The 72,089-nt window shown below is 39.8% G+C and overlaps 1 protein-coding gene across 1 annotated transcript; it reads left to right on the top strand.

The window, feature by feature from the left end:
* Positions 1-55,906: 55,906 nt before the first annotated feature.
* LOC148040237 (uncharacterized) lies at positions 55,907-58,354 on the top strand. Its single transcript, XM_087666296.1, has 3 exons — positions 55,907-56,352; positions 56,489-57,943; positions 58,039-58,354. Exons 1-2 carry the CDS (start codon positions 56,035-56,037, stop codon positions 56,501-56,503), a joined length of 333 nt encoding a protein of 110 aa, XP_087522422.1. The 5' UTR covers positions 55,907-56,034; the 3' UTR covers positions 56,504-57,943; positions 58,039-58,354.
* Positions 58,355-72,089: the final 13,735 nt, after the last annotated feature.

Genomic DNA, 72,089 nt, shown 5'->3' with positions numbered 1-72,089 from the left:
GTCTTCTAGAAGTTTTTTAATGTAGATTACCTCTTGTGCTGCCATGCTGCATGCCACATATTCCGCTTCATTAGTAGAAAGTGCTACTAATTGTTGTTGCTTTGTACTCCAAGAGATAGGCCCACTTGCTACTATGACAACAAATCCTATAAAAGACCTCCTAGTATCAAGCTCTCCCTCCCAATGTGCATCCAAATATGGTGCGCAGATCGGTCGCAGTATGCTCACGTAGTGAGTCCCGGAAGGTCCCCAAGAACAATGAACTCTACCTTTTTGCACAAAAAACAATGTAAAAGCATGAACGACAAGAAGCAAGAGACCAATTGGGTTCAATCTCCCCCCATGCCTTGTGTGAGCGCTTCACAAAGCATGTATTTTATGTATATTTCCATCTTCATGCTCAATAATAGCCCAATTTACAAAAATATGACAAGCTTTTAGCTTTTGAGTTGGCTTTCTACAAAAATAGGAAATAAAGCTAATGGACGGTGCCCATAGAGTCTGGCACGCCCAATCTCAATGTCCAAATAGAAATAACATATCCGTACGCATAGGCGCATACAAAATAATAATCAATAATCAATGTCTCGATAGACATAACAAAATATAGGTGTGGCGCCTATCAAAATATAATCCAAAGGTCGAATACTCGCTAGACTCCAATGCTTTCCTCCGCCACTGCTGCTATCTCTACACATCAACTGAAGCATTCACAATCGTTAGTAAAATAATACAATTAAACCGACAAAAGTGAATACCTAGCAGTCTTTAGCTACATAAATAAATCAACTGGTTAGAAATAAATCCTAACCTTAATTTATTACGAGTGCGCACTCTAAACTCATAAACGTTTATTAATTTAATATGCATTTTGCGGAATCACCCGCTATGGAATCACCCACGTACACACTAAATTAATGAAACGCCCGAAAAGGACAGGCGTCCCCATCAACTTCTCGCACAAAGAATCCTCTTTGTGTATGAGCCCCGGTCATCTAAGTTTACGGAATCCACCGTAAAACCTCACGGAATCCACCGTGGCACGGAATCCACCGTGGAATATGCCTCCTGGCATCATACCCCCGGGGTGGGATAGCAATTGACCTCAATTGCTATTAGCTCAATGTGGAGCTAACAGAGTGGGGAAAGCATTTAAGTCTCTAGCGTGCATCCATTGTGCTTCCTCTAGAGGATGGTTCTTAAATTTTACTAGATATGTAGAATACCTTCGGCCAGTTCTAGTGGTCATGTAGTCAGTGTCTATGATGGCTTCTGGGTCAAGCATTTCAGTCTCTTCCTCTAATAAAGGTGGGTTTTCATAAACAGGGTGAATAGGTAATTGGCCTCTAAATGGTCTCAATAAACTAATGTGAAATGTATTGTGAATTTTCCAATGAGATGGTAATTCTAACTTGAATGCATTATCATTAATCTTATGAATGATTCTAAATGGTCCATAGAATCTAGGAGCTAATTTGACAACTGGATGTCTATCTACACTTTGCAGTCTACGTTTTTCTATTCTAAGCCAAACATAATCATCAACTTTGAAATTCATAGCTTGTCTTTTCTTGTTGGCTTGTTTGGTATATGATTGTTGGGCTTTAGCAATCATATCCTTAACCTCATCAAAAATACTATTATGCATAGTAGCAATATCATCAGCACCACTCTGAATTCTATTAGACAAAGATGCAACAGGTGTAGATAATCTATATCCAAAAATGACTTCAAAAGGTGCTTTCTTTGTAGATGTGTGCGGTGTATTGTTGTATGCAAACTGTAATAAATGCAAATGAGTGTCCCATGTCTGAGGTTTGGAGATAGTATATGCACGTAAAAGATCTAAAATGGTGCTGTTTGTGGCTTCTGTTTGTCCATTTGTTTCTGGATGAAATGCATATGAGAAATCAATCTTTGTGCCTAGATTTGCAAACAGTGTAATCCAAAAATTGTTACAAAATCTAGAATCACGATCTGAAATAATCACTTTTGGCAATCCATGGTTAGTAAAAACAGTTTTCAAAAATAATTGTGCTGCTTGTGATGCTGTTAAAGTTTTCTTACATGGAATGAAATATGCTTGCTTACTAAATCTATCTACAATTGTCCAAATCATGTCATGGTTAGATTTAGTATTTGGTAAACCAGTAATAAAATCCATAGAAATATGTTCCCAAGGTTTAGATGGAATAGACAAAGGCATTAATAATCCATACTGTTTACCATGATGTCTCTTTATTCTTTGACAAATCAAACATTCAGAAACGAAATTAGATACATCTGCATCCATATGCGGCCAATAAAAATCTTCAGTTAACATCCGTAATGTAGATATGATACCTCTATGACCTTGATATGGGGGACAATGAATTTCATTCAAAACAAAAGATCGGAATGGAATAGTAACACACAGTCTCTTTTCAAAAAACATAAATCCATCATTATATGACAATGAATCAACAGGAATGAAATCATTTTGAACTAATTTTTGCCAATCAGAATGAAAAGTAATATCCTGGTGATATGTATCTTTCATAGCAATCAAAGAATCAAAAGATATGACAGAAATATTATGAATTGTAGGTCTTCTACTCAATGCATCAGCAACTACATTTTCTTTTCCAGGTTGGTATTGAATGATAGGATGAAAAATTTGAATGAAGGAAGCCCATTTGATATGACGGTCAAAAATTTGGGGTTGGCTAAGTAAATGTCTAATGCTTTGCTGGTCGGTCTTTATCATGAATTCTGAACCCATTAAGTAGTGTTTCCACTGTTTTAATGCTTGTACAACTGCTAATAGTTCTTTGTCATAAGTGGAATATTTCAGCTCAGAGGGTTTCAGCTTAGAACTAGAATATGCTATTGGATAATTGTCTTGCATTAGTACGGCTCCTATTCCTGATCCGCTAGCATCGGTCACAACTAGAAAGAATGGTCTATTAAAGTCAGGCAACTGTAAAACAGGGGCATTGGTTAATGCATGTTTCAGTAAGTCAAAAGATTTCTGCTGAGTTTCAGTCCATTGATAAACAATTCCTTTCTTGAGAAGTTTGGTTAATGGTAAAGCAAGTAGTGAAAAATTTCGTACAAACTTCCTATAGAAACTAGCAAGACCAAGGAATGAGCGTAACTCATGCACATTTTTAGGAACAGGCCAATGCAATATTGCATCAATTTTCTTAGGATCAACTTTAATTCCTTCTTTTGATACAATATGACCTAAATACTCAATTTCTGTCTTAAAGAATTCACTCTTTTCAGGATTTGCAAACAATTGATTTTCTTTCAGTAATTGAAAAACTAATGATAAATGCTCATAATGCTCTTTTTCACTTTGACTAAACACTAAAATATCATCAAAGAAAACAATCACACAATACTGATATTTCAGAAAGATACAATTCATCATTCTACTAAAAGTGGCAGGTGCATTAGTCAATCCGAATGGCATGACTAAGAATTCCTAATGGCCAAACTGTGTTCTGAATGCAGTCTTAAATATGTCAGATTTATCTAGCCTCACCTGATGATATCCAGACTTAAGGTCAATTTTACTAAATATAGAAGATCCTTGCAGTTTGTCCATAAGGTCATCAACTCTAGGTATAGGATACCTATTCTTTACAGTGATCTTATTTAAAGCTCGGTAGTCAATACACATACGATAGGTATTATTCTTTTTCTTGACTAAGAGTACAGGTGCACCGAATGGAGAACTGCTAGGTCGAATTAAACCTCTATTTAGTAATTCTTGAACTTGACTCTGGATTTCTTTTTGCTCTATTTGATTGTGCCTATATGGTGCTTTGCAAGGTGGTTGTGTGCTAGGGATTAAATCAATCTTATGGTCTTCTGGTCGTGAAGGTGGTAAACCTGGTGGTAGGTCTTCTGCAAAACAATCCTTAAAATATGCAAGAAATTCCTTATGCCTAGGGTGCATATGATTTTCCTTTGCGTGCAATTCATTCACCCAAATGAGATATGATTTAGTACTCTTGCGTAATGCACGTTTTGCTTGAGTATGCGAAAGCAGTGGAAAAATATTAGATGCATGCATACCATATAATGTAATAGATTTTCCTTGAAAATTAATATTCATTGTGTGCGTGGAATAATCTATATTTGGATTATATTGGTGTCTCCAAGGCATTCCTAAAATAATGTCGCTTGACTGTAATGGGACAACTAAGAAATTTCTTCTTTCAATATATGAACCAATTTGAATCTCTAAATCTTGTACTTCTTGTGTGCCATTGTAACTAGTGCCTAAAATTGCAGCTTTTATGCGATAATGCGTAGGTACAGTGTGTAATTTCAATTCCTTTACCAATTTTGCTGAAATAAAGTCATGAGTACTACCGTCATCATGCAAGATAGTCTTTTGCTTTCCATGCACCAAACATTTCATAATCAATAATGAATGTGGAGTAGGCATACCTGGTAAAGTGTCAGAATTAGTAGTAGTATCATCCTCATCTTCAGTGAAATCAGGCATATCCTCATGCTGGTCTTCGTCCATGGCTCCAAGATAGTTGATATGTGCTGATGGCTTCTTTGAATGACAATTTGCTGCGAGATGCCTCGGCTAGTGACACTTATAGCATCCTATTGGTTTGGCTTTAGTTACATTATTTGCAATGGCTGGAAGTCTGGGTACATTTGGATTTGCTTGTGGTATAGGCTTAGAATTTGGATTGACATTGGATGGTAATGCAGGTGGTTTAGCCCAATTCTTGCGAAAAGATGGTGATGAGAAACGACCTGGATTAAACCTTCTAAAATTGGAATTGAATTGTTTAGATCCATAATTACCATTGGCTTGAAATTGCTGTGGTCGTCTGTCTCTTCCGCGTAACTTATCTTCAGTGTCGTGAGCTAGTGATATGGCGTCTTCAAGGGTAGCAGGCTTGAACATGTTCACTTCAGCGTAGTAATGTCCAAGAAGTCCAGACATATACTTCCGCTTATGTGTCATCTCTGGTACGTCTTCAAGCATGCGTAGCTGTAGGAGTGCATTCCAAAAACACTCTGTATACTGTGGAATAGGCTCACGATCCCGTTGTTGAAGTAAATCCCATTGCTTGATAGCCTTCTCATGAAATTGTGGTGGAAGGAAGTTCTGCATGAACTTCTTCTTGAAATCTTCCCAAGTAGCAGGACATTCTATGCTCTTGCGTACTACAATCCACCAAAGTGATGCTCTGTCTACCAGATGATTAGTAACACACTTGATTTTATCTTTTTCTGGATAAGTTTCCTCATGGAAATAGTCATCAAACTGGCTAATGAAAGATAAAACAGTCTTTCCTTCTCGTATGCCATTGAAAGTACGAAATTTGAAACTTCGTTTACTTATCTTTGATTCCTTGCGAATGGTTTGTGCTTCAAGAGTGGCGTCGATGGTACGTCGAATCAAATCTTCAGCTTGAGGTTCTTCTTTGTCGGTAGATGCTCTTTGTAATTTTGTCAATTGCGCTTGCAATGCTTGCATAGCCCTTCGCTCTTCTTCCAATTGCAGCATGATTAGATCCAGCTTTTGTTCCATGGTAGGCTCAGGTAAGTCGTCTTCAGCCATAGGATCATCCATATGTGGGGTCGTCATCCTGTAAAACTCAATAAACCTTTCTCACTCAAAATCAAGTTAGTGGGATGAGCGTAGCTCAAATTCGGGGTTACAAGACTATGTATTTTTGGGTATTTCTTTCTCAATTCTCAGAAAATCTGCAATATTTCCGTCTTCGTTTGCTGAAAATACTTTAGTGAACCTATAGATAGGTAGAACACTTTGCCACGAACAACTTTCCAGTTGAGAGTTTCTGCACAGGAACAAGCCTTCTAGGAGTTTTGAGCACTAGTCAGTTCTGACTCCAGTTGACTAGTCTGACTTGCAGAGTTGCAGACTTAGCCGACTTGCAGAGTTGCAGACTTACAGAACTGAGGCCGACTTGATGAACTTGCAGGACTTGACTTCTGGTGCGCAGGACCCGGAGTTTGGTGACTTTCTTGCCCTGTGTGACTTGCAGAAACCTTGCTTTGACTTAAGAGATTAAGCTTAAAAAGCTTAATGACTGAGTCGTCAGATTTCGTGGGGGGGGCGCCGTTTTGTGGACGTCGCAAAAAACGCGGAAGGCTCCTGAGATACCACGACTAAAAATTTTGAAGCTTGAAGCTTTTTTAAAGCTTCTAAGCTTAAGCTTAAGCCTTGTTGAAGCAATTAACTTGGATATGAAGAAAGCTTATCTCTGGTTTTTCCACGACTTGATGAAGGAGATGGATGCGTGGTCCTCCGCCTACACAGCCTGGTCCTTCGCAATTTGACAGTAGAAACAGGGGTTCTTGATCGCCAAAAGTCTGCCTGTATCGACGGTTCGCGATGAGATTGACTGTAGAGCCCGATCGTTCCTGGAGCTCCACCTTCGCACGAGATGGGTAGCGATTGGAAGCTCTTAATCTTAGCTCCGCTCTGATACCACTGGTGGGCAGATCGGTCGCAGTATGCTCACGTAGTGAATCCCGGAAGGTCCCCAAGAACAATGAACTCTACCTTTTTGCACAAAAAACAATGTAAAAGCATGAACGACAAGAAGCAAGAGACCAATTGGGTTCAATCTCCCCCCATGCCTTGTGTGAGCGCTTCACAAAGCATGTATTTTATGTATATTTCCATCTTCATGCTCAATAATAGCCCAATTTACAAAAATATGACAAGCTTTTAGCTTTTGAGTTGGCTTTCTACAAAAATAGGAAATAAAGCTAATGGATGGTGCCCATAGAGTCTGGCACGCCCAATCTCAATGTCCAAATAGAAATAACATATCCGTACGCATAGGCGCATACAAAATAATAATCAATAATCAATGTCTCGATAGACATAACAAAATATAGGCGTGGCCCCTATCAAAATATAATCCAAAGGTCGAATACTCGCTAGACTCCAATGCTTTCCTCCGCCACTGCTGCTATCTCTATACATCAACTGAAGCATTCACAATCGTTAGTAAAATAATACAATTAAACCGACAAAAGTGAATACCTAGCAGTCTTCAGCTACATAAATAAATCAACTGGTTAGAAATAAATCCTAACCTTAATTTATTACGAGTGCGCACTCTAAACTCATAAACGTTTATTAATTTAATATGCATTTTGCAGAATCACCCGCTATGGAATCACCCACGTACACACTAAATTAATGAAACGCCCGAAAAGGACAGGCGTCCCCATCAACTTCTCGCACAAAGAATCCTCTTTGTGTATGAGCCCCGGTCATCTAAGTTTATGGAATCCACCGTAAAACCTCACGGAATCCACCGTGGCACGGAATCCACCGTGGCACGGAATCCACCGTGGAATATGCCTCCTGGCATCAAAATAAGTCTTCAGGGTAAATTCATTGTGTGCTTTGGTAAAGAATTTTCAGTTTTGATTTGTGTTTAAGATTAATTAGAAAAGTTATGCATCTAAATATCTTGAGATGTTATAAGTCAGGAGGGTGGCCAAACCATAATTCATAGGAAGTGTGGTTGTAAAGAGAGGTAGAGTATAACTTATTTTGGAGATAAGTTGTTGTGGCAATTTCTTCTTCCCAATATTCTTTGTCAAGATAGACCACAAAGAGCATGGCTCTTGTTGCATTTAAAAGGGTATATTTATTCCATTCAATGACTCCATTTTCTTGCCGAGGATATGGTATGGTGAATTCATGATAAATTTAAAAAGATTTGCAATAATCTTGAAACTCATTTGAGGTGTACTCTCCTCTATTATCCGTCTATAGAGCCTTATTTTATAACTTGTGCCTACTTTCCACTACTTTTTTGTACTCTTAAAACTTTGAAAACACTTGTGACTTTTTTCTAAGAAAATAAACTACCATATATATGGAATAATCATCTATTAAAAGCATGAAATATTTTTCTCCTATGAGATAAGAAAGATTGATAGGACCACAAATGTCAAAGTGTATAAGTTGAAGGGGTTGAGATATAATAGAGTGAGATTTAGAGTAAGGGCGGTGAGTTGCTTTGCTGAGAGCACATGGTTGATAGAAGGAAAGATGCAAGCGAGATTATGGGATGCCCAAGACAAGTCCTTTACGTGCAAGTTGTTGGAGGACATCTTGGGAGGCATGGCCAAGTTGAAAGTGCCATAGAAGAGAGACTTGAGAAGAGCTTGTGGAGGAGAGTGATGGGAATAAACATAAGCATTAGTAGCAGAAGGTTTAAGGATTGAATAACCAAGTGTGTAAAACCTTCATAATTTGGGACAAATGAGTTTGATAAAAGTATTTTAGCTAGAGGATACAATGGTACTTAAAGATGTGAGCAATGAGAGAGGTTTGAGAAGTGAGCTCATTGATTCTAAGAAGATTCTTCTTGATATTTGGAGCATAATAAACTTTGTGCTAATGATGTGGTTGGATGAAAGATCCACTTGATTGGTGTTGTATCCTTTAGGTTGCTATGCTATTGTCACTTGTGGATACATTGAGTGGAGAGGACATTTCATTTGCGATAATTTGAATGCATCCTAAGATCTAGATATTGAATATTAAAGCATGGTGATGCACAGAATGAGGCTTATATAAGGCTAAAGGAAGTGCTTCAATATGCCTCAAGTGTTGTCTACATATTCTAGTGTTTTGATGATTATGATTCTTTTAGGAATTCAATGAAAGCACCCAGACCTTGTCAATGAGGACTCACGTGAACTAGAGGAAAAAAACATAATTTCAAATGTTTGTTGCTGTCTTTTGATGAAGTTGAAAGAGGAGGTTCATGACATTTAGAAGCCAACAATAATCACGAAAAACATAATATGTCAAGGCAATATCCAAATTTTTCTATTATCCTTAATGATATACATTCAACCCTCTTGTAAATTTTAGTTATTCATAGCAACTTCTAAGAGTGGGTTTCTTTAAATTACAAGTCACCATGTGTGAATATAAGAAAGTACATCCTATATGCATGCCTTTTCTTATGCTTTCTTGATCTTTAAACAAAACTAGGTTGTTTGAGTCAACAATAATTTGAAAACTAACTTAGAGAGTTTTTTTAATCATGGTCTCACTTTCTAATGGAGTTACACTTTGTATGACTTTATGTAGATCACATAGCGTCAATAAGATAAATGCAACTCATCTCCAATATGGATCACAAACCAAGACATAGTACAAAAATGATAAATTTTTAGCATCATTTCAAAAGCTCTACAAGTAACTTTAAGGAGTAACAAGGGTTGATCCGTAGGCTGAATTAAGAAAATATATAATTGGCAAGACACTAAATAGCTCATTTTCCCACATTGGATTATAAAAGAAATACATGATACCAAATATGAGAATCTTTGAGCATTGTTTCCAATGCTTTATTGATATATATTTGAAACAAATTACAACTGTAAGAGATGGAAAATAGGGTACATAGGGTAGGTATAAAAGGTGAAGATACCAATCATTTTGTAGCAAGTTTTTACATAATAATAAATCTTTGTCCTTCATCTCTCTCTAGCTTTTCTTGTCCTTTCATGCCTTCCAACCATCTCTCTTCGTCTTTCCTATCTTTCTCTCTCCTATTCTAGTATTTCCCTCTCCTTGTCACTCTAATTCTCTCTCTTTTGTACTCTTCCTTCTATCTCTTCTACATTATTTTCTCTCCTCTTTCTCTCTCTCTAGTTCACTTCTTAACAAGTGGTATCAGAGCATTGGACTTTGATCAATTTTTCCTTCTATTTCATTTAAATTTTTCTCCATAAAAATCAATTTCAGACAAGTACTATAGGTACTTGACAAAGACAATGACTAGTAGAGATTTGTAGACTAATCTATAGTTAGCAGGAGACTACATCTAGAGATATTCAAGGTCAGATACAACAATGGAAGGTTAAAATAGCAAGTCATCATCAAAATTTCATGCAATGTGGAGGTAACTAGGTTAAATGGAAGTTAACTAGGCTTAGTTTGGAAACAAACTATGGTTACTTTGAAAAGATAGGGTTCTATAGGTTTCATGGAGTCTACCAAAAAGATATCTTCATAACTCTCAAATCCTTGCTCTTCTTGACCAAGCAACACATGATATAGCTACCTTACTTCAAGATCTTCGAGATGATAACCATTTGTCACCTGAGAGCTCAACTATGGAGCCAAGAATAGCCCCGAAGAATGCATCACATTTTCCAAGCTAATTTCAGCCTAAAAAGTCCCTTGCTGTACATGTTGATTCCTCAGCTCCCTGGCATTACTTCAGACCTTTGGCAAGTGTAATTCTTCAGCAAATTCTCAAGATTGTACTCCATCTTTGAATCTTCAGCCTTTCTATAAACCCTAGACAGTCCATGGACAACCATGAAAGCTTTAGCCCAAGCTTTCATTTCTCAATAATTTCTTTAAGATTCTTCATCATTTTAGCCCGTGGGATCATTTCAGTAAGGATTGTTCAACAAATTGCAAGGATTGAGCATGAATAGTCAAAGATTGAAGCTCAAAAGCTTCCATGGATGATAAATTTGGGAATTCTTCTTCAAGCTTGACTTTCTTGGTCTCTGAAGTATAAAGTGATCTAAAGTCTTCCCATTACAAGGATTCTACATGGTTTGCTTCTTCATGGCCAACATTGAAGCTCATACATGAAGATTGAAGGTTAGTTCTATTCCATTGAAGCAACATGGAGCTTTTTTTGTTGAATTAAGCATGGAATCATCAAATTCTTCTTCAATTTCCTCAATAGTTGAAGTATCAAGAGGCATTATCTAATGTTGAATGCTCAATGATAAGCTCCAACCATAGCTATCAGTTCAACAACTTCTATGCCTTCTTTGAGTAAAGCTCTTCAAACTTGGTACCATTGAAGATTATGGAGTTATGGTATTCAATTTAGAAGCAATAGTTTGGGGTTTTTGATGGCAACAAGCTGAAAGTGGTGATAAGATGATGCTTATGTTGGCATTGCAAATGCTTGGCATTGGTTGATTCATCTTGGCACTGATTCCATTCATACAGTGATTATAGGACATTACTCCTTCATTGCAGTCACTAAAATGGATGGTATGGGACTTTATTTACTTTTCATTGATCATGAATTGATGTCTTGGTACCCTACATAGTTCCCTTAGTTCTATTTGTAAGTATTCAAGGTTCAACAAGGTCAAATTTGGATCTATAGACCTCTGACAAACTCATTCAAAACAAGATAGGTTGTAGATAGTTTCAGTTAGGAAACTTTGGGCTATCATATCTTTTTCTCACATGCTCTAAAATTTTCTATTAAGAACTCTATTTGAAGAGGACATTGTTAGCTTCAATTTGAATCAAAAAAATTGTCAATCGGAGCTTTTAGTCAAAAGTTATGGCTGATTTAGTACCTGTATAGGTACTACAAGACTGCACTTTCCACATGCAAGGAAATAGAGTATTATGGGTCTAATTAGAGATGTTGGTTCTAATAGGTTGGATATTCATTTGGTAGATATTATGGGTACCTTGGCACATGATTTTATGGCTTATGATGACCCTCAAATGGAATTGGAAGTAATAGATGTGAGTTTGGTTGAGCAAGTACTTATCCATCAGTTGCAACCACATACCTCTCAGCTGGTTCAAGAAAGTGTAATGCAGGCTCTTATCAATCTCTTTGATAAAAATATATTACAAGGATGTACTTGTAATGTTGAAGCTAAACACATGTTTTTGGAATCACTAACCCTGGAGAAACTAGAGTCTCAATCTGATTTGTGGGCATCAATTAAGTACTTTTACAATAGTGGTACTACTCTTTTGCAATCTTTTCAAGGCAAGGATACATTACGTTGGTTGATATCATTGCTGAATCAATCATCTCATCAACAATTAGAATATGCATTGGTATTTATTTCTACTCTTTTTGCTGATATTGATGCTAATCAATGGGCTACGATGGTTCATACACCTCCATTGGTTAGTAGGCCATCTCACGGAACTCATCAAAAGGACAACTAGCATGGGAAATCTTGGATGTTGGTACGAATTCATCAGTAAAACTTCTTAGGAAATGTTCTACCAAGCTAGAGGAATATGCTGCTTTCATCTTGATTCGTCTTTGTATTTACCATGAGGAAATTTGCCATTGTGTAAATATGACTATTACTCGTTTGTTAAAACATGCTTCATGGAAAAACAAAATTCTTGCATCAATTGCTACTTGGTGCAATGACTTCAAGGATAGTGTTCCACCTACTCTGTAACATGTGATTATTTATTTGGAATGCTTTGATGCTACTCTTATGTCTAAATCTATAGAAGTAAATCATGGACAACAAGTATACTTTGTACAAAGCCAGGATGAAGAGGATTATTCCATAGATCTTGGACATCAAATCAATGGGAATCAACCAATTGCAGTGTTGAATTCTTTGTTGCTTCAAAGTAATGATAATGCTGAAGTGGACAATGGGTTCTATGATGGGAAAAAAGAAGACATGAAGAGGCTAATGACCAAGATGAAGATCATGAAGATCAACTATATGAAGAAGACCAAGCTGATCAGCAAGTTGATGCTATAGTAGAAGCCAATGTATATGAAGATCACTTGGTAAGTAATCATCCTTTTGGATCATTTGAGGAGGAATATGTGCATGCTAGAAATGAAGACTCTAAAGTTCTTGATCATGCTTATGATGGATTAGTTGAGGATATGTATTTGTTCACACTCAATCAAGAATTACATCAACTAGAAGAGGAGTTGGATGCATATGATCATGGTTATGAAAACTTGGATAATGATTTTAATGATTATTATGCTGATACTGAGGATGTACATGAGATTCAAGATGGTTATAATATGATGGATGATGGATATTCTTATGGTGATGATTATGGGGATCTTTCTTCCTACCCATTTGACCTAGTGTCGCAGTGCGTAGGGTTGAAGGTCACCACATGGGTTTGGCAAGAGAATAATGTATGGGGATTCAAGAGCTTTTACTTCGAAGATGGAAGAGATAAGAGAAGGGTTGAAGGTTTCAAGCCAAGTTCTTGAAGATAAGAGACACCAGGGTGAAGGTAGATTTAGGGAGAGGAGTAGACAAAAGAGAAGGGATTCGAAGAGATTGAAGATGTAGAAGAATACTCCCAAAAAGAATTAGAAAATACAGAAGAATACTAACATAGATGAAGCCTGTCAATTTCTTTCAGCATTATGAGAAAATATAACTCTAATAGACAAAAACGTGTACAAAATTATACATTCCTCTATGATGCTCAGATGCCAATCTGATGCTTTTATTAGCTCTGAAAGGGGGGTTAAATACCAGGACACCTGGCCAAAACTCAGCCAGATCACTCCATCTCCCACTTCAGAGTGCTGTTCACTGCCTAAAAACAGCGATCGTGCGTCGCACGATTTTGTCAATCTCTCTTTTTACATAAAATCCTCTCAAATTGGCTGAAAGCTACATGCTTTCTTTTACATGTCATCCTAATCTAGAAGTTGTCTATAGTTTTTATGGATTTCTATAAGAGATAATATCTAGAATATCAAAAATTGACTAAAAACTTCTCAAAAAAAAATCTAATATTTTGAACCATGGACACTAACACTAATGCCTAAAGTGGCATTGGCTCTCTAAATCTAAAAGGAATCCACACTCTATATTTTTTTACATGGTGTGCGTGTAGCGCCACAACATCCACCCCCTCGTAACCTGCACATCTTCTGGCATGTGCCAAAGTCTTATGGATTTGTAGTGTCAGAAGAAGTATCTTCTGTCATGTCAAGGTCTTCATCTTTTGCCTCTTCTTCTTCCTCTATGTCTTCATGCTATTGAATTATATTCAAGTCTTCTAGTTCATATGTTGAACTTTCTCTTTGTTCGAAGAGCTTGATTCTTTTTCCAACTATGGGTATCTTCATGCTTGTTCCATCCAATTCAACCAATGAATATGTGGAATTGTCATGAAAACACAATTTTGGGGAATATGGGAATTTCCCATAAGTTTGGGACATGTGGTCAAATCTTTGGATCTCTCATAACTTGAACACTATAACTTCAAATCGAGCGCTCTATAGCTTAATAGATTCCATTTTTCAAGCGTTTCCCAATTATAGGTCATATCATATGGTTTTGAGAAACTTATACGTATGTTATCGTGGTGCCACCTTTTTAGTATTCAAAAAATGGGAATTGGGAGATTCCCAAACTCACTAATATTGTGTTTGAACGACCTTTACCACATATGGGCCAAACCAACACTTTACCATCTTCTTAGAATCACTGTATTGATTATCTAGGCTACTATCATAGACAAGCACCCATTCATTTTCTTGAATTGCTCTTGGCCAAAGTCGATGTCACTTATCAAATCTTCTTTTGTTCTTTAGTGTTGCTATCTTTAGCTTCTCAATAGCTGCTTGAACATCTTCAGACCTTCTTCCTAGCTGCCATATGTGCAAAGTCAGCAACTCTTCTCTACTGATGCCTTCCTCCCAAGATAGAAGACTCCATGTGAGAATAGATTCTTCAATTGGCATAATTGGTTGTTGTCCATGCATAAGTTCAGCTGGCATATAGCCAGTCACTGAACTGTGAGTAGTTTGGTCAGCCCATAATGCAAAAGGTAGCATTTTAGGCCATTCTTTGATCTTTCCTCTACAAGACTTTGCTAGAGGTTTGAGAATAGGTTGATGACATCTCTCACTCTTTCCATTGCCTTCAGGGTTGTAGCCTGATGTTAAAGCCAACTTAATACCCAATTGAGCAAAGAAGTTGCGTGCCTCATCAGCATCCAACTCTCCTCTATCTGCAGTTACTTTACCCACACAATCATATCTACAAAACACTTCTTCAAGCAAAAAACGACAAACAGCTTGAGTGGATTTGGTTGTTAAGGCTTTTCCTTCAACTTGATTGGTTAGATCCTCTCTTGCAAGCACTAAATACCTCATATTCCATATTCGAGTAGGCATGGTTACAAGATCAATAACCCATCTATAATGTATAGACAAGGGATAAGTTGGTTGTAACCCATCTCGATGCTTGACCATAGAATACATCTGATACATATAACATGTTTCAACAAAATGTACTATGTCCCAATACATATTTTGCCACCAATATTTTTCTTTGACTTTACTAAATACTCCCCATATGCCTCTATGGCCAGCCCATAGGCTTTCATGAAATTCCTTCATTACCTGTTTTTGCAATCTTTTGTTACCTAAAACTTGGACATGCGCTCCTTTCTTCTTCTTTGCGTACTTCCATATGTCCTTCTTTAAGAAAAAAACCAAGCTTTCCTCTTGATATGCTTGGACTCCTATCAGTCCAAGTCTCCTTCTTCTTCATTAAGCTCAAATATTGGCTGAGATCTTCAGCCAATCTTCTTCATAATCTTCTTTAAGGAAATGAACTAGAACTTGAGCAATGCAATGAGCATGCTGGCTTTTGGTTGACCATCCTGTTGTTTTCAGCTTTGGACTACTATATGGTATAACTGAAAATGTATTTTCAGCTGCCGTGGAAGATTCTCCATCTTCATCTTCTTCCATTAGCTCTTTTTCATTGTCATATCTTGCGCGTGATAGCATGCCAGCAACTAGATTCACCTTTCCTGCAATATGCTTTAATACGAGGCCGAGAGATTTAATATATGCAATCCATTTTAGCATAGAAATGTCAAGTGTAGAGCAATTGGCAATCATGCCCAAGAGTGGAAGACAATCAATTTCTACCACTACAAAAGCACCTATAACGTATTTACGATTACACTTTAATGCTGTTAGAACTCCCCACAATTCCCTTTTTACTTGTGCATACCTTCTTTGAAGTTCATTGAGAACTTTTGCTTCAAAACGAATTGCATACATGTTATCTTTAAGATCCTCTTGGCCAACATCCCATCCTATCCCAATGGGACTTGTATCCATAGTAGGGATGATGGGTTGACCACTTGAATAATCAGCTCTTTTGAGAGTGGGGGCTGAAATTAACAGCTTCTTTAATTTACACATAGTGAGAGTATGCTCTTTATTCCAAGAGAATCTTTAGCCTTTCTTAATAATTGATAAATTTTTTCAGCTACATGAGCAAAATGTGGTATCCATATGAGATAGAATACACATGCACCAAGAAATCTTCTCACCTCTGAAACATTTGTGTATTTTCTTGCATTCTACTGATGGCATCTATCTTAATTGGAGAAGGTTTGAGTCCATAGGGGCCATATAGATGACCGCGACCACTAGGACTTCTTTTACTCCAAAGATTGACTTAGCTCTAGAAAGGGTAAGATGTACCTCTTCTAGCCTTGTCAAAATCCTATCACAATCATGAATATGGTTAACTACAAATATCTTGCAGCCATCTTTGTCAAGCTCCTTATTCTTTTCATTGACTTCACATCCCTTGTTGATAGGTACATCATCAAGAAATGGAAGAGTAAGTTGTGGAATAAAGTCCCTTAAGACTTTGTGCATGGCATTCATCATATGGGCTATGGAGTTTGTTGCACCTTGTAGTAGAGTGCACATGCAGACCAATCCAAGAGGTGTCTTCATTGTGGTAATGTCTCGGCTTTCTAATGAAAGCTGAAATTGGCCATATCTTGAATATAGGTCACCCATAGAATAAATTTCTCTACCTGCAAAAGCTTCAGCAAACTCATCAACAATTGGACCTGAACCAACATTTTGGATTGTGACACGATTGACAGGCTGTAGATCTTGAATGAATCATAAAGATCCATTTTTCTTAGGCACAGTAAACCATCGATTTGAGTAAGTTGTTGAAGAAGGTTCCAAAATCTTCATTCTAATCTTTTCATTTAGAAGTTCCAGTAATTTGGGCAAATGTGCCCTTGGAACAGGAATAGGTTTGAGGTTCCAAGGTACATGTGGATCTGTAAAAATGACCATAGGAGCCATAATATTTGGATCCACATAACCTATTTCACTTGGTTGAAATGCAAAAGTTTTCCATGTTTCATTAGCATTTGCATAAGAGTGTTTTTCAACCGGCGAAAGGAAAGAATTTTCACCTATTTTGAGCTATTTTATACTTTCAGATGTGAACTTGTGAACCAATGTTGGAAGGATCACAAAGAATTGGCTAATTTGCTACCCTATTAGCAAGCCCTTCACTTTCAGGAGGCAGTGGGACTACCGCAGGTTTGACTTTCTTATCCACCGTCTTGTATTTTGTCTCCACTTGCGCTTCAGCCTTGTTGAGTAAACCAATGTCTTCCTACTCAACAAATTCTTAAATTGTTTGATAAAAATCCAATGTACATACTTCTATGGACTGATTTTTAGCTTGATTTTTTGCATGAGTAGCTACATATATTTCAGCCAATGTGTCAGTATGTAGTAATTAGTCCAAAAAAAAAACTCGAAATATATTCATTTTCAGCCATCATGTCATAAGTTTTCAACTCCTTTTTTATATGACATAAATATTTTCTTTCAGCCTTAGTCATGGATGGAAGAGACTTATAACAGCCCATACTATTGGCTGTACATACTAAAAATTTGCTAGAGACACAGTTTCTATAGCATAAGGAGGTTCAATCTTTTTACATGACACGCACTACCATAGCCTCCTTTTATAGTAGTGTAGCCCAAAAACCCTTGAACTCTCGAGCATTAGGAGGCACAGGATAATCACGTAGTCAATCTATGTTTTGATGATGGTTAACACAGACAGTAAGAAATTGGATAGCTTGTTCATTATCCTTGCTTCGTATTCGAGCATAGGAAGAACCATCATTAAGAGCCTTTGTTTCCAAGCGGGCTTCAGAAATGTAAGGTTTCCCAAGAATGATAGTGTAACTACAAGAGTCTTGAACAAAAAAGTGAAAATTATCTTTTATGTCTCCAATAGTTACCTACACATTAGGACATGCAGCATATAACTCTCCAGAAGAGTTGTTTGCAGCTCTTATTTGCCATCCTGGATCAATATCTATGGGCCATCATCCACTTTCATAGAGACTCCTTCCCATGATGTTTATCTCCAAGCCATGGTCTAAGAGTGCAATACATGGTGTTTTTTTCCTCTAATTTTGACGACTGTCTCTGTTGTTGCTCTTGCCCAATGCGTACGGGAGCACTGACTGCTTGGAATGAATTACTGAGCCTCTTCCTCCTCATGCATGTGCTATAGATGGCCTTCTTTTTGAGAGGTGGGTTGCCAACTGGTTTGGACCAGTTGACCGTTACATTTTCAGCTTTCACTTCTTTAATTTTTTCATTCATGCTTTCTTTATCTTCAACTTCAATTGCTGCAATTAACTCTTTAATTGCTTCAACATGAATTCCTTGTGAAGTCAGCTTCTCTTCATCCTGCACAAAAACTTGAAGAACTTACAAAAAAGCATGCACTATTTGTTCAGCCTCACCACCAACATATTGTCTTTTCCTTTTGATTACATTAATAATTACATCATGGAATTCATGTTTGGCAATTCCAAGAATTTTGTCTAAGGTGAATTCAATTTTACTTCCTAGAATTTGTTCTTCTAGGACTCGTTTGAGATCGGTTGCACATTCTATGTCAGATTGCAATTTGTACCTTGGCTGATTGCTTTTTTTCTTTCCTTCGGTCTTCTTTGTTTGTGGCAGATCTTCCATCTCTTGATCTGAGGTTATATTTTTAGCAGGCCTTGGTTGTTTAGGCGTTCTTCTAGTTACCCGTTTTGGAGGGCCAGAAGAAGAAGGCGCTGGTTCATCTTCTCTTCTTCTCTTTTCTTCAATCAAGACTTCTTTATGATTGACATCAGCCAAATGTGCAAAGGCGGAAAAAGAATCTACCGGTTCTTTCCAACGCCAGTTATTCCTTGAATACACTGACTAGCGTTAGCCAAATCTTATTTGGCTGCTTTACCACATTCCATTTGATCTACTATCTACATCCATACTTTAGATTGCACATTATCTTTACATGCTTTCAAACTTGATTTAATTGGCTCAATTTGTAGCCCATAGGTAGCTGCATCAATTGCTGTGTAGGCATTCATTACAGCTAAATCTTCTAATCTTTTCTTCATTCCACCATTGCCAGAATTTGGCTCCAATGGAAGACAAGCTTCAGCTACATGAATTTTTCCGTCTTTCAAAAAGAGGAGCTTCTATGCTTCAACCTCATAGAAGGCAGAAAAACTCCCTCTTGTCGTGTTTTTGGCTGTCGCACCAAATACAGCACCTCTTAAAGCCTTCTCTCATGGGTCTTTGAGTTGATGATCGTCCTCGTTCTTCAACTTTGACATCCAGCTTCTCCATCTTGGAACTAATTTCTGTAAGATTCAGATGAAGGTCACACGCGCTTTTAATGAGTTCATCCATTACATCATTTTTAGAAGGAACAGAAGAAGAAAGAGTTGGTTGATTAGTCAAAGGAATAGGGGATTTTGAAGGTGGAACAAGCTCCATCAATAGAGTTGTTGAAGTTGAAGTAGAGCCCAATCTTAGTCGCATCTCCTCTTTTCAAGAAATCATGTTAACTACATTAGGAACATTTGTCCATGTAGTCTTGACTCCTGATTCAGAGGTAGCATCTTCTAGGCAATCAACAAGCTTTTCTTGCAGAATGGGATCTGCAGCCTTAACGAATAATTCAATCTTCTGACCTTCCATACTTTGTTGGTCTTCAGCATCAAGTTGTCCAAATTTACTTTCAAACTCATGGTATAGATCTGTTGCAGCTAAACCTTTGTTGGGTTTTTCAATCCATTCAGTGAAACTTTTCTTCATCATAAGGCCAGAGTCTTCTAAGAAGAATTCTTTGCATAGGGATTTTTTGAATGCAACCCAAATTGCATCTTGCTGAAAAAGACCATGGATTCTCTCTTGAAGACCATGCTTGGCTAGTCTGGAAAAATAGCGACTCCATGCATGTTGTGGTACACTAAAGAAGAGCATTTTTTCAACATATAAGTGAATAAAAATAGATATTTTGACCATTAAATTGTTTTAATTCATGCCCAACTTTGTCTAGGGCCTCGATAGCTATGAAATCAATATTCTCTTCATCTTGCCTTTGTTGTTGTTGTTGTTGTTGTAACATTTGGATTTGTTGTTGCTGAGTCTGCTGCAGTATGCACACCAATTGTTGTAGAGTATTGTTAAGACTGAGTTGACATCACACCTTAGAGTTATGTATTAGGAGTTTAGAAGTCAAGTTAAGCCTTAGGGTAAGTCAGATATGAAGGGGTGTAAGTTTTTGGAATGAATAGTCATAAGTAAGGGATGTGAGGAGTTATCAATCCCCGAATGTAACTGTTCAAGTCAGAGCGCATATGCGGGTGTAGATCATGTCTGCGCGTCTGTCTGTAAGCAGAAACTGAAGATATGAAGAACAGTTCAGAGTCAGATATTGTTTCCCTGTCTTGAAGTGGTAAACTGTTTTCAGTATTCATGTTATTTATTGCTGAAATGAAGTCAAATGGTTCTGTAAAGGTGTACTGTAATGATGGAATGTGTGTATGAAAGTTATATGAAGTCAGTGCAGTCAGAAAGTAAGTCAGTTGGATTCAGAAATGTCAGGTAGAGTAGTTTTTCAGGGAGTAAATCGCAGGCAGTAAATTAGCCTGTAACACTTGGCGATCCTGCGAATTGTTCAGACGGCACAGGTCTTATGCATGCGAATGGCAGAATTGTCTAATTCTCGCTTTCAGAATGGAAGAGGTCCTACTGTCTTGGTTGGAGGATTTTAAACATTGGACAACAGAAGCAGAGGAGCAAGAAGCCTTCGCGCAATCTCTTTGCAGGGAATTTTACAATTGGACTACACCAGAAGAGGAATTTGAGGTGTATGGCCAAAATTTCCTGACTGATAATTTTCCTGACTTACCTGTGGACGTGGTCAGATTAGTCAGGGATAGGGTCTGGAAATTTCAATTGAGCAAGGTTTGCCCAATAGCCAGAAGTCGGACAACTGCAGAGATCAGGAGGATATGGGTTAATCATGAGAAATGGCAGTTCCACCATGCATATGGCTTTAATTCCATATCATCCAGATACAGACGGGGGAGAACTTCTAATTTGTGTTTGACTTGTCATCATTATCACTGCTGCATTACAGGAGAACAGCACTAAGACAGGCTAATGACAGAGAAATCCCTGTTTTATGTCAGCAGAGAAGTATAGAGGGGAAGGCTTTGGCAAGTATTATACAAGATTACAGGCAAGGCTAGAGCAAGAGGAAAAGCAGAAACTAGAACAGAAAGGAAAGGGACATTACAGGTCCAGCAGTGGAAGTCAGGTAGACAGTTTGGATCTGGACTATCTGAGTGATGAGGAGATACAAACTGAAGAAGTTGGTCCAAGCCAGAGTATCCCTGATGTTGCACCTATTTCATTTACACCACTTACACCAGATGAAGAACAGAGAAACAGGAACAGGTTTCTAGGAAGTTTGGCATGGTCCCAACTTCAAAGACAGTCTAAAAGGAGTTTGAAATTCCAACCATTACCTAAATTGTCAGGGAGGAAGAAGACTGCACCAAAACTACCACCAGTCATAATGGCACAACCCCCTAACCCAGCAGACCTGAGAGTCAGATTTGCTCACTTCAAGGGTCACTCAAAAAAAGAGGATCCTGATGCCCATGTAGCACAGTTCAGCACTAAATGGGAGGCAAGTGGCTTAGCAGGAGTGTATGGGGATGATGTGAAAAAGCAGCAATTTGCTGCCACATTGGAGGGAAAAGCCATGAATTGGTTTACTCAGTATGGGGCAGCTCATTTTCCTGACACAGTGGCATTACAGACGGCATTCCTGTCTAGATTCAGAAAATGGAAGACACCAACTAATATTTTGAAACAGCTTAAAACAATGAAACAGAAGCGACTTCTTGTTGAAGATTATGCACAACAGTTTCTAGATTTGAATGGGAGATTAGCACCTGCAGAAAGACCTACCAATGAGATGTTGGGGGAATATTTCTGCAATGGACTCAGGGGAACTTTAAGGACAGCAGTAGCAAGTACTGAAATACCTGGAGGTGTTGGAAGCTTTAATGAACTAGTGGCAGCTGCAAGGAGAGCAGAGAAGAGACTAGGTTCTACCAGATCCAGGAAGAAAAAACATGATACTGACTCTGACTCAGAGGAGGATTCAGATTCAGGTACAGATACAGATTCTGACACAGATTCAGAGTCAGAAGCATATGATTCAGATTCAGAGGATACTGATTCAGAAGAAGATGGAAGAAAAACTAAAACAAAGAAGAAGAAAAGGAAACACAAACTGAAAAGCAGGAGTAAGGACTCTAGAGACAGGAAAGAACACAGAAAATCCAAAAGGAAGGTTCAAGACCTGACTAAACAGATTTCTGCCACTCTTAAAAGTATGGGGATCTCCACTTCAGCAAAGAAGGAAAAGCCCTACTGTAATACTTGCCAGAAACATGGTCATAGTGATGCTAACTGTTGGTACAACCCTAATAACAGGGCAAATCCCAACCAGCAAACACAGAGAGCCAATGTACCTACTGCTAATGCAGTACAACCTGACAGGAGCAGAGCAGGGGATGGCCAACAAAATAGATTTGGAGGAAGAAATAATTGGGTACCACCCAATCAACAAGGACCTGCTGATCCTTGTACTTACTGTGTAGAGGTGGGTCATAGACAGGGTCCAAACTGTCCTTTATGGTGTAAACACAGAGAGGAAAGAGGCATACCCATTGTCAGATACAACAATCAAAGGCCACCAGTGCAACAGCAACAAAATAGACCTCCACAGGCAAATGTAGTAATTGTAGAACAGGCTAAAGAGATTCATGGAGTTGTGAGCCAAAATGTTCATTATGAGGATCTGGATGCTATGCATGTACAATGTGACTGTTCTAACTGTTTACAGGAACAGGTGACTACTGACAAAGTTGCTCCTGTTTTGGTGATTACAAGATCAGGTGCACAATATGTTGCTGACCCAGTTATTTCCCATAAGGAGATGAAGAATCCTAAGTTTTGGGATACACAGAGACAGGTCAGATTGGGTTGTGTGAAAGAAATTCAGAAAAGTCAGAAGACAGATAAGATGGGGACACAGATGCATCAAACATTACCTGTTGTACTACCCAGTATAGAAGAGGAGATCCATCAGCAAGAATTGAAGGAAGCTGATATGACAGAAGAAGTGCTAAAGGCAACCACTGTCACAATGGATCAAATTCTCAGTCTGGTACCTGAGTTTAAAAGACAGGTATTGAGAACCTTTTACTGTGAAGAAGCTCAGCAAGTTGAACCTGAAGCTTGTCAGATTGAACCTGAAGATGTGGATTACAAAGTTCCCAAGATTACTGTGACTTTTCAGCAACAGGATATACAGGGAGCACTTCTGGATGGAGGATCAGGGGTAAATATTTTACCTGAATTCCTGTATACTAAGCTGAAATTGCCGGATCTTGAGGAAGCTCCATTTCAGTTAAAAATGGCTGATCAGAGAAGAATCCAACCTATGGGAATTCTCAGGAATCAACAGATTACAGTTGCAGGGCTCACTTTTTCAGTGAATTTTGTAGTCCTGAAAATGGATGAGGGAGACAGTCCATATCCTATTCTGTTGGGAAGACCATGGTTAAAACAGGCCAAGGTTAGACAGGATTGGGGGGCAGCTCAAATAACACTCAGAAGAGGAAAGAAGAAGGTACACCTGAGTATGGTTCCTACTGCAACTCTACCCAGAGAGGCTAGAGCACTGTATGCACAGGGACTGAATATGTTGAAAGAAGTAGATGATGATGAGGAAGATGCTTTTCTTAAAGCCAATGAGTCAGTGATTCCTGTCTTTGATATTGATGTGGTTAAAATTGTGCAGCAGTTTAAGGAGAATAAACTTTCTGGTAATCTATTACAACAGGAGGAAGCATTACAGGATGTACCAGAAGGAGAGGATGTAAAAAAAATTCTGACTGAACAGGAGGAGAAAATGCACATTCAGCAAATAATCCAAGCTGAAAAAGCCTTTGAAGAACAGATGGCCAGAACAGCTAGGGTGCAAGAGGATGATCTTCAGGATCTGAATTTAGGGACTGAACAGAATCCCAAAATGGTAAAAGTCAGTATTCATGTGACAGGACAGTTTAAGTCAGATTTGGAGGAGCTGTTACAGGAATTTAAGGACATATTTGCATGGAGTTATACTGACATGAAGGGAGTGGATCCACAATTCTGTATGTACAGGATTAATCTCAAAAAGGATGCAGTACCTGTCATTTCCCAAAGATACAGGATGAATCCTAATTATGCTAGAGCTGTTAAGGAGGAGTTGGATAAACTACTTAAGGTTGGTTTCATCTATCCTGTAGAGAAGGTGACTTGGCTATCACCTATTGTGGTGGTTCCAAAGAAGAATGGGAAATTAAGAATATGTGTAGATTACAGAAAGTTAAATGCAGCCACTATCACTGATCCTTTTCCCCTACCTTTTCAAGACACATTGCTGGATGCAGTTGCAGGTCATCAAATGTACAGCTTCCTTGATGGGTTCAGTGGTTATAATCAGATTCTGATGGTAGAGGAAGACAGAGATAAAACTGCCTTTATTACAGAATGGGGAGTATATGCAAGCACTGTCATGGTGTTTGGATTAAAGAATGCTCCACCTACTTTTCAAAAGTGGGTCCAGGAAGTCTTTGCTCCATATCTTACCACATTTATGAGAGTATTCTTGGATGATTTCAGTGTGTTTGGGAAGACAGATGATCATTTAACTCAGTTGAAACTCTGTTTTGAAAGATGCAGAATGGCTAGGTTAAGTCTGAATCCAGCCAACTGTGCATTTGCAGTAAGAAGAGGGATTTTACTAGGCCATATTATTTCAGAAGATGGAATGCAGGTGGATCCAAGAAAAGTTCAAGCCATTCAGAAGGCTAAAGCACCAGTCAATCTGAAGGAACTCAGTAGATTTGTTGGTCAGATAAAATGGCACAGCAGATTTTTGAAATACCTATCCCATGTTTGTGTTCCATTAACTAAGCTCACAAAGAAGGATGTGAAGTATGAATGGACAGAAAAACAGGAAAAAGCATTCAGGCTACTGAAGAAGATGTTACAGGTGGCACCTATAATGCAACCACCTGACTGGAATTTACCTTTCCATGTTTTTGGAGATGCATCAGATGTAGCTGTGGGAGCAGTTTTGATGCAAGAGAAGTAGAAAGGATGGTTCAGGCCTGTTTATTATGCAAGCAAAGTAATGACAGGAGCTGAAAGGAATTATTCAGTTACAGAAAGAGAGTGTTTGGGAGTGATTTTTGCTCTGAAAAAATTCAGACACTATTTGTTGGGAAACCCTATTGTCATACATGTTGATCATCAAGCTTTGGTATATCTTGTGAATAAACCAAATCCAACAGGAAGGATTGCCAGATGGATATTGCAGATGCAGGAATTTGACTACAGCATCATACACAGACCTGGTAAAGATCATATAATTGCTGACTACTTGAGCAGACTGGAATCAGGAGACCCAGCTGAAGGAATAGCAGATGATCTTCCTGATGCGGATCTTTTTCAGATTCAACCAACTCAGTCAACAGACTGGTATGGACAAATGCTGAACTATCTTACTGAAGGAGTTTTTCCTGAAAATATGAATAGTGATCACAGAAGAAAGTTGGCACTCAGAAGTGCAACATTTTCAGTTATTGGAGGACATTTATACAAGAAAGGAGTTGATCAGATACTTAGAAGGTGTGTTCCTGAAAGTCAGAAAAAGACAGTTTTGTTTGAAGCTCATACAGGAATTTCAGGTGGTCACTATTCAGGGGACATTACAAGCAGGAAAATATTTCAGAGTGGACTTTGGTGGCCAACTGTTATTAAGGACTCATACCTGTTTGCAAAAACCTGTGAACAGTGTCAGAGAGATGGATATCCCAGGAATCAGGACAGGATGATTCAAAATCCAGTGCTGCCTTTAGGGCCATTTGAGAAGTGGGGTATGGATTTTATGGGTCCATTCAAACCTGCAGCAGAACATTTAGGAAACAGATATATTCTAGTGGCTACTGATTATTGTACCAAGTGGGATGCATAGCAGCAACAGTCTCTGCTAGGACTGATGAGGAAGAGCAACCAGCTTCAGAAACAGAGGATGTTAGATCAAAGCAAGAAGGGGGAGGACATGATGATGATCCTACTCCAAACTGACAAGTCAGTATTGAAGAAATTTCAGTTTTGACAGAGAATCTGATTTCAGGAAAAAGGATTTTTCTAAGTATTTGTATATGTTGGATTCATTTTCAGCCACTGCACTTTACAAGGAAATATTCCTGACTACTTCAATCAGTATTTTCTAGTTGATAACTGATCAAGGGATGTTGTGGGCTCAGGTCCACTATTTTGGGAAAATAGTATCCACCGGGTGTGCCAGTGTTAAGACTGAGTTGACATCACACCTTAGAGTTATATATTAGGAGTTTAGAAGTCAAGTTAAGCCTTAGGGTAAGTCAGATATGAAGGGGTGTAAGTTTTTGGAATGAATAGTCATAAGTAAGGGATGTGAGGAGTTATCAATCCCCGAATGTAACTGTTCAAGTCAGAGCGCATATGCGGGTGTAGATCATGTCTGCGCGTCTGTCTGTAAGCAGAAACTGAAGATATGAAGAACAGTTCAGAGTCAGATATTGTTTCCCTGTCTTGAAGTGGTAAACTGTTTTCAGTATTCATGTTATTTATTGCTGAAATGAAGTCAGATGGTTCTATAAAGGTGTACTGTAATGATGGAATGTGTGTATGAAAGTTATATGAAGTCAGTGCAGTCAGAAAGTAAGTCAGTTGGATTCAGAAATGTCAGGTAGAGTAGTTTTTCAGGGAGTAAATCGCAGGCAGTAAATTAGCCTATAACAAGTATCTCCTGAAGAATCCCCCATCTTGGAGTTCTCTTACACCAACCTTCACATCGGGTTCACCAATGTCGCAGCGCGTAGGGTTGAAGGTCACCATAGGGGTTTAGCAAGAGAAGAATGTATGGGGGTTCAAGAGCTTTCACTTCGGAGATGGAAGAGATAAGAGAAGGGTTGAAGGTTTCAAGCCAAGTTCTTGAAGATAAGAGACACCAGAGTGTAGGTAGATTTAGGGATAGGAGTAGATAAAAGAGAAGGGGTTCGAAGAGATTGAAGATGTAGAAGAATACTCCCAAAAAGAATTAGAAAATATAGATGAATACTAACAGAGATGAAGCCTATCAGTTTCTTTCAGAAATATGAGAAAATATAACTCTAATAGACAAAAACGTGTACAAAATAATACCTTCCTCTATGCTACTCAAATCACCAATCTGATGCTTTCATTAGCTTCAAAAGGGGGGCTAAATCCCAGGACACCTGGCCAAAACTCAGCCGGATCACTTCTTCTTCATCTCCCACTTTTGGAGTGCTATTCACTACCTAAAAACAGCGACCGTGCGTCGCACGATTTTGTCAATCTCTCTTTTTACATAAAATCCTCTCAAATTGGCTGAAAGCTACATGCTTTCTTTTATATGTCATCCTAATCTAAAAGTTGTCTATAGTTTTTATGGATTTCTATAAGAGATAATATCTAGAATATCAAAAATTGACTAAAAACTTGTCCAAAAAAATTCTAATATTTTAAACCATGGACATTAACACTAATGTCGAAAGTGCAATTGGCTCTCTAAATCTAAAATGAAGCCACACTCTAATTTTTTTTTACACAGTGTGCACGTAGCGGCACAACACCGGGTGGTCAAGATTATGAGTTTGATGACAAATCTTTTCCTCTTGATCATTATTATGATGTTATAACTTTTGATCCGGGGGTTTTGGGTAGGATTTGGCACCTTCATTAGGCCAACATCCATTTTAGGGTTCAAAATATTTATCTTTCAAAGGTTTATTTGGCTAAAAACTAGTCATTTTATCTCTTGTTCTACTACAAACAATTTATGGTGGGCAGCTTACTATTTTGGGTCAGTTTCAATTCTGATTTGATTACAGAGGAGCATACGTATATGGGCTAAAGGTATATATGATGAGCTTTCTTTTGACTCATAGCACACTTGATTTGGATATGCCCATCAAAAGATACTTCAACTTTACTACAACAAGTTCTGAAGTGGACAACAAGCTGCCTATTGTTTACAGGTGTCTTTTCTTGGAGTTATGGTGGTTTAGTTTTTAGTTTGATCATTTCAAATGGATGTCCATGTGGTCTATTCATTTTTCCACTTCTGATTCCATCCATTACTTAGTACATATTAGCGATTTTCCTATTTTTGTAGCCACTTGTACCAGAGTAGTACTCTGATTTCCTTTACATTCATCCATTGTAAACAGTCCATCTATATTTTTAAGGACAAAAACCTTCTTTGAGTGCGGATGGAATGTAAAAGATAGAAAATAGGCTATATAGGGCAGGTATAAAAGGTGAAGGTACCAATCATTCTATAGCAAGTTTTGACATAATAATACATCTTTGTCCTTCATCTCTCTCTAGCAGCCATCTTTCTTCTTCTTTCCAATATTTCTATTTTCTATTCTAGTCTTTCTTTCTCCTCGCCACTCTAATTCTCTCTCTTTTGCCTTCTTCCTTCTATCTCTTCTACAGTCTTCTCTCTCCTCTTTTTCTCTCTCCATTTCACTTCTGGACAATACCTGCGTCCACACCACAAGCTCTTATGCATGCAGGGCACAAAGACACGAAAACCAACCATAGCAAGGCATGTGCCAGCTAGTGGGGGTTCGGAGGAGGTGGAACATGAGATGTGTTGCAAGTATAAGAGGGCACGGGAAAAAAATAGTTGGTGCATGCCATGGGGAATGAGAAAATTGTGTGTTGTTTACCGTGGGGGAATAGACTTAGTGGGTGGGAAGGGGGTTCTAGTAGGGGAATGGGGGCTAATGTGGAGGAAAGGATGGGTGGGCAAGGGTCACTTGGGTGGAGGAGGGGTACAAAGGGGTAGGAGTGGGGATGGGGTTCAATGGGGGTAGGGGGTCAAATGGGGGGTAGGAGGGGAGGGGTTCAAAAATGGCGAGCGGGCAGGGGTTAAATGGGGGGTGGGACAATGGGTTGGGCAGGGGCATTTAATTGGGGTATGGGACACTAGGTGGACATGGGTGTTTAAAAAGGGGTGAAATGGGGGTGGGAAGGGTCAATAGGGTTGGACAGGTGGGGGATTAAAGGGAGGGTGGGGAAGCCAGGTAGGAGACCTCCTGGTGGGGGGTGGGCGAGGAGTGAAATGGGGAGTGGGGAGGGTTATAGGAGGGTGGCCGGGAGGCAAAGGGGGAGTGGGTCAACTAGTGGGTGATGCATGGCACACTAGCATTTGCACGAGAAATTGTGCAATGATTCAACGGGCGGGCGAGAGTGTTTGAATGGGCGGCGCATGGCAGGTTAACGGGGGTGGCACGTGGGTGGCGGGCAACGGGAGGTTTCACGAGTGGCAGGTGGAATGCAGGGTGGCATGAGGAGCAACAGGGTTATGGGTCAACAATGACCCAAGAAGCGAGATGGGAGGTTGGGTGGAAGGTAGGAGGGAGGGGGAATAAGGGGGGATGGTGGGGGAGGGAAGAAGGGAGGGAGGAGAGAGAGAGAAAATGAAAAAAATGCACTCAAAAATGGAATTGGAAATTAATAATGGACAATCTATTGGTTGGGATGGAATGCAGCGAAAAGGAAAAATGGATGGGTTGAGAAGATGGACACGAGCATCAAGTTAAAACACGGTTCCAATAAGAAATGGGGGTGTTCACGTGAAAAAAATGATAAAAACACACGAAAATCAGAAAAAAAATTAATTTGAGACATTCTGTTAGTCAAAACAAGGGACAACAAAGAGAAAAAATAAGAGGGGAGTAGTGTTTCATAGGGGCGTCAGGTCAAAATGCAGTCTCGAGGGAAGAAAGACGCGTTTGCATGGAAAAATGTCACAATGCACAAGAAAACACAATTAATAATTAATAACAAAAAATCAATGGCCTTGAACGAGGGGGAGGACAAAGCAAAAATTCTTGTTGTGACTAGCAGCTCGAGGAGGCTATCCAAGTAGGATGCACTTCTGACAATGAGAAAAGAGCTGCTCACATGGAAAAATAGTAAAAATCTCATAAGAAAATACCAAAAACATGCAAAAATGAATAATGGTCAATACATGCATCAAAAGGACAAGCTACAAAAAGGAAAAATTTCTAAGAGGAGGGGAAGATTAGGATTATCATGTCAAACTGCAATTTTTTCACGAGAAAGGTACATTCGCATGGAAACACATCCAATTTACATAAAATTCTTCAAAAATTAATAGTTGAGGAACCATTGCTCGAAACAAAAGGCAATAAAAAGGAAAATTGTCAAATTCAAAGGGATAAATAAGACCATAAGGTTAGATTCTAGTGTTGGTAAACATAGGGTGCATTCACATGGAAGATTGGCAAAAAAAGAAAAAATGAGAAAGGATAAGGAAAGAAAATAAAATGGTAGGGCAATGAAGGGACCTCAACAAGGCATTGAAAAAACATAATATTATTTACAAATCAGATAATTGTGTGGTCTTAAATATATGTAATCAAGAAGCAAAGGGACGCGTCCCCACACTTAAAATGTGAACAAATCGATTTGTTTAATCAATAGGGGCCTAGTACTTAACCATGACCCACACCCTGGCATCCCCACACTTAAGACATGTCACACATATATAAATGCAAAAGGTAGGGTTAGAAATACTTGGCCCATTCAATTGGTCGATGTGGACTGTCATTGACGCATGGTGAGTTGGAGTCATCTATGTAGTAGGAGGTACCATGGCACACCACAGCACGCATCCAACATGGCAAGGACCATGCAAAAACACCCAAGGAGGTAGTGTTATTGATGGAGAATGATTAGGCTGATATGGAAGAATATATCACGCAGCTCACATGTGCACAAAAAAGAATGATAGATCAGTCACTCACCCCATGGCTCATATCACTGCTAAGAGAGGGAAAGGAAGAAGAACCCATATCGCACACCCGACTGAGAAATCAACAAGGGTAATGACATAGAGGAAGTATTCTAGCATGCACAATTGATGGTGCATCAGTGCATTCCAACCTCCACTTGGCATAGGTGTAAAAAGGCAAGCTAGGGAGCCTTGCAGTGCAGTGCACAAAATAGAGTGATGTGTTCAGTGGTGATGGTAGGGGCCCGTCCTGTGTGTGCATAGAAAAACAAAAATATACCTCGCATGAGTGTCGTAATGTCCCTCAAACCTCACCTCTCAGAGTTGATTAAAGGGAAAAGCATTCATGCTCAATCCTCCCTTTGTCTCGCATTCTATTGATAAATACAAGAGGGCAACCTGATTCTTGACACCCATGGATGTAAGCCTCATTACCACTTGTCTAAAGATTGTATGTCTCTTATGCACAATTGATGGTGCATCAATGTATCCCATCCGCTATGCCAACATACGGTGCAAAAAGGAAGGCCAGGGAGCCTTATAATGCTGTGTATTCACATATCTCACCTCTCATTTGGATTTAAAGGGCAAGGACTGGTCACTCACCCCACCCTCTATCTCCACTCAATTGAGAGATGTAGAAGGTAGCCCATACTCACATCTCCATCAAGTTAGGATGCAAGCTCACCTCACTCAAGGGGTTGTCGATGAAGAGCGGCTTCATCTTGTTGATGATATCCAATAATGGTGATCGATAAAAAGGCATACCACCCAGGAAGGTAGGAAACATATCAAGAACATAAATTGCATGTAGAAGAGGTCATCTGCTATATAGGGATTAGATGCATTGATAGAAGAGCACAACACAATGCACTTAGGAAGGCTACTTCAGAATTGCAATATTGGGAATTTGCACTGAGGAGTCAGTTGTTCTAGAATGTAGGGTGTTGCCACTTTTCCATAGCCAGCTTCCTATCCAATGATATTTTCCACCTTTACTTAAAACAAGGCATGTTATCATGACAGGGAATTTCTTCATTTTCTCTCATAATAATTATTTTTAATTATTTTATTTTATTTTATTTTTTTCCTTTCTCTTTTTCTTTCTTTCTTTGTTTTCTTTACCCTACTCCTGAGGGTGTTTCCAAATTTTCTCAAAGAGTAGGTCAACATGACAAGGACCGAAGTCCTTGTCTCTCATAACCTATTTTTCTTAAATTTTCTCTTTTTTTCTTCTTTTTTGCAAGTAAATATGACAAAGCACCATAGGTAAGAACTAACCTCACCACTTCACTTGGATCAAATAGGAGGGTAGTCAAACAAAGGTAAGAGGTGGAGATGAGGGGTTAACAGAATGGTGTCACCCTGTCAAGCTAAGAATGATGCATATCAATAGTAACATGAGAAGTGGTAAGGAGCAACACCTCAAAGGGAGAGGGACTGTTGACTATAATTGTCAAGATCTGGAGGGAGAGTAATACTTCTTTGAGTTGTAATCATTAATCAAGAAGGGATCATCCGAGGCATTGATGGCTTGCACTTGGATAGAGCCATTAGGATTAACAGCTAATACCTTGTAGGGGCCCATCTAACACTGTTGGAGCTTTCCTGGAAACTTGCCAAAGCATGAATCATAGGAAAGGACTAGGTCACATTGAATTCTTTGTGCTTAATGAAGCTGTCATGGTAAGCCTTCCACCAGGCATGTGTAGTTTTCATACACTGAAAGGCCATCTGGCGTATTTCGTCCAAACATTCCAAGTGGAGGAGGCAGAACTATAGTGACTCATTATCCCCCAAGCACTCGTGATAGCCACTCATAAAGAGGAGAGTTCTAACTCGGTAAGGAAGACAACTTCTGTGCCATTCACCACCTGGAAAGGTGTCTCTCCTATAGAAGCCTTATAAGAGGTTCTATATGCCAAGAGGGCCTCTTAAGTCAATCGTGCCAATCATGGCGATGTGCAACAATCATCCCTTTCAAGATCGACCAAAGGATGCAATTGGTAACTTTGGCTTGCCCATTAGGCCTTGGATAGTAGGGTGTGGAATTGCAATGGCATATCTTATAAAGCTTTGTCAACTCTTCCATAATCTTATTTAGAAAGTGAGTATCTCTATCACTAACCAGCTCTAAGGGACTACCAAAGTAAGTGATAATATTATCATACAATAATACGGCCACATTGTTACCATCATCTTGTTTGTTGAGAGCTTTGGCTTCATACCACTTCGTCATATAATTGGTACACACCAAAATGTATATGTTTTGCTTTCTTATATGGTTGGAGGGTTGATTAGATCAACAAGGTTGATGATCCACTTCTCAAATGACTTTAGGGAAAGGACGGCTATAGTGGCATAGCAATGGATATGGTAGGCTTGATGACAAGCATCACAATGTTTGCAGTAGCCATAGGCATCTTTATGCAGTGTAGGCCACCAATAACCTGTGAGCAGTGCCTTTTTGGCTATCACTTCTCTTGCAAAGTTTCTACCATACGGCTTGTCATGACATGCTTTTAGCATTGTCACGATCTCATCTCCCACAACACATCTGTGAAAAACTTCATCTTTGCTTCTCTTGTACAAAGCACCACCTAGCAAAGTATAGAGGGATGATTCCAACAATAGCTTTTTCTTCTCTCTACTAGAGACGTCGAGGGGATATTGTTGTGTGGTCAAGAGGTTGGCAATGTCTGCATACCATGGATTTACTATTTTGACTAGAAACACAGATGCGTTATGAAGGTCCAAATCATCCTACACCACTTTTTCATCTTGAGGGATCTACGATAGATGATCCGCCAAAACATGGGAGTGATTTGGCTTGGTAACCACTTCAAAATGAAACTCCTAGACTAAAAGGAGCCATCTCATCATTTTTCCTTTAACATCTACCTTATTCATAAGGAAAGACAATGCCTCATGATCCACATAAAACTTGAAGTGCATCAACAGTGGTAGTGTCAGAACTTCTCCAAGGTAAACACCATTGCGAGCCATTCTAAGTCTCTCAATATGTAGCTCCTTTCTTGATTAGTGACCTTAGCTCAAACTTATAGGTTGCATAATGGATGGACTGATATAGCTTTGAGGAGCCTTTTTGGCATAAATCTGCACCTAACCCTTCTATAGATGCATCAATGCACATGGAATTTCTTTGTCCAATTAGGATGTTGTAGGGTGGGGGCTTCAATGAGACGTTGTTTTAGGGTATTGAAGGCTTCTTCATAATCAACAGTCCATGTAAGCTCTACATCTTCCCTCAAGCGCTTATATAAGGGGTTGCCTTTGTTGCAAAATGTGCAATAAACTGCCTGTAATAGGCCACATGTCTCCAAGAAATATCTCAACTATTTGAGGTTGATTGGCACAATTAGAGTTGCAATTTTCTCAATCTTCATAAGGTATGTTTCTATCCCTTGTGCAAAGACAATGTGGCCCAGAAGAACTCTTAAAGAGACTCCAAAGATTCATTTTTTGGGGTTGAGGAAGTGAGAGCGGAGTTTTGAGCCCGGGATGTGCCTAAAATTTGCCAAAAAATCCAGAATTTAGGGAAAAAATATTTAACATCGAAGGCGGCGCGGCTGCAGCTAGGACGATTTTAAGTACCAAGTGAAAGACGGCTTTTAAAAGGCACCCAAGTGACACTTGTGGATTTTTGATAAATTTTCCGACTATCGTGCGGGATGATGAGACGAACGCGCAGGATTTTTTAGAGGCTGAAATGGAGTCCGGATGAGGAAGAGGCCAAAAATTGGCAAAGATTTGAAAGGGTGGACAAATTTAAGACCAAAGGGGGGTTCCCCTTTGGGACTTTTAACCCCCCCTCAAAATTTTTCATGGAGAGAGATGGTGGCAGCATGCAGAGATGGCACCGAAAATTGCGCCATCTCCCCCCCCCCCCAACAAACTTGATTCGGGGCTAAAAAGCAACCCATGCAACAGAGATTGGGCATCAACTTCTCCTTCTTGCCTGACTCTATCGCCGGTCTTCGCGCGAGATATGGTTGTCTGGATGAAGAGATCAGAATCTAGTCTTTCTCTCTCCTCCCTCTCTCTCCCCTCTATGGGATGTTCATGTGCACCATCTTGAAGGAGGAATTGGGAAGGAGAATGAAGGAAATGGTGATGGAGATTGATGGAGATGCTGAAGATTGATGTGCAGCATTGGATTGAGAGCAATAGAGGCTATGTCTGCTGGTTATGCAATCATTCAGGGCGCCTCAAGTTACGTAAAAACACGGTATGACCATTTTTATGAAAGAAAATGAAGGATTTTTGATAGCTTATGATGATAATGATGCTCTTATTGGATGAAAATTTGTTTGTGTGCTGGTTGCATCATGATTAATTGCTGTTTATAAAAAAAAATTGATTTTGCAATGATTTACGTGCTCTATTTAATTCCCTAAACCCGAAATGCGGTTTTTAAGCAGTAAATTGGTAGTTTTTCTGTTTCCGGTGGTAAAAGGTGTTCCCATGGGGAGAAAATGGAAGATAAATTGAATGTTAGTATGCTGAAGTGATTGGAACTAGAAAAACCAAAAAATAGCACATTTTATTGCCAAATAAATAAAAAATGAAGAAAATAAAGGGAAAAATAGAAATACATCTTACAAAAATAAGGAAAAATATAATGATTGTTTGTGGATGTATAATAGTGGCAAAGCATGAGGTTTAGCCTCAGTTTGCCCTATCTCCTTGTCAAATTTTGTGATTTATCGCTTTTTATACATCAAAACATGGCAAAATGAACCTCTACACCTATGCAATGAAAGCAATACCTAAACGTAGGGGGTTGAGGTGTTTGAATGGTGTGATTTGCATGCTGATTGTTGCTGATTTTTTGATGCATATCATGACATAGAGTTTGTTGTATTTTAATTAAGAGGATAGTAGCACGGGTGTTGTCTCGGTGCTATCCTTACATTGTCGCAACGAGTTAGTGAATGAGCATTGGGAAGCCTGGTGGTGCACCATATGTTTTTGATTTAAAATTATGTTTGAGCACTTTAGGATCATTCACTTTGCATGTGCATGTCAACCATGGTGTCAGGAAAAAACTCGATGCATAGCACCTGTTTTCGATTATGATGGCCCACGCTTGAGTGTGAAAAGGCATCCTAAGCCATAGGATATACGTTCGTTTCTTGGGGGATTATTTGGTAAGGACACATGGTATCTCCTGGAATACTTGCAAAATGAAAGAGTGGAGTTTGTTCGTTTGTTTTATATGTTGAGCAGTGTATCAAGGGGCTAATCCCTGCGGTGTAGGAGAGCTACAGTGGGGCCGCAGTGATTCCACCGAGAGGTTGCCTCCCATATATGGGATTATCATAGTATTTATTGCCAATCTGTAAGGGTTCTCCCTCTATGGAGTTTATAGAAAGGGGAACGTTGGACTATAAAACTATAAACGCATAGATTAGGCCTTAGGACAGTTTGTCCTTTAGCAGCAGATTGACGCTCTTGGCCCGCGAGGCCGTGAGGGTGTGTTCGTCTGTTATGAGCATGAGGTCCGGCTAGTGCCATAGCCAGTGCCGGCCCATTTGAGGTCCCATTAGTGGTGCACCTTCCGGGAGCTGCCAACAAGTGGTGGTTCTCGAATCTAGGGTTTTTAGGGACCCAAAAGTTGGTTTATGTCCTCTGATAAGGACCGTCAAGCGGAAATACAAAAAGCAGAACATGCTGAGAGGGCTAGACGGCGGTTGGAGATTATAAGTCGATATTCTCCTCAAAGGAGTATCACGATACGCATAAGAGGCAGTGGTCTTAGTAACCCAACTGCTGCACATAGTCCTTTAGGTGTAGGAGGAAGCGCAAGTTCTTCCTCTCTTCCACCAAGTCAACCCACTTCAAGTGGGGGTGTGATCCTATCAGTCCAAACTCCTATTGTCAATCCGATTGTCGTCATGGCACATCCCATTGCAATTCCTGTAGGGACGCCGGATCTGCCAACTTTAGGGGTTCCTTTGCCCATTTTTAATGGGTTAGCCGAAGAAGATGCGGAGCTTCACATTTGTGAATTCCAAAGATTAATGTTTAATTACCACATTCAAGATGAGGGGCATCTTATGATGACATTAAAAGGAAGGGCTACAGTATGGTATCATAGCATAGAAACTGGAACCATAACCACAATCAACCAATTTTATGCAGCTTCCCGAGGAGAATATGCCCCTGAAAGAGGTGGTCAATACTGGTTGTGTGTTTTGAATTTAACACGCCAAGACCCCCATGAGAATGTGAAAGCCTATGCTAAGAAGCTGAAGGAAGTATTTCGTAAGTTACAAACTTACATTCCCATTCCGCCAGAAAGCTGCCCAATTGCAATACTTCTTGTATGGATTGGATTTCAATATTTAGGTACAATTGAGTAGTGTGGCTTTGGCTGATATAGACACCGCCATCACGCGGGCAGAAGGAATAGAGTCACGATTACAAACTGCCTACTCCTCTCGAATAAATCTTAATGCGGGTCTAGTACCTGGAGGCCATTTACCATTGATGAATGGAAGTCAAGGGATGCCTATGAATAGCCCTAATGGGAGAGGAAGCATGGTTCAAAATGTACCTTTGCTGCCAGCTCCTCCCAGTGTGACTATGCCTATGGCTAGTCAATTGGCTCCACCAAATGTTGGGGGCCAAGCTTCGAACCCTAATGTTGTTTCTGTGAGTCAACAACCAATGCCCAATCGAATTGTTAGGCCAATGGAACGACGGATAGACGATCAAGGCTATGAGTCGAGTGCCTCTAATGTCCTTGGCGAAGTTAAGGATATGATAAAGCACTACACTGATATGATTTCTGAACAATATCGAAAAATAGCTGTTGATGTCAATTTCCTGACGAAGCAGCAGAATATGATAGGGAGTCGATGCCCTGAAGAGGGTGGACCCTCAAGATTCAGCTGTAAGTGGTTTGGCGGACAACATTTCCCTAGAAACTGTCCAAATGTTAAATGTGATATTTGTGGGAAGTCGGGCCACTTAGCTGCTACCTGTTGGAGTAAGATTAGTTTCCTCCAATAAGGGAGTAAATAGCCAGGTCTAGTTAATCATAGAGCGCAAGGTAATAACCTCCAGCAAAATGATGGACCAAGAAAAATATTGCAAAGGGGAAATACCACTATCGAAGAGTTGCCACAAGGCAATGGAATTAGCCTTATTGAGGTTGTACGCGTCAATGGCGCTGAAACCTCTAACCTACGAGCCGTGACAAGAGGCCAAAAGGCTAAAGAGGTTGACAAAGATAATGCAAAACCGGTTGAGGAAAACCCTAAGCAATGGGATAAGGGGACGCAATTCTTGAATCCTGGCGTGGAAGGTGGACCTCTAAGGCCTGTTGACAAAAAAGTCGATCCTAAGAAGGATGAGGAAGTGCCAAGAAAGAAGGAAAGAGCTAAAAAAGAAGCACCAAAGCCAGTCCCGAGACCAAAAGAGAGAATGATTTGGCGAGAAAAGAGAGCTTTGACTACCTATCATGATTTTGATTTAGCAAGTTCTCTTTGCGAAGTCAAGCCAGATGTAAACCTCTTACAGTTGATTACATTATCTCCAGGAGTATGCAAGGAGTTCAAGAAGATCCTGCGTATTGGGTATATTGTAGAACCTTTGGGCATAGCACGAGTAGGGGAAGATTGGTTTGACCATGCTGAAAAGAATTGCCCTAGGGTTCCAACATACGTGGATGGAATATAAGTAGAGCATGCTATCGTAGACACTGGGTCCTCCGTCAATATCATGAGTTCAGAGTTGATAGAGAGGTTGGGTCTAGGCATCCAAAAAGATAGCTCCACCCTTCTTAGAATGGCTGATGATGGTCTAAGGAAACTAGAAGGTTGCGTCACTAAAGTCCATGTTACAATTGCAAGTGTAGAATGCTTCTTGGACTTTAGGGTGATAAGATTTGTAGGACATCCTAGCTATTGAGTCTTGCTAGGTAGGCCTTGGATCTTACGAACAGACTGTCAAGTTGATATACCCACTGGTCAAGTGGTTCTAGGTAGAGGTGCTAATCGAGTAATAGTCGATGCTTACCTTGAGTCTCCTCAGAGTGAGAGCTCTCCTTTATCCTCTACTAAATTAGAGACAGTAGATGATCCATCTGGCAGTGAGACATCATCCAGTGATGAATCTAAGGAAGGATCCATTACAGAGGATATTTATCAGATAACTCTAAATGAGCCGATAGAGCCGCAAGATAGGATAAGAGACGTGGATGTGATTGAGTTGGACCTTGGTACCCTGAATGTTTCGCGGCCAATTAAATTAGGTTCCATGCTCAGTTCAGCAAAAAGGGAGGACAATGTGTCCTTGATTCAAGAATTCCGCGACATCTTTGCTTGGAGTTATGAAGAGCTGAGAGGCATTCCTCCCAGCCTGGCTGTTCATACTATTCCTGTAAAAGAAGACAGTCATCCTGTGCATTAGAAAGTAAGGCGTATGCCTTTTGAATTGAGGGACGGGCTGTTTAAGGAGTTACAGAAGTTACGGAAAGCTAGTTTAATCTTCCCTATACAGCACACGGAATGGTGTTCACCAGTTGTCATCAGGAAGAAGAAAAGTAACCAGATCCGACTATGTGTAGATTTTAGAGAGCTGAATAAGCAGACGGTTAAGGATTACTACCCATTGCCATTTATTGACCAGATTTTGGATCAATTAGGAGGTAGGAAAATATATTCGTTCATGGATTGCTTTGCGGGTTATAACCAGATGGAAATTGCAAAAGAGGACAAGTTGAAAATGACTTTCATCACTGTCTTTGGTACTTTTGCATACCATGTGATAGCCTTTGGTTTGTGCAATGCACCTCGATCATGGCAACGAACAGCAGACAGGACCTTTGGCGACATCTCCCCAGATGAGTTGAAAGTATTTATCGATGACCTGGGGGCAGCCACTATAAGGGAAAGGATGTTGATTATCTTAAGAAAGTGCTTTGAGCATTGCAGACAATTTTGTATTGCTCTTAACCCACGGAAGTGTGTTTTTGGAGTGCCTTATGGGCTATTGCTAGGCCATGTGGTCAGTTCAGTAGGGATCACAACTGACCCTGAAAAGATCAAGGTTATAGTAGCTATGAGTCCACCATGCACGCCGAAAGAGGTGCATAGCTTTCTGTCATCGATAGGGTACTATCGGAGTATTAGCTGTTGTTTAGCCCAAATCTGGGAGGAAAAGTGGTATCATCCGATAGCTTTTGCTAGTCAAAAATTGGGCATATAAGAAATCAACTACACCTACATGGAGAAGTTGTGCCTTGCGATGGTCTTTGCGACTAAAAAATTTAGGCACTACATCCTCTATGAGAAGGTAGTTTTCTATACGAAGGCGGAAGGGCTTAAATTGCTTATGAATAAGCTACAACCGCCTGATCGTTTGGAAAAGTGGTTAATCACTTTGCAGGAGTTCAATTATGAGTTTAAGAGTAAGCCACCGAGGTTGTTGGGTATTGTGGAATGCCTTGTGGATTTTGGGGAGCCGAAGAAAGAGACTTTGGATGAAGGAAGTGATATTGAAGAAATGTTTAAAATTGATACAGCTTCTATCCTATCTTGGTATGCTGCTATCACGCATTATCTATCAATAGGAGAGACTAGAGCTGGTTTATCAAAATCTAAAAAGAGGAAAATCAGACAACATGCTTTGAAGTTTTCCTTGATCGTAGGAACACTATATCGGTAGGGTGTTGATGATATCTATTGCTGATGTGTGATGCCTGACGAGGTTCCCTTCATCCTGGAAGAGTGCCATGACTCTGCGTGTGGAGGGCACTTCGCCGGACGGTTGATGGCACAGAAAGCTTTAAGAGTTGGATATTGGTGGCCATCCATCTTCCAAGATTCCTTTGAGTACGTTAAGAGATGTGATACCTGTCAAAGACATGATAGCAGAGAGAATAGGAAACGCCCACTCACACCTATCAGGGCTATCCTTCCATTTGAGAAGTGGGGCATTGACTTTGTGGATCCTATCACCCCGTCATCTACTACTCAGAAGAGGTACATTATAGTAGTAACTGATTATTTTACAAAATGTTCAGAAGCGAGGGCAATGAGGCAGGACAATGCAAAAGAGACTGCAAGTTTTCTTTTAGAATAGATTATCTACCGTTTCGGTCCACTGAAGGAACTAGTGTCGGACCGTGGAATCCACATTTTGAGTAAGGTGATTAAAAGCCTGACTGAAGCTTGGCAAATCAAGCACAACAAAACGACCCCCTATAATCCGCAAGCCAACAGACAAGTCGAAAGTACTAATAAGCAGCTTGTGGGTATCTTGTCTAAAACAGTCTCTGAGAAGAAACGAGACTGGGATAGGAAGTTGTATGTTGCAGTATGGGGGTACAATACAACATTCAAGCGAGCTACCGGCCATACTCCATTTAAATTAGTTTATGGGGAAGAGTGTGTGTTACCCCTCGAAATTGAGTTGCCAACCATACGGTTTACAATTAACCACTCTTTGGGAGATGAGGATGCACTCTTTGAACGTTTCACGACCATAGCCCACCTGGATGAAATTAAATTGCAGAGCTTATTACACCAGGAGGTAGCTACATGTCGGATGAAGCAGTTACACGACCTTAAAGTAAAGAAGTATACCTTTACAAAAGGGCAATTAGTTCTGTACTACGATGTGTGTAGGGAGCTGTTTCCAGGGAAGCTGAAACCTAGATGGGATGACCCCTACAAGATTGTCAGGATAGGGAAAAATAGGTCTACGGCTCTACTAGCTGATTTGCAGGGAGTAGAATTTAAAAATAAGGTTAATCTTAATAATATTAAACCTTATTATTTATGAGTATACTAACATGGAGAAATGCATTGTAGGTCCATGCTGGGGCTGATTTGAGACCCGGAAAATAGCTTAAAGCTGGTTGATGGGGCGGTTAATTCCTTATTTGGAGCACCCATATTTGGAGCAGAGATACCATCAGGGAAAACTTATCTAGTGGAGCAAAGGATACAAAGTGATTGAGCAAGAAGACGGAACCTTTGTGTGGGAGATCAAATTCTTCTACCATCACTGCTTACGAGTGTTGACAAGTATCCCTGTTAAGTTTAATGAAGAAGGTGGGATGGAGCCGTCAGTTTACCCTCTAAACATGCTAAATTTTGACTATCATAATTACGAATAGAGGAGTTCGTGATGGTGTCTAGTCATCCTTCTATAACAGTCTCTTTGCATTCTCAATCTCTTGGACATCTGGTCCTCCTTCTATAACTGTCTCTATATCCTTTTGTGGCATTGGACTACTCTGTGCTATACTATTTTGTTGTGTACTATTATACTTCTCTTTTGAAAGATTGAACTTCACCATTTTGGCAATGGAAACATTCTCTTTTGGAACTATGGGTTGTCTTTTCTTGACACACGTTATTGCATCAACTTCAAATTCCACCAAGTTGGAGGGAGGTTCTTGGGTCTTTTGTTGATTATTAGTGGTGTCGGGCTTTCACAGGACTAAACTAGGATAGTCTTTTGCAGTGTGGCCTTCTCCTTTCCATTGAGTACCTAAGGGCTTGCAATCCATTGGACCTTCTAGGGTTTGGACAATTTGGTGAGATATGTCCATTTTCTCCACCTCTATAACACTTCATTGTTGATTTGTGACCACCACCAAACTATTTTCCTTTGTAACTTTGAGAGGGAAACCTCCTTAGATAGAAATTAGGGCTAAATTGTCTAGGTTTTGATCCAATATCTTGGGTAGTCATCTTGGATTCCAATAAGTTGAATCTTTCTTCTTTGTCTTTTTTCCTTTGCTCATGCATCTCCTTCAAAGAGCAAATGTCTTATGTATAATTTTTCCTTAAACCTTTCTTAAATAGTACAAAAAGAAGGCTCCACAAGATTACGTTTATGAGTCCAAGCTTCAATCTTGAAACCTAATTCACTTGTGTAACAGTCACTCTCTCTAAGTCTATTTCTTCATGTATATTTATATTCCAACCTCCATAGCCATGCTCTAGATCCATGCTTTTCAACATGGTATCAGAGCCATGGTGGGTATGGCTCAAATTAATAAATCTCTCTTCTAACCTCTCTCCACCTTTGCTCAGCTCAACTCTAGCTAATGAGCTCATTTCTCACCTCCATCCTCATTCTTTCTTCCTTCATATCTACTATAGCTTGCAAGCCCTATTCTGCTTGGAACTCTTATATCTCTTCATACAACCCAAATCTCTTGAAGCTTCCTTTTGGAGATTTGTTCCCCTCATTTTCTAAGTTTTATTTGTGGCACTTCAATTGCTGATATTGGTGATCTATATCTCAATATTGTGAAAAATTGTGGTCATCGTCTAATATGTGCATGTTTCTATCCATACAATCGTCCTTCCTCTACCTAGGCTATCTCCAACTCAAATATTTTTTCAAATGGTCCACTGTATGAGCTGCAATCAGTGAAAAACCAGGTCCATATCTAAAACCCTAACAGGGCAATCATATCCATTTCATTTAAAGCTCATTTTTCCTTTGTTTTCTCAGTCCTACCACTTGAACCAAGCTACTACCACTCTGATTCATTGATCCACTAAAGTTTTCAATAAGTCTACACATCAAATCAATGAGGACGAGAGATTTTAAAAGATTTGGAAGACTCAAGGTCAACTCAAGAAGATTTAAGCATAGTGTCTATTGACACTCATCTAGTGCCTCTTAGAACTTGTGTCCTTTAACACAATGAGCTCACTACTGTTCAAATATGAGATTTTTTGTGCTGATTTGCTACTACTCTAACCTTTCAGCATGGCAAAAGACTCATCGACATGTCATTTCTTCAAAGGAGTCGGGTTTCATACCTAGCAAAGACACATAAAGTTTATCAGAGGAAGAAGGGCCTATGGGTCATCACTAATGGACAAGAGAAGAAGCCCTGGAATGCAACTCTTGCAGTTGCCTAGCAAAAAAGTGATGACAAGGCTCAAGCCATCATAAAGATTAAGCTAGATGACAACTATATCCACCATGTGGATACATGTGACACGTCCCATGATACTTGAAAAAGATTGGATACTTTGTTTGGTGCATAGTCAAAGCCTTCAAAGTACGGTTTATTAATTTAAATTTTCAGACTAGACATGAAACCTAACAAATCTCTTGCAACACATCTGAATTACATGGGAAGTCTCTTAACCTAGCTTGTAGGGATCAACATTAAAATGGATGAATATGTACGCATTGGTATTTTTTAAAAATTTTGCCTCCAGATTATGATAATGTCTCCACTACTTTAATCAACATGTAAAATCCTAAAACTTGATGACATTCATGCCTCTTTGTTAGAAGAAAAAAAGAAGATAAAAAATAAAGAAGAGCCAAGTACTTCTAAGGATGAACAAATGTTGTATGTCAATAACAAGTACAAAGGAAAAAAGGATCCAGTAATTTGTGACTTTTACAAAAGGACCAGACATACTAAAAAGTTATGTCATGCCAGAAAGAGGTATCAAAAGGCTGTCTTGCAGCTATGAAGGAAGAAGAAGACCATGGACATGAAGAAGTAGAAGAAGAAAAAGATCATCAGAAGTAGAAGAACAAGCCTCACCGGTCCCTCTATTCACACTACTATGATAGACTTTTTAAAGCCTTGTATAACTTTACCCTAATGTTCTTTTCATAAGCTTGTAAACTGCTCATGTAACCTCACACTACAGTCTATGTACACTTTCTAAAGCCCTTGTTATAGCCTCTAGATGTCCATCATGTTTTTGGTACCCACAATTAGCTTTGTTTATGATAGCCTTTGGATGATTACCATGTTTGTGGTGTGCCCACACTTTCCAAGTGGTTGCTCACTAAAGCCTCTATACACTTTGTGCCTTTTTGGTTGTGATTGAGAAGGGGTGTTGAGAATTTAGGCAGTCACACCTAGTGCAACATCTTTATATGAAGCAATGGGCAAGGGAAATGCAAGCAACCTAGGAGAAGGGATTGAATCCCATAAGCATTGTTGTGGAAAGTGCTACCTACCCAAAAGACTATAAAGCATTGTACATGAGTCATGCTACTCTTCATGAAGTGTATCCACATAGAAATCTTCTTGCTTGTCATTGGCATGACCTGAGTCCAAGCTTTAATCTTGGAACCTAATTCACTTGTGTAATATTCAGTCTCTCTAAGTTTATGTCTTCATGAGTATTGTTTTTATCTTCCATCCTCCATAGCCATGCTCTAACACAACATGCTCCCCTAAATCTCAAGTCTAAATAGTCTTTTAAATTGGATTTCTCACTGGTTATTATCAAATTTTCTAGCTTATTTTTGTGATACTTGCTCATAATCTTTCTTGATCTAAACCTTTGTTGAAGGTTGCTTGATTGACCTTATTACAAGACTTGGCTATTTTACTAGACTTATATGTGTTAGGGGTATCATCGTTAAGACTTGTCTTAGCTTGAAAAAGCTAAGTTGACAATTTGGGAGTCATCTCAAGTGAGTTTGTTTTTAGAAGCTACATAAGCTACAAGACAAGTATTTTCCCTAGGAAATTTTAAGCTTCTAATTTTCCAAAAGAATATCAGTTAGATTCTTATGTTTTGCTTCTTTGGCTAAGATAAGTACTACAGTTTTCTTTATGAGTTTTTTTCTAATTATCCTAGGTTTCTAGTGGCTAAGTATAGAACTTAATAATATCAACTTAGCTAACAACAACCGTGATTTACTCTATCAAAAAGGGTACCTTCTACTTAATTAACTTAAATTAATAACCAATTTAATGAACTAGTTCTAACTATCTTAATTCATTTTTCCCTATGTCTACATGATTCGTGGATACCCAAAATGTTTTTGATGCAATCACTTAATTTATATTCCTTGCTATTAGTTTATCATGGATTTTTAATTAATCCTTCTAAATTAAATATTGATTTATTCAATGCTCTTTACTTACATGCAGCTACCCTTGAGTTTTTCTTTTTTCTTTTTTACATCATTTATCCTCCTAGGTGAATTTTTTCAAAAAAGAAATTGTGAATCTATTCAATGTATTGTAATTTCATGTAGCTATCCTTATTTTTAGACTTTATAATCTAAATTAATATTTCCTACTTCATTTCAACGTTCTTTTCTAGTCAAAATTTAACTTGCTTATTTTTAAAACTATAGAGTTTTCATGAAAAGTTTTAGCAAACTTTTGTTATGCTCGAAAAGAACATGGGATCATGTTGCAAGAGATGGCACATTATCCACACTTGTAGCTCCATTTGCAGCTCGCATGCTCCCTACTCTAGAGTATCGTCTCTTCGAGCCATCACAAATAGGAAACTCTCACACACTAGCCTTCCGAGCTTCATCAATTTTGAAGGGTATGACTGGGAGCCTTGAATCAAGACGGAGAACTTGTAGAGATGAAAGGTGTTGTTCACAAATGCTATAGGTGAGAGGGTAGACAGATTTTCTATCGGATGGAGTGCTCTCTGTGGGATAGCATTGATGGTCGATAATCTTGACTCTCTTTCCTTTATGACTCTCCTCTTCCCTTCCTTTACTAGTCCACCCTCTTCTTCTCCTCTTGTCCCCTTCTCTTCTTCTCTAACTCTTCTTATCTCTTCTTCTTCATTCGACTTCTAGTGCTTGTCCTCTATCCTCTCCTTATCCCTTGTTCTTCCCCCTACTTCTCCTCCCTCCTCTTTTATCCTCCTTCTACTTTCTCTCTCTCTCTCTCTCTCTCTCTCTCTCTCTCTCTCTCTCTCTCTCTCTCTCTCTCTAAATTGGCAGCAACTAGCACACTTGAAAACAAGCATGCCTATTGAGCCCTTTGCTAAGGCTTTTATAAGCCTGATATCTAAGACTAATGCTCCTTTCTATATCACAATTGGGTGACAGAATATTTGAGATAAGTTAGATGGTTATAGCACTTTGATACTATCGAGGAGACGACAAGGAGTGATGGTGTCAATAATCGAATGTGTGCTGAGTACTGAACAACATCGAGCAACGAGTGTCATTTGTTTCAATGGATGGTGGTGATGAGACCTTCAAGATCTTATTCTCCATGCTTCAAGCTTCACATAGAGTAGCATTTTACCTTGATCAAGGAAACTAGCATGAGCAGGATAGCAGCCTGTGCTAGCACATTTTGCGTTGAATTCCTACACTGATTTCTCCACAAAATTTGAACAGTTGAAGCTTGGCTATGGTTAAGGCAAGCTTTGGCAAGGCTCTTTCAGATCTTCAGCAAGCATCAATGGTCTTCTTTCACTTCCTTGATCATTCTTTAGCTTCCAAAACCCTGGCTATGGCAGATTCAAGACAGCAGTGAACCTTTACTAAAATTTCTTCAAAATTTTAGAGGGCTTTTGTTCTATCAAGCCTTCTGGAGCTTCTCAACACTCAAGGGACTGACATTGATGCATTCTTGGACATGAAGCTTCAAATATGGTGGCTATGGAGTCAAATCAGGGCAACAAGATTCAAGAATACAATTCTTGGATTATTTTATTCAATTTCATGGGACTTTTGTATGCTACCACTCCAAGAAGGTTTGATTGAAGCCACTCTATCAAGAATCAGTCTACATTGGAGCATTCAATCAAGATAGAGAGCATTTTCACTCTCTTGAATGCTCGAGTGTGATGTCATGATCATATAGTACCTTACCTAGGGCTGATTGATGTTGTTTACTGATTTCCAACTCTGTCTATTCATAAATTGATGCCCAAATGATTGCATAGATTGATTCATTACTCCTTGCTTTGTTGCTCGATCAACCAATATTACAAACTCATACAATTTCCTTTCATTGATGCTTAAGAATTGCTTAACCTCTGACTTTGGGGTTTTTTGTGATTCAATCCATTGAGAATATCCAATATATTGTAAAAGGTGAGCATAATAAATCAGTGAGTCACTGATTACTATTGGTAAGCCTTTCTCATCCTCAGTTTTCATACATTTTACCCTTCAATTCTTGCATACCATGAAATGAAAAAATCGTGATTTAGCCATGCATTGCATTCCTTGATTGTTAGAACATTAGCTCTTCCATGTATATTCCGATCGAGAAAAAAGGTCAAAGCCGGGCGAGATAGCAAGACAAAAGAGAGGTGACCCTCCCTTGCTATTTAAAACTCCGTAGGGGTGCACAACCTGGCCCGAAAGGAACTTTGCACACCTTTCGGAGTTTCAAAGCCCATGTAGGTGCCTATCCTACCATTTTATCTCTCACCATAGCTGGTGGACCATGGAAGACCACTTGGGAAAGAGTGGATGAAGATTTGAAGACTTGGGGTACCGAACAGGGTAGTTTGTGACATCCTTGGACAGATTTATAGGTCTTTTCACACAGGTACCTATCAGTTGCAGGGGTTTACTAGATACTTACAGGTGCCTTGCAGCCTATCACAAGTCTACTAATTTCTTTGAAGGTCTAGAAGTACTACATGATTCATTTTAGGGTCAAACAAGGTTCCCGCAGGGTGTTAACAGGTTGTATGAATTCTCTAGACAGGTATACAGTTCTTATTAAAGAAAATTCTGTCACGATCCAAACTAAGAACTTAATCCATTCAAAGAGGGGATCCTAAGCTCCGATTTGAATCAAATTTTTTTTTGATCCGACATTGGGAGCAAAAGTTATGGCCAATTTACTGACAGGGGATCTAGTGGACTGCGCCTAAATAGGCTATCTAGAATACACTGTTTGAGTTCAATCGACCTATATACCCTATTGCAAGTTGAGATATTATTAAATATGGTATATCCCCATATAATAATATTCCCATAGAGATATTAAACATTGGGATTGGTGCCATATTCAGAGAGAAACAAGAGGTTTAGTGACAAATCATCCACTATTACAGCACTGTTTCCTAATGGCCAGGAATAAGAAGAAAGACCCTATTATTGAGGCATTGAATGATGGTGTTAGAGACTTCCAAGAGGATCAAAATTACACAACTGAAGCCCATAATGTTGATCAATTAGATGAAGAATTAAGTATTGGGATTGCTCATAGCATGCACATCAAAGGACAACAGGACACACATGAAGAGCATGCAGGGAATGATTATCTTCTTCTGTCAAAAGAGTTGGGACATGTCAATGAAGGCCTTTCTAAGGATTTGAAGGTTTTGAATGAAGGTTTAACCCATATGAATCAAGGTTTGTTGCAAGGGATGGCACAGGTACACCAAGGAATCTCTGAATTGCAGCAAAGCAATAAATTCTTATTTCAAGAACTCATCTTAGCCATAAAGGAAATCGGAAGCAAACCACAAAGTGAACCTCAAAATATTGAAGACTCCCATGTGACTCCCTTTGTTGGTAATCCTTCCCATCCAAACAAAGAAAAGTCTTAGCTAGTAATGCACATCTATGAAAAGGGAGAGCCATCTAGAGTCACGGGCGACCATCATCCTTCACAAATCCATGGTATTCATACCCCAAGGCCTTAGTTTAGTAGTCCAAAGGATAATCATAGACATGAAAGGGAACATGACAACACTCAATGGGACAATGATTATCATGGATGTGACCCCTTCTACAAGAATTTTTATCATCAGCCCCCTCAAATGCACAAAAAGGAAATGTAGTCAATAATCAAGTTCATGAAGGTGGAAGGCACGATGAGCGAAGATCAGCGATGACATCCCAAACCAAGAGCATGTTTCAAATGGACAACCCTCATCTCATGGTTTTGTGCCACCTACTTTTAGACAAAATTCATGGAGACAACAATCTCATGGGCATCCATCTTACAATGAAAAAGAATATAAAGAGAAGATCAATATCACTAATTTCAAAGGAGATAATGCATCACCCTCAGAATGTGAAGAGTGGATCAATAAGCTTGAATTGTACTTCACCCTTTACCCTAGAAGTGTAGAGGCTAAAATTTATTTCATAGCCCTTCATCTTGAAGGTTATGCCCATACTTGGTGGCGTTACATGCAAAAGATTGGGCAAAGTTTTGACTCTTGGGAGGAGTTCAAGCAAGCAATGATTGATGTCTTTGTGTCTCCTTTGGAAAAAGAAAGGCTTCAAAGAAGATGGTTTGTGTGTGCTCAAAGGGGAATGTCCGTTAGAGACTATTCCAATGCCTACTTGAATCTTTCCATGTATGTTGAAGGTATTTCAGATTTTGCTAAGCTAAATAAATACATTTTTTGGTCTTGACCCTGCCCTATCATCGGAGGTAGGAGCTCAACAAGCAAAAACACTACATGAGGCCATACAATTGGCTGAAAGATATTCTTTGAAGTACAAAAGGGATGCATGAAATTTTCAGCAATGAAGTATGGGCAATAATGTTTCCAATCTTCCTACAAAGTATGGGCAAGTTTTCAGCCAATCAAGAGACAAGAAAACAGAGGTTATAACATTCCAAACAGTTATAATAGCAAAGTGCCAACATTTTCCACTGTTTATGCTTCTAAACACAGTGGAAATTTTGTACCAAAATAGGGGCAAACTTTCAAAAATATTGCTAAGCCAAGAAATACTTTTTCAAGAGCTGAAAATGATCCTAAACTGTCCCAAAATAGTTCTAACAGCAACTTCCTTCCTCACGACAAACTTCGAGAAATGCATGCAAAAGGATTATACTTCAAGTGTGGGGAGAAGTGGTCACAACATCATAAGCTGAAGTGTAAAGCTAAGAACTCAAAAATCAACATGGTAATCACTCAGGAAGTGGAAGTTCAAGAAGAAGAAGATCGAGGGAAATTTACTGCATGTTGATGCATACCCAATGGTTGAAGAGATTCATGAAGATGAGCATGCCACCAACTAAGAATTCTATGATCCCATGGATGGATTTCCTTTTGATCTAGGTGGTAATCATGATTCTCATGTTTCCTTGTATACCATCTCATATGATGCATGGACTGGTTGCAAAGGGGAAAATACACTTAGACTCAAAGGTTTCATTAATGGCAAGGTTGCACATATTCTAGTGGATACAGGGTGGATACGGGCAACACTCATAGATTCGTCAACACCAAATCTTTGAATGGGCTGAAGTTGCTACCCATTGATATGGATTCTTTCTTGCGCATACAAGTTGCCAACGATGCATATGAGTCTAGTAAAGAAGTGTGTCCATGTACCTCAATTGAGTTATCACCCTCTTGCACAATAAAAGTGGATTTGATCAATTTGGATATGGGGCATGGCCACATTGTCATTGGTTGTAATTGGATGAAAGCACTTGGCAAATTTAACTTGGACTTGGAACAAATGCTAATGGAATTTAATTGGCAAGGACAGCACATAGAGTTGAAAGTCATAGACCACAAACAAATAGAACTCATTTCCATGAAGAAGTTGCGAAAAGAAATCAATGCAAAATCATGCATCTTCACTCTTTTTCTTGTGAAAGTAGATGAAGGAAAATCAACAAGTCAGCCATCTTCTCCTTCGAAGGAAAGGGATCCAAGATTAGAAGAGCTATTGGAGGAGTACAAGGATTTATTTCAGCCACTATCATCCTTACCTCCAAAAAGCAAGAGGTTGACCATCCTATTGACTTGTTTCCCAATACAAAACCCATCAACAAACCTCCTATTGCTTGTCCAAGTTTGAAAGGGAAGAAGTAAAGCATCAAGACAAGGAATTTCTACAAATGGGTTTAATTCATCAAAGTCAATCACCATTTGCCTCTCCTGTGCTCTTAATAAAAAAGAAGGATGGATCATTTCGCATGTGTATTGATTATCAGGATTTGAACAAGTCAATAGTCAAGAATAGGTATCCTATTCCTTGAATTGATGATCTTTTGGATGAGCTTAAAGATGCAAAGGTCTTCACCAAAATAGATCTTCAATCGGGTTATCATCAAATCCGAATGAAGGAAGGAGATGAGTTCAAAACAGCCTTTAGAACTGAAAGAGGGTTATATCACTTCTTGGTTATGCCATTTGGAATTTCCAATGCACCTGCTACTTTCCAAGCCCTTATGAATAATATATTGCAGCCCTTCTTGTTCAAAACAGTTCTTGTTTTCTTTGATGATATCCTAATCTATAGTAAATCCAAGGATGAGCATTTGAAGCATATAAGAGAGGTCTTTGACACTTTATGAAGACACACACTCTTTGCCAAGATGACGATGTGTTCTTTCATGGAAGATGAAGTTGAATACTTAGGTCATGTTGTGGGAGAACAAGGGATTAGAGTGGACCCCAATAAGGTAAAATGTGTCAAAGAATGGCCTACTCCTACGAATGCAACCTCTTTGAGAGGATTCCTTGGGTTGTCATCCTTCTATAAAAGGTTCATCAAGAATTATGCTCATGTGGCGGATCCATTGACGGATAGGCTAAAAAAGGAAGCTTTCTTTTGGGACTCTATCGCCAATCAAAGTTTCAGTGAGCTGAAATATCTTCTAATTTCAGCACCCATCCTTGTATGTTCAAATTTCTCTAAGGAATTTATCATATGTGTGGATGCTAGTGGAAGAGGAATTGGGGTTGTTTTATGTCAAGATCATGGAGTCATAGCTTATGAGAGCCGAAAGCTTGATGACAAGGAGCGTCAGTTACATGATTATGAGCAAGAGATGCTATCAATATTGCATGCTATCAAAAAGTGGCATCATTACATTTATGGCAACCATTTCAAGGTCAAAAGCGATCATCATGTGTTGAAATATTTTCTTTCACAACTAAATTTATCTCCCAAGTAACGAAGATGTTTAGCTACTCTTCAAGGATCTGACTTCAATATATCTTATATGGCTAGAAAAGACAATGTGGTGGTGGATGCCTTATCAAGAATGTGGGCATGTTCCATTTCTATCATTTCAACCATGCATAAGGATTGGATCCATGATATCCAAGAGGAGTATTTGCTTGATGAGCAAGCATCAAAGATGATGAAGGAATTTCAACAAGGCAAAGGAGAAGAGTATCCAAATTTCAAATGGCACATGTAACATGTCCACTAGCATCATCCAGGACACGTCTTAGCAGTCCGTTGGGAAGGATGTCTAGAAAGCTCCGCCCGGCACTCCTATGGAATGTTACGAGATTTGCGATCTAGGGCTTCCCGCGTCTGCCACGTAGCGGAAGTATTCTGACCGTTCCCACTTAGGATCGATCGGAATTAGGGTTTTTCTGATTGGTCATTACCTAACAGCAACTAGCGTCGGACCCAAGCAAACTACTTTACGCAGAAACGCCAGGTCCGAAGCGGATTCACGCTGCAATTGGTTCAAGGAGAATGGGAAATGAGAGGGATGCAAAGCTCAACCTCTCTGCCATAAGGCATAGTCCCATTCCATTCCCTTAAAACAACGTAAATCGGTTAAGACATCACTCTAGGTCAACGCTTTTGTTGTTCGTGTCCTTTGACAATCATTCCGCTGTTCTTTGAGAAAAGTTCCTGGCTAACCGGGACCACCCAACCGTAGGACGGACCCATGGCCCATCCTCCGCACTTTCCTCGGTTTGTTTTAGTTATGTAATTATCTAACACATTAATTTGACATGTAACAAACAGCTTCTTTAATTAATCTGTTAAGCACTGGTTCCTTCACGTAATCTTATCATGTGACATAGAAAAACAATATCAAACAAGTTCTTTATTAACATATCATCATTTTTATCTTTGAAATACAAGGAGTTCCGCTCGTAGGCTTGTCCATAATCCGCCCGAAGGCTATCCAGTAATCAACGGGGATCAGGCGAGGGATTCTCGGCAGGAGCCCCCCCGGCACCCAAGCGTCCTCCTGCTCCAAGTAGAGCTCAACGGAGAGACCTCTCGCGGCGGGTTCCGTCCACGTTCCCGGCGCAGCCAACAACCCCCTTGGTTAGGGTCAGGCAGCCAGTCGGGGGTAATTGAAACTGCCTCTCCCTTCAGGCCTTCAACCTGAAGTATAGATATTCATTTAATTTGTAATTCATAAATCAAACAGTGCTCTAAAATCTCTAGCAAGCACAAACATTTCCATTAATCGACCTTGTTTTTTGGCAAACTGCTAAGGAATGATTCTTTTTTTTCGAATGCATCAGCACTCGTTCCAAGGTGTCTTGCAACTTGGCAAGATCCCTTATATTCTGGGTTAGGGCGTACTCTATTAACCCAACTTGGTCAACCCTAAAGTTCATTGGATACTTTAGTTTCGGGTTTTTAACCTTCCTTATTTAGAAGAATATCAAAGAATACATCATTTTGCAAGATAACTTGCATAAGGATTTGCCATCCTTGCTCAGGGTATTCAACCTTCCTTCTTGTGAATCAATCACAAGAACATATGACTTCCTACTTGCCGCGCAAATCCTGCATCGTAATATACGATGAAACAATCCGTTTTAGTTTCTTTAAGCTGACGTTTGTCAGTCTTAGGATCTCTTTTTAAGAACCTCAGGGACAACCCTAGTTCTTTTTTATTTACGATTTATTGACCCTACAATCAGGGAAGGTAGTCAAGTGTTTAAGGTATAAACGTTTCTTGGTCTTTAAATCATTTCCAAGATATATTTTGCAGCATAAGTATTTCTAAGTTTACATTAATTCGGTTAACTTTTAAAAGGTAATATTGAGATCACATTGGCACGATTTATTATCCTTGTGACAATTGATTTTTCAGTCCTAAACTTTAATGCTTTGAGGTTATGTAAATTCAATTAGTCTTCCTTTTTCCTTGCAAATGAAACTCATGCCAAATAACAATCGTCTCCTTGCTAAGATATGCAATTAGCAATGATAACTCCCTAGAATTCAAGCAACGTAAGAAACCTTTCATAAATTTCATCTTCTACGATGATTCGTTGCAAAAAGGAATAGGGCTAATTGTGCAAGATGCAGTTTTTATACCTTCAAGATTTAACCGAAATATACTACTATAGTAGGTAGATAATCTTGCTCGTAATTCGTCTCAATGCATGATGCTATTCGAAGGAACTATGTTTTATACATTATCATTTTTGCATGTTCAATTAAACTAAATTCCTTCATCGTAAATAACTTGGAAAAAATATATATCTTATCCCTAACAATTCATCTTTGCGTGATTGACTTAAAACCGATATAAAACCAAGAAGGAAAAACCTGGTTTTGGGGTGAGATATCCACATGGATACTAGGAGATGATCCTCCCGCTGCTACTCCTTGGACTTTCTTAGGCAGCATCGCAGTTCGAACGTGAAGGTAGCTTTTACTCTTTCTTTCGGATTTCCACCGTCTCTCTTTCGAGGCAAGGAGCCGTTTAAATGATTGACCACGAGAAGGAATAATAAGGCCTTTAGGTTCTTAGCTTCTTTGGAGAGGGAAAGATTTATAAAGCCTAAAAAGGCCCTATAGGGTATATACTTGGGAAAAAGGTTATGGGTGAGTGTGGCTTTGCAACCACATGAACCTTTGGAGAAATTTGGGCTTGGGGTAAAAGGTATAGAAAGGGAATTATTCTCTTTTCTTGCACTTCCTCTACCTTTTTCCTTCTCCTTCCCTTCTTCTACTACTCTTCCTCCTTCACTCCTCTTTTTCCCTCCTTTTTACTCTTCTACCTCCTTCTATTCTCTCTCTCTTACCTTCTTTATCTTCTCCCACACTATTCCTTCTTTCACACTACTCTTCCTCCTTAACTCCTCTCTTTCCCTCCTTCTTACTCTTCTTTATCTTCTCCCACCCTATTCCTTCTTTCACACTACTCTTCCTCTTTCACTCCTCTCTTTCCCTCCTTCTTACTCTTCTTTATCTTCTCCCACCCTATTCCTTCTTTCACACTACTCTTCCTCGTTCACTCCTCTCTTTCCCTCCTTCTTACTCTTCTTTATGTTCTCCCACCCTATTCCTTCTTTCACCTCATGGTAAAAACATCCTGGGGAAAAACAGTCTGTTGGGGTCCATGGTGACGGTTTGAATTGGGGCCCAGGTGGGGTCCATGATGTTCCGAAATAGAGGGGGGGAAAAGATGACCAGGGTTAGAGGCCCTACATGGCCTACATTGAGTTGATGGGGGGAAGAAAATGTCACGGGGGGGGGGGGGGGGGGGCGGGGGGGGGTGAGGGGACTGGGTGGCGGAGCGGCTCGCAGAACTGCCGCCGCAGTCTGACTCAAGGGGGAACACGTGGACTGGGTGGTGGAGCGCCCCGGCAGGCTGCCGCTAATGCAGATAGTCCAGGGGGGAGAAAGACCCGTACGAAGGCTACAGGGAGGTGGCGACGCTGGAGACCAGGCGAGGGAAACAAAATGGTGTGCAAGGCGAGGCCTCAGGATGTTGATGGCTGCCTACAGCGAGCAGAAGGCACAGGCGATGGAGGTCAAAACACCCATTACAATGGGGAGAAGGATTATTATATAGTTGGGGGGGAAGGGGTTGCTTTCCTTATGCTCCCGACAGGTGGCATAAGTATACAGGCTTGCAGGCGTGTCCTCTCGCATGGATGGCCAGCTCGAGATGATGACGAGGGTGAGAATGACATTGGCACTGATGATGATGATGATGATGTGGATGTCGGCTTCAGTCGTCGTGGAGGTGGCGGGAGATGGCGGGTTCACCCATCTCAGGTAAGCTTTATATACTATACTATAGTATATTACTAATGTTAACCTATACTAACATATTCTATATTTCTAACATTTTTAATTTACTCTTACTAACTTACTAACCTTACTTAATCAACTAACTCCTTTACACTGGTAGAAAGGAGCTTCATAAACCCTCCAAAGATTTAGGATGTCAAATTTTGAGTTGGTGCAAAGAATATTCATGGAGGAGATGATGACTTTTGTACTTCTTAGTTGTCTCAACACAACAAAGTTCAAGGTAGTGCTGATGTACATCCATAAGGTAATGAAGGGTCATATTCTTTATCAGTTCTTTAGGAAGTTGCTTCTTAGACTCTGATATAGCAAAGCAAAGATCTCCTTTTGGATCTTTTATAATCAAATAAGTATGTATGTTCCAAATCATACAGCTTGAAGGCAACATCAATTTTTAATTTCAAGTAAAGTGTTGAAAAGATTTACACTTACTGACCAAATGATTCACCTAAATCAATAACACCATTCTTCTTTACATCAAGAGAACAAACACTTTGCATCTGATTTGGAGGTAGCCTTGAATAAATGTGAAACTTAGGATTGTCTGTCATCTTTTTCTAGTCGGAATATTTCATATCCTTTTGAAGGCATCAATCGGCCCTGGTTACAAGCTCACACCACAAGAAACAGTTGTCTCAATCAACATCGACGTAGGCAGTCCATCTCCACACGTTTTGAAGGTTTTACAGAGAGGTTGATGGCAAATCATGCGCTAAGAAGTTTGATAAAGACGGTAATGACGTCTTCCAGAATAGTGCCCAGAAAATGGCCTACCATTATCGTCCTGAGATACAAGGATGTTCCCAAACTTCATGTACCATTGAAAGCTTCATTGTAGAAGATTTCAAACTACCTGAATTGCATAAATATCTATGTGCTGCCACGTAGGAAGTACTGAGGTACCAATCAGAAAATGCTCATCGGGACAATTTTGTTATGAAGATCGAGCACGCCATACTCCTTGGTAGCAGGCAGCATCAGATAAATAAGAAGGTATCCGCCCTCCTTTGTCGTCGCTTCTTCCTCCAATTGAGTGCAGGTTGTCAGTTGGCAAAGTCATCAGGTACATCGAACGAGACTCGTTTGGCTACTACACACCATTGCAACTCGCAAGATGGCCCTTTAGAGAGCGCACGAACCATTCAAAGGATGCGGAAGAGAAAACAACTCATGAAGCTGAATTGGAAGGTGATCATGGAACTATTGTTGTCGCCTCCTCTTGTATCCACCCCTCCTCGTTGCTTTTATATTCTTCGCCACCTCAAATTATCGTGGCTTTTACACAGAAAGATTCACAAAAGCTTTTATCCTTTGATGTCAATTATTCCGTCTTGTTGCAATCTGTATTGAGCATCGTCAATCAAATTGTCTCCAAAAAATTCATAAAAATCATTCTATATTTTGTCTCTGATTGACATCAAGGATTACATCGTCATGCCATCATTTGTGTAGGATGTTGTGACCTTACGTATCTTCAATAGCGGCCACCAAATTTGCATTTGTTGGATGCTTTGGAGAACCTTGAATATTGTAAAAAAAATCCAATTGCAAAGAGGTGATGTAAAATCTGTTTTTAAACTGGATTAACTTTACTTTCAATTCATCTCGACCTTCTTCATGCTGAATAGAGTGTGTATTTTTTATGAACAGATTTATAGTTTCCATAAAATTCACATCTTCAACTAGATTGGAAAAAAGCTAATCAATGATCCCTTCATTCCCTTCAAGAGCAGCACACCTAGAACATTAAACTCGGCTGAGACACTAGTCTTCAAAGTGGATTATCCATGAGTATATCATGCTCGCATTAAAAGTCCTGTAGAACTTGTACACAACATGAGCATTCTTGCAAAAATCACTCTTGTATTGGTTCAATTCATAGTGATAAGAACCCTCATGAGTTTCGTGATAATTTGGCATGTTAATGCTTAGTTTTGAAAGCTTCTTCAAGTCATAAACTTGTAGATGAAACCTATCAAGACCTAAAGCTTCAGCAAGAGGTATTGTAATCACTTTTCCATCAGTACTAATAGACCAATTGAGCATTCCGTTTGCAGTTCAAACTTGGCAGCTTATCAAACACTTCATGTGCTTCTTGTAGGCTACAACATTTGGCATTCATGTCCTCTTTTTCTTCAAGAAATACTCACTGACAATGTAAACAAACTTTTCCTTTGATCCTTGAGTCTTCAAAATGGATTCCTTCATATGAACATGTTTTTCATGCAATGTGCCCTTGCAAGAATATGATTTGGAAGAGAACTTTGTGCCCAATCGTTCATGTAGCTTGCAAATTAAAATCCATGTAATGCAATCATTCAAACGATGCTTCCACACAATAATTTATGAATGCATTGAAGAATTGTGCCTAGCCTAACTACTTGTGCTCATGCGTCATGCAAAAATGCAAACAAAAAGACACACACAACAGAAAATAAATTCCTAGTGACGTTGACTAACGTATTCAAGTTCTTGGTGAAAAAATCCGGCCTTAGATTTGCAGTGGTGGACGCGCAACATCATGACAATGGGGGCAACACCTGGAATGAGTTGAATTTCATGATCTACTTTCCTTGCGGGTGTGGGAGCTCTGTCAAGTCTTTTGGGAAAACATTCTTGTATTCTTTTAGCCAAGATGGTTGATCCTTGGCTTCACTATCCTACTTAGCCTTGTTGTGTTTAATGGGATAGACGGGTAATCCTTTCTTCAATCCCTTTACTATTCGGGAGGCTTTAGCCAGTTAAACCTTAGGGTTTCCTGCTTCTCCTTGAGTGGTTACTTGCTCTCCCTTTGAGTTCTAGAATGTAATTTGGCCCTTTTCACAATGGATATGGACATTATTTAGAATTAACCAGTCCATTCCTAGCAAGCATTCATAAGCCCCGAGGTTCATAATTCAGAAGTTCATTTTGAAAGAATTGCTACCCAACCTAAATTCTATCCTGCTAGTTTGTTGTGTTGATAGAACTTCTTTGCCGTTTGCTAATTCCATAAGCATTCAAGGTGCAAGAATAGTGCCTATGCCTAGTCCTTTTGCACATTTTGGTGATACCAAAGAGTGGGTACTTCCACATGGGTACTTCCACAGTCATTAAAATTTGAAAGGGTTTACCTTGATAATCTACTAGTGTTTGAATTACTAAGAATTAACAATTCGGACCTTTCTTATTGAGAGTGGCATATACTATGGATCTTTCTATATCCAATTCCATTGTGGGATCTTTATCATTGTTGTCCTCCTTTAGGTTTATTCTAGCAACCTTTCCTTTGGCATCTTGGCTTTGCATGCTACAAAATTGACCCAAGCCAAACTTCGGGCACTGCCTCTTGAAATGTCCTAGCTCCTTGAAATTCCCACTGCATTTGATTTTTAATCAGGAAAAAAAAGTCTATCTAATATTTTTGATTTATCAAGGAGACAAATGGATGGACAAAAATAAATCTTTACGTCAATAGAAAGGGATTACCTTATTTGAGTAGTTCGGGAGCTCATATTATTCTTGGAAAATATTTTCCTTCCACAATCTAGGCATGGCATTGCGATAATCCATCGCATATAGTAATTAGGATTCTAAGAATAGATATCCAAAACTCTATTTTAGAGGAAGATAATGTAATCTATCTTTCTTGTAGTTGCGGCAACTAGAGCGTCCTACAACCATGACTCGATTAGTTGGTATAACCCTTGTAGCCTCCTCATAGATGTACCGGCTTAGTTTGACATCGCCCTCTAGTGAACATGTTTGAGTTTACTCTGGCCTCATAGAAGAGATAAAACCTAGCAACCTTAAAAGGCCTTCCATCCACCTTAATCTCTTTAAATTATTCTGGAAGTAAGTAAGACGAATTGTGTCAATGTAACAATACCCTCTGCTTAACATCCATCTCCTTTTTGATCTTACGAACTGCCAACTATCCTTCGATTTCCACAGTGTGTTCTGGAAGTCCCAATACTAGTTGGGGAATGGAACTTGGAGAGAATAATACTTCAAACAAAAGACATTGTAAAAGTCATTTTTTTGAAAGGAACTATTAAGAAGGAACTGCTAATTTACTCTGTTTTTGTGTCGTAAATTAAAGGGGTGTAATGAATTTGTATCAGGAGATAATTCAAGGAAGCTTATTTTATATATTGAACATAAAGTGGTAGGTAATTAAATAACTAAAACAACTCTCTTGAGGGAAGCGGGAGGATGGTTGGGTAGTCTCGGTAAGCCAACAGCTTTCCTAAAGGAAAAAAATTTGCACTTTATGGATCATTAGAAACTAGAAATACTGACTCACATCACTTTAGAATCTGCTAATATTAATTAGCCACTAGTAATAGATTCGACTAGAAAAAACTCAGGTCGATCCTCGTTGGAGTGACGTGAACTTCCACTGTAGGGTAGACTCAAGCAAGCCTAGTTAGCAAACTCCAAGGGTTTTATCGAAATCCCAGATGGCACTTCCTGGGAAATCTCTTGATGGGCTACTAAGAACATACCACTCAAGGAATAGCTCATGTGACACGTTATAGTTGGTATTAGAGCGCATGTTGATCTAGGACATGATGCAAGTAAATAAAACTAGTTATATTTATGGAGAATGGGAAACGAGAGGGATGCAAGGCTCGACCTCTCTGCCATAAGGCATAGTCCCATTTCGTTCCCCTAAAACACCATAAACTAAGATTTTTGTAACCTAGACTCTAGGTCAGCGCCCTTGCTATTCATTTCCTTTGAGAAGAGCTCCTTGCTGTCCATTATGATTGAGAAAAGTTCTCGGCCAACCGGGACCACCCATCCGTAGGACGGACCCATGGCCACATCCACCACACTTTCCTCAAGGTTGCTTTAGTTGTCTAATTACCTATCACATTTAGTTGGACATGCATCAAGCAGCTTCCTTAATTAGCTTGTTAGACACTGATTCCTTCACGTAATCTTAGCACTTGACATAGAAAAGCAGTGTCAAACAAGTTCCTTTTCAATAGGTTATCATATTTATCTTTGGAATACATCCATAAAATCCAGCTAGCAGGCTAATCCTTAATCCGCTCGAAGGCTATCCAGCAATCCACAGGGATTACTAATCCAAGATTCCGCCCATAGACTAGTATGTGGACCTCGAGATCCAATCCCGAGTCACGTTGGCCTCTTGTGTAGGGCCCGGAACGCAAGGGATTTATGGCCAGAGCCCCCTTGGCACCCAAGCGTCCTCTTGCTCCAAGTAGCGCTCAATGGAGAGCTCTCACGCGGCGCGTTCGATCCACGTTCCTGGCGCGGCTAACTACCCCCTTGGTTACGGTTAGGCAGACAGTCTGGGGTAACTGAGGCTGCCTCTCCCTTCAGGCCTTCAACCTAAAGCATTAAATATCTTTCCAACCTTTAGTTCCTTGAGCAAACAATGCAAACAGTGCTCCTAAACTGTTACAAGCACAATCAAACCAGTGGTCATTTATTTTTGGCCAACTGCTAAGGAGTGAATCCTTCTCTCCGAATGCATCCAGCATTCGATCCGGGATCAATTGCGACTTGGCAATATCCCCTAGGGTTTGTTTGTTAACCCTTTTGTCCTTGGGTTAGGGCCATACCCTGTTAACCCAACTTAGCCAATACCTTAGGTTTTATACATTAACAATAATCCTGGCGACCATGTCGCTCTAGATTGTTGACTAATCCTTTGCTTCCAAGAAAATACTTAATTTCCCTTATCTTGGAAATTTTTCCCCAAGAAAGGTGCTGTGGCAGGACAGCTACTCATTCTCTTGCAAGTTAAACTTGCGCAAGAATCTCCCAATCTCATTCCAAGGAATTGGCAACTCTCTTGTGATCAAACCACAAGATCATGTGACGTTGCAACTTGTTGCACAAGTGTCGCATCTATTCCATGGGGTCATTTCACCCATCGAATGGTGTCTTCTGGTCAGGAATCATGATTAGATAAGAAGCAAGGTTTAGGGTGTCTTCTTACCCAACCCATTCCCAATTGCACTAGGCCGACAGCGTTCAGTCCTAGGGATTCCAACTCAATCCGAGTTTCATCATTTGAACAACTGATCCTTAGGGTAGAAACCCTAGATCGTTTCTCGCAAGAGCGTCCAATTGTCCCTACATTCTGTGAGAATGTGGGTAGGACCTTTGGGTATGAGGGTTTCGACTTGGCAACATGATGCCAGGAGGCATATTCCACGGTGGATTCCGTGAGGTTTTACGGTGGATTCCGTAAACTTAGATGACCGGGGCTCATACGCAAAGAGGATTCTTTGTGCGAGAAGTTGATGGGGATGCCTGTCCTTTTCGGGCGTTTCATTAATTTAGTGTGTACATGGGTGATTCCATAGCGGGTGATTCCGCAAAATGCATATTAAATTAATAAACGTTTATGAGTTTAGAGTGCGCACTCGTAATAAATTAAGGTTAGGATTTATTTCTAACCAGTTGATTTATTTATGTAGCTGAAGACTGCTAGGTATTCACTTTTGTTGGTTTAATTGTATTATTTTACTAACGATTGTGAATGCTTCAGTTGATGTGTAGAGATAGCAGCAGTGGCGGAGGAAAGCATTGAAGTCTAGCGAGTATTCGACCTTTGGACTATATTTTGATAGGCGCCACGCCTATATTTTGTTATGTCTATAGAGACATTGATTATTGATTATTATTTTGTATGCGCTTATGCGCCCGGATATGTTATTTCTATTTGGACATTGAGATTGGGCGTGCCGGACTCTATGGGCACCGTCCATTAGCTTTATTTTCCTATTTTTGTAGAAAGCAAACTCAAAAGCTAAAAGCTTGTCATATTTTTGTAATTGGGCTATTATTGAGCATGAAGATTGGAAATATACATAAAATACATGCTTTGTGAAGCGCTCACACAAGGCATGGGGGAGATTGAACCCAATTTGTCTCTTGCCTCTTGTCGTGCATGGAGTGTGCTATCTTGGGAGGAGATGTTGAATCGAGAGGAGTTATTGGCCTTATGCATTAGACAGTTGGAAAGAAAGTCAAAATACATAAAGGCCACAATTACAAAGTTAAGGGCAGCAAGGATATAAAACAAGAAACAATTTGACAAAAGACATAGACTGAGACCAAGAACCATACAAGACGGGGATTGGGTATTGGTTTATGATAGCAGTTTAGACAACCAGCATAGTGCCATGCGTAAAGTCTTCAAAAGATGGTTTGGACCCTATGTGGTAAGACAGGTGTTTGATAATACTACTTATGCATTAAATGAACTAGATGGGGTAGCCATAAAACTTCCGGTAGCATGGAAAAGAATCAAATAATTCAAGAGGTGGGAATCTACTACGTATGAGTTGCCAGAATTGGAAGAAAATGGTAGCCATGATATAGGGGATAGCCAGGAAGATATGGAGGATGAAGAAGCAAAGGATATGGTTACAGAGGATGAGGAGGACTCAAAATCCGATGACAACTAGGATTTTGGCATATACCAGAGGATGTGGAGGTTCAAAGGGGGTGGATATCGTAATGCTATGCAGACACAATTGATCAAGAGAATCAATGGGATCTGAGTCATTAGTACTAGTGTAAGTTGCATGGATTATCCAAAAATTTTAGATTTTGGATAATTGTAGCCTATTTTTTATATTATTTATTGTAAAAATCCAAAAAAGTTAGAAAAGCTTCTAGATTAGGATGGCATGCAAAAAGCTACTTGCTTTTTCAGTCAATTATGGGATTTTTATAAGAAGGACAGATTGACAAAATCGTACGCATCGCGATCGCTGTAAACAGGTTGAAAACTGCACTTTGAACTGAAAGAAGAAGAAGGAGTGATCTAGGAGATCCGTGATCAGGTGTCCTGAGATTTTACCCCCCTTTCAAAGCCAACAGAGCCATCAGACTTAGGCTTTGAGCAATAGAGAAGGAGCGGTAATTTTGATACATGTTTTTTTCTACGAAGAAGCTCTAGGAGATCAAATGCCTGGAGATTGCTTCTAAGTAGTGCAAAGATTCCAGGTTCTTTCAATACATATTGATTTAGTTCATTGTGCTTTGTCTTTGTCATGTTTACCTCTTGTCTATTCTCTTTTTTCTCCTCCATCTCCTATCTCTACTTCCTTCTACCTCTGATCCCCGGTGGATTCGACCTTTCGACAAAAACCCCTCCAACAATGCTCAACAAGAAAATATGTCATACTCCACTCCACCCATTCAAAATCTCACAATCACTCAAGAAAATGATGGTCCTCAAGATGTTGACCAGATGAGAACAACCCATTTCACAATTGGTGGCATCCTTCATGACCCTCAAACTCACCCAACCACCTTACACACTCAAATAGAGGATCCTAACTTGTGATGAATATCCCAACTCTCGTGCGTGTAAGAAATGTATGTGCTCAATGACAGGTGCTCTCTCAAGTGCATGTGAAACAAAGATTTACTACATGTAGCTATAGTAGGCCTCATGCCATGCAAGTGCTCAATGATGGTGCAAAACATGCATAATCCCAATCCATGGCATGAAAGTATTTGATAACAAGAGACGACCCCCGAGTGTAGTACATCAAACAAGTGAATCGTGAACTGCTCATGAACCCATTATCCCTGTGATGTGCAAGAGTCTCAGCAAGAAAATAAACCTTGTTCCATAATGTTCAAAAGCTACTAGCAATCTCTAGCTCCAACCTATCCAAAAAAATACCAAGCTCGAACAAGGCTATCAAGTTTCCACACTCAACAAACCAAACAAAATGATAGAAACAAATCCTAAGCTAGATAAACACTAAAAATCCAATTACGAAACAACAAAATAAACTATTACCTAAACAACTAGACTAACAAAAACCATAACAAAAACCAAACCTAACTATAGATTGACTAGGGGTTTTCAGTTTTCACAAAAACACTTGGCAATAGCTAGCATGCCTTTATCCCATGAATAGGCAACAGAAGCTACATGCAAAAAATAAGATTTTATTTGATTTATACATAGAATTTCTTTGAGAAATTCTTATCTGCAAAGATCTCTAGCCACAAAGGTGTCCATGCTAAACAACCCAATACTTGAGCTAGCTAGGGAAGAAGCATGCCATGATCTATCACATTTCTGGAGAGCTATCTTTGAAGCCATTGGGACTCCACTCTTTTTTAGTACAGCTTACCATCCCCAAACTGATGGCCAAACAGAGCGAGTCAATCAAGTCATCGAGGATATGCTAAGGGCACATTGCTGTCGCGAACCAAAAAGGTGGATTCAATACTTGCATTTGGTTGAATTTGCCTACAATGCTTCTTACCAACAAAGCATTCAAATGACCCCTTTTTAAGCATTGTATGGTCATGACTGTCGAAGTCCCCTAAACTTCTCAGATCCAACCTTGAGGGTTGAAGCTTCAAGACAGATGTTGGAAGAGATGGATGACCAAGTAAAGTCAATAAGACAAGACATCCAAGCCACCAAGGATAGACAGAAGGCATACGCGAATTTGAAGCGTCAAGATAGAACCTTCGAGGAAGGAGACATGGTCTTCATTCATGTACACCCAAAGAAGAGTTTCCTATCCTTAGGAGATTGCAAGAAGCTAAGTCCGAGGTATTGTGGACCATACAATATCGTCAAGTGCCTAGGACCTAATGCTTATAGACTGCAACTCCCTGAGAACCTAAAGGTTCATAATGTATTCCATATCAGCCTATTGAAGAAGTATGTACCTAATCCTAGTTATGTACTTGATGACCAACAAGTTATAAAGCCTAGTCAAGGAGTCCTTGAACTACAGCCTGACAGGATCTTAGATGCTAGGGAGAGACAATTGAGATCCAGAACCTTGAGAGAATGCCTCATCTAGTGGAAAGACTATCCTGAGGAGGATGCCACCTGGATGGATGAAAGCACTCTCAACCATCAATATCCCCAGTTTATCTCGAGATGACGACATCTCGATTCCTCCAAGGAGGAGAGAATATAATATTTCTGCTGAAAATATTATGAGGCCGTGTGAAGTCTTGGGCCAATGTCAATGCTGGCATTGTGGTTACGGACGATTCTAACATTAAATAGTACACTCTCCACTGGCCAATCAAGCCTAAGGACTAAGAATCCCGCATAGCTTCATAAGAACCTCCTCTTGGGAGGAGGTCAAGAGATAATGTTATATTTATGACAAATTTTTTTTAAACCTTCCCCCAGCCGAAGCGTGGCTGAGGGAAGGTGATCAACTGTAATGGAATGAGGGAGGTGGAGGGGAGAGACTACATGCGAGCACCACATGGGGGGAAGGGAGGCCTTACCCCTTCCTATAAATACCCCCTCTCTGGGGTGAGTAAGGGGAAAAGCTAAGGGTCGTGACGCTGCCGTGTGAGAGAGGGAGTAAAGCTACGCCACCTACAGCCTGAGCCACCACTAGAAGTCAACGCCACCGCTACCATCAGTCCGCCAGCTTGCCGAAGGAGGAGTCGTAAGGAATAGTCGTGAGGAGGAGTCATGGAGTGTGCGCCAGCTGTCGCCTTTATTTTCATCCACGTGGGTTTTTTCCACGACCCCCTAGAAGCTCTCAGAAGCTTCTTGAGAAGCTTCTAAGGGCCCCTTAGGAAGCCCCCTTTCTTGTGGGCTTTCTTAAGCCCTTCTCTAAGTGGGTTTTATACCCCCCACCAGGATTTAAGCACCCCTTCCCATGGTCTATTGAAACCCCCCTTTCCATGGTTTTTCATAAGGCTTTCCCGAGAAATCTTTACACCCCCTTTCCCCTTGGAGTTTAAGCCCCCTTGCCCCCCCCCAAAAACCCACCTTAGACCGGGTTGTAAAGACCCTTCTCGTGGGAAATTCCTATACAAGTCCCTTTTGGGCCATAATACTCCCGGGTTTCTTAAAAACCCTTTTTTATTGCCCTTTCTCAAGCGGACTTCTTATCCCCCGGGAATTAAACCCTTTCGCCCTTAGTTTCCCCAAAAGTCACCTAGCCCAGGTTTTTAAGGCCTTTTCATAGCATTTCCACAAGGCTATTTAACCCAAGTTTCCTTTTAAAATCCTCCCCTTGCATTCCACAAAGCTATTTTTACTCCTTTTCCATTTCAACTCCTACAAGCCATCTTGCCCAGGATTTTTCTTAAGGCTTTTCATGAAGATCAATAGTATTCTCGGAACTTCTACGAAAAGAAGGGGAGTTCATAAGTTTCCATTTCTAAAGCCCGGTTCCGAAAGACGGTGCAATTGATCAAGGAAGCCGAATCACAAAGGGAGTTTCACATGCGAAGGAGACAGGCCAAGAACATAAGTTTGCGGCCAAGGCAAGAAGGTCAAAGTCTCGATGGCTCCTAAAAAGGCACAAGGCGCAATTGCAGGAGGATCATCTCCTAGCTTCCATGTGGACATTTCACCACAAGTCTAGGTGTTCTTCCTAATTTTGATTTACGTCGTAGTATTTCAATGGTGCATGGATCATTTACAAAAATTAGGATGCACTTTTTCGATTGAAATACTTTGGCTAAATTAAAGAAAATATCTTACGATCAAAGAATCGATCATTTGTATTTTTCAAATAAACAAATGAAAAAAAGAGCATAAGATCTCTATGCATTCCTAGCAAGTGGTTTTTATGCCCATCTTTTCAAGTCGAAATTATGATAGTACACTTCATTTATGCATGGAAGGAATAAATCGCATGTCGCATTATTGAACATCTTTTCTTCGAAATGATTCTTTAAAGAAGGTTGCTAACCAACCGTAGGAAATTGCTAGGCATGGAAATGACTCTAGGGTTGCATGAAGAAGATTAAACTCTAGGCAATTAGCATAAATCTCGTTTCAACTGGGTACTTGTTAGAAAAGGCTACATGGTTCAAACATAAAACCCTAAAGCTTAGTAGCATGAATCTTGATTGCATGTTATAGAAGGATCAATAGGAATTATGCCATAACGTAACTTACGCTTTGATCTTAACCAGAAAAGTTAGGGATTGTAAATCTACTCATACGTAGGCAATGAATCATGTGGTTACGAAAATGGTATCGTAAATATATTCAACAATAGACAAGTAAATTGGTTTAAACCTAAACACCTAAAACCACGAAGGAATTACTTAGGAAGGGTTAAATCAATGCAACATATCCCAAAGAGCTAACTAGGGTTTAGCATGTTGAGGACGTGACCTAATCGCTCTTATTGCCAAAGCTGAAACTCTTATACCCTAAAGGCTTGCCCACATTCACGGAATGTAGGGACAATAGGACATAATTGTGAGAAACGATCTAGGGTTTCTACCCTAAGGATCGCTCACTAAAAAGATTAAAAAACACGGTTTGAGTTTGAAACCCTAGGACCGACAATGTCGGCCTAGTGCAATCAGGAACGGATTGGATATAAAGACACCCTAACCCTGATTCCTATCTAATCATGATTCTGTGACTAGAAGATGCCATTCGATGGGTTTTGATGCGACACTTGTGCAATAAGTTGCAGAGTCTCATGAGCTTGTGATTTGATCACAAGGGAATGGCCAAATTCCTCGAAATGAGATTGGCAAATTCTTGCGCAAGTTTATCTTGAAAAAGGATGAGTAGTCATCCTGACATAGCACCTTTCTTGGGAAAAGAACCAAGATAAGGGGATTAGATAATTGCTTGGAAGCAAATGACCAATAAGTAAATTGGAATAACATATCTATTGCTAGTAGAACTTAAGGTATTGGTTAAGTTGGGCTAATAGGGTACGGCCCTAACCCAAGGATATAAGGGTTATCAAACAAACCCTTGGGAATCTTGCCAAGTCGCAATTGATCCCGGATCGAATGCTAGATGCATTCGAAAAGAGGGATTCACTCCTTAGCAGTTGGCCAAATAACGACCACAGTAAATGATTGTGCTTGTAATAGTTTAAAGAGCACTGTTTGCTTTGTTTACTCAAGCAACTAAAAGTTGAAAAGATATCTAATGCTTCAGGTTGAAGGCCTGAAGGGAGAGGCAGCCTCAGTTACCCCCAACTGTCTGCTTGACCCTAATCAAGGGGGTTGTTAACGGCGTCGGGAAGGTGGACCGAACTCGTCGTGAGAGGTCTCTCCATTGAGCGTTACTTGGAGCAGGAGGACGCTTGGGTGCCAGGGGGGCTCTGGTCGTAAATCCCTCGCCTTCCTAGCCCTGCACAAGAGACCAATGTGACTCGGGATTGGATCTCGAGGCCCGCATACTAGTCTATGGGCGGAATCTTGAATTAATAATCCCTGTGGATTGCTGGATAGCCTTCGGAAGATTATAGGTAAGCCTACGGGCTGGATTTTATAAATGTATTTCAAAGATAAATATGTTAACCTGTTGAAAAGGAACTTGTTTGACACTACTTTTCTATGTCAAGTGCTATGATTACATGAAGGAACCGGTACCTAATGGGCTAATTAAGGAAGCTGATTGATGCATGTCCAATTAAATGTGGTAGGTAATTAGATAACTAAAACAACCTGAGGAAAGTGCGGTGGCTGTGGCCATGGGTCCATCCTACGGATGGGTGGTCCCAGTTGGTCGAGAACTTTTCTCAATCATAAATGACAGCAAGAAGATCGTTTCAAAGGACATGGATAGCAAGGGCACTGACCTAGAGTCTAAGTTATAATAATCCCGATTTACGCTGTTTTAGGGGAATGGAATGGGGCTACGCCTTATGGCAGAGAGGTTGAGCTTTGCATCCCTCTCGTTTCACATTCTCCTTGAACAAAGTGCAGCGTGAATCCTCTTCGGCCCTGGCATTTCTGTGTAAAGTAGTTGGCTTTGGGTTCGATGCTAGTTGCTGTTTTAGGAAATGACCATTAGGGAAAACCCTGATTTAGGTCGGTCCTAAGTGGAAACAGCTAAAATACTTCCGCTATGTGACAGAGGCGAAAAGTCCTAGATCGAAAACCCCGTGACATTCCATGGGAGTGAGGCGCGGAGCTTTCTAGACATCCTTCCTGATGGACTGCTAAGACGTGTCCTGAAGATAATAGGTGGACACATTACATCCATGTTATAGTTGCGAGAATGGAATGCTATCTGAACTTTAGGGTGATAAGGTTTGCAGGACGTTCTAGCTATCGAGTTTTGCTAGGCAGGCCATGGATTCTGCAGACAGACTGTTAAGTTGATATACCCACTGGTCGAGTGATTCTAGGTCGAGGTGCCCATCATGTAATAGTGGATGCTTACCCTGAGTCCCCTCAGAGTGAGAGAGCTCCACTATCCTCCACTGAACTAGAAACAGTAGACGATCCATCTAGTACTGAGACGTCATCGAGTGATGGATCTAAGGAAGGGTCCATTACAGAGGATATTTATCAAATAACCTTGAATGAGCCGATAGAGCCTCATGATTGAATAAGAGACGCGGACATTATTGAGCTAGATCTTGGTACACTAAATGATTCGCAGCCAATTAAATTAGGTTCCATGCTCAGTTCGGAAGAAAGAGAGGATTATCTGTCCTTAATTCGACAGTTCCACGATATCTTTGCTTGGAGCTATGACAAACTTGGGGGTATTCCTCCCAGTCTAGCTGTGCATACTATTCTTGTAAAGGAAGGTACCCGCCCTGTACGTCAGAAAGTAAGGCGTATGCCTTTTGAATTAAGGGACGGGTTGTATGAGAAACTATAGAAGTTGTGGAAAGCGGGTTTGATCTTCCCTGTTCAGCATACTAAATGGTACTCACCAGTTGTGATCAGTAAGAAGAACAATAATCAAATCTGTCTTTGTGTAGATTTTAGAGAGTTGAATAAGCAAACTGTTAAAGATTACTACCCGTTTTGCTGTTTATTGACCAATTTTTGGATCAACTAGTGGGTAGGGAAATCTATTCATTTATGGACTGCTTTGCAGGGTATAACCAAATGGCAATCACTGAGCAAGACAAGCTAAAAACGACGTTTATGACAGTCTTCGGTACCTTTGCGTACCATGTGATGGCATTAGGGTTGTGTAATGCACCTGGTTCATGGCAAATAAGCTGCCTGACTGTTTAGCAAAGTGGTTAATCACTTTGCAGGAATTTGATTATGAGATTAAGAGAAAGCCACCGAACCTTCAGGGCATTGTATAGTGTCTTGTGGATTTTGGAGAGCCAAAAGAGGTCATGGTTGAAGGAAGTGACATGGAGACTTTGTTCAAGATTGATACGACATCTATTCCCTCCTGGTATGCTACTATAATGCACTATCTTTCTACGGGATAGACTGGAGCTACTTTATCAAAATCGGAGAAGAGGAAGATTAAACAGCAGGCATTGAAATTTTCCTTGATCACAGGCACATTATATCGGCAGGGTGTTGATGATATCTATCGCCGATGTGTGATTCCTCTGACGAGGTTCCCTTTATTTTGGAAGAGTGCCATGACTCCACTTGTGGAGGGCACTTTGCTGGGCGGTTAACGACACAGAAAGATTTAAGGGCTGGATATTGGTGGCCATCCATCTTCCAGGATTCATTTGACTATGTTAAGAGATGTGATACCTATTAAAGGCATGACAGCTGGGAGAATAGGAAACACCCACTTACGCCCATCATGGCTATCCTTCCATTTGAGAAGTGGGGCATTGACTTTGTGGGTTCTATCACCCTGTCGTCTACGACTCAAAAGAGGTACATTATAGTAGCCCAACTGATTATTTTAAAAAATGGTCAGAAGCACGGACGACGAGGCAGGACAATGAAAAAGAGATTGTCAGTTTCCTACTTGAGCAAATCATCTGCCGTTTTGGTTCGCCAAAGGAAATAGT

This window comes from Lygodium microphyllum, chromosome 2 (genome assembly GCF_053477565.2).
Source record: "Lygodium microphyllum isolate KBCC chromosome 2, Lygodium_microphyllum_v1.1.10, whole genome shotgun sequence".
Classification (NCBI taxonomy): domain Eukaryota; kingdom Viridiplantae; phylum Streptophyta; class Polypodiopsida; order Schizaeales; family Lygodiaceae; genus Lygodium; species Lygodium microphyllum.
This window is presented reverse-complemented; position numbering and strand designations above follow the sequence as displayed.

What these genes read in the sequence shown, in the direction of transcription:
- LOC148040237 (XM_087666296.1), top strand. Translation starts at nt 56,035, where the DNA reads ATGGTGTGCAAGGCGAGGCCTCAGGATGTTGATGGCTGCCTACAGCGA.